The sequence below is a fragment of the Malania oleifera genome, chromosome 12, assembly GCF_029873635.1.
Source record: "Malania oleifera isolate guangnan ecotype guangnan chromosome 12, ASM2987363v1, whole genome shotgun sequence".
In the NCBI taxonomy this organism is placed as follows: Eukaryota; Viridiplantae; Streptophyta; class Magnoliopsida; order Santalales; family Ximeniaceae; genus Malania; species Malania oleifera.
In genome coordinates this window covers 62,537,744-62,609,832 of record NC_080428.1, presented here as the reverse complement: position 1 = coordinate 62,609,832, position 72,089 = coordinate 62,537,744, and the positions used below count along the sequence as shown (strand labels likewise).

At 35.4% G+C, this 72,089-nt stretch overlaps 4 protein-coding genes across 6 annotated transcripts in view; 3 read left to right on the top strand and 1 right to left on the bottom strand.

The window, feature by feature from the left end:
- LOC131145150 (uncharacterized) overlaps positions 1–389 on the top strand; it is a 3,149-nt gene extending 2,760 nt beyond the window's left edge. For both annotated transcript variants that reach the window (XM_058094254.1, XM_058094255.1), the window contains exon 5: positions 1–389. This exon is cut by the window's left edge. In XM_058094254.1, coding sequence (XP_057950237.1) covers positions 1–150 — 150 coding nt within the window. In that variant the 3' untranslated portion in view covers positions 151–389.
- A 13,192-nt stretch (positions 390–13,581) lies between these two features.
- LOC131145151 (uncharacterized) lies at positions 13,582–16,628 on the top strand. Its single transcript, XM_058094256.1, has 5 exons — positions 13,582–13,689; positions 13,818–14,032; positions 15,301–15,468; positions 15,564–15,799; positions 16,137–16,628. Exons 1-5 carry the CDS (start codon positions 13,620–13,622, stop codon positions 16,381–16,383), a joined length of 936 nt encoding a protein of 311 aa, XP_057950239.1. The 5' UTR covers positions 13,582–13,619; the 3' UTR covers positions 16,384–16,628.
- A 15,047-nt stretch (positions 16,629–31,675) lies between these two features.
- Positions 31,676–51,295, bottom strand: LOC131144357 (wings apart-like protein 2). Of its 2 annotated transcripts, none has more exons than XM_058092949.1 (13): positions 50,439–51,295; positions 48,451–48,550; positions 47,217–47,556; positions 45,282–45,394; positions 44,099–44,227; positions 43,884–43,977; positions 43,591–43,707; positions 35,586–36,175; positions 34,854–35,128; positions 33,900–34,050; positions 32,436–32,533; positions 32,259–32,340; positions 31,676–32,072 (listed from the first exon to the last, which is right to left on the bottom strand). In XM_058092949.1, the coding sequence occupies exons 1-13, from the start codon at positions 50,966–50,968 to the stop codon at positions 31,989–31,991; spliced, it is 2,703 nt and encodes a 900-aa protein (XP_057948932.1). In that variant the 5' UTR covers positions 50,969–51,295; the 3' UTR covers positions 31,676–31,988. The 2 variants fall into 2 exon arrangements, with proteins under 2 accessions (XP_057948932.1, XP_057948933.1); XM_058092950.1 differs by having other exon boundaries at positions 44,099–44,194.
- A 7,817-nt stretch (positions 51,296–59,112) lies between these two features.
- Positions 59,113–60,169, top strand: LOC131143958 (uncharacterized). The gene is made up of 5 exons (XM_058092312.1): positions 59,113–59,117; positions 59,225–59,291; positions 59,408–59,578; positions 59,677–59,733; positions 59,867–60,169. The coding sequence occupies exons 1-5, from the start codon at positions 59,113–59,115 to the stop codon at positions 60,167–60,169; spliced, it is 603 nt and encodes a 200-aa protein (XP_057948295.1).
- Positions 60,170–72,089: the final 11,920 nt, after the last annotated feature.

Below are 72,089 nucleotides of genomic sequence, written 5' to 3'. Positions count from 1 at the left end.
AGGGAGGACTACATAAAGAGCGGAAAGGTGAAAGAGTTTGTCCCTGATCTCGAGATCACTTTCTTGCCCGAAGGAACCCATTTTGTTCATGAGCAATTCCCTAATCAGGTGAATGAGCTAATTCTCACATTCCTCAAAAACCATGTCTGATCGTGAATGCTTTTCATGGAGTATAGTTTATCTGCCAGTGATGCCTAGAAATGGTTAACGTTGTACAAGTGCTTGAAAATTTGAAATAAATTCCCAGTATGGTTTTGGGATTATTTGTCTATCTTGAAAAACTTGTGTTGCGTATTAGCTGTGTTTCAAAATCTCTAATGGAGCCTAGCAGCCCTTATGGTTAATGGATTCCATTGCTAAAGGATTTTTTATAATGTCATTTGTGTTTCTCATCATATTTCATAGCTCATCTGTTCTATTTTTCATATATATATATATATATATAAAACGACATGATTCGTCTTAGATCACACATTAGTTTAATCCTTTCACATATAAATTATGTCATCTAACCATATTTTGAGAAGTCTTTAAACAGGGATGACCTAGGTGTACATATTTTAAGTCCATTTCTTCTTAGTGATCTTAATATATAAGAGCACATGTTGTGAATAGACATGATGAGATTGGTTCGAAATGGTATGGTAACATTATTGCTTTATTTGCGTCATTCATTTTTGTTCAAAATTAAAAATGAAAATTGAGTTTTATTCTTTTACAACCAAAGAAGTACTTGAAAATGTAATAAGGTTGAACTTTTTGACAAAATTTTTACTAAATTGTCTGAAAAGTTTTTGGGAGTGTGAATTTCAAATTTTAAATTTGGATTTGTGTGAGTTCAGATGAAATTCAATATAATTTTATACTGTATTTTGTTTAAATCAACACAAATCTAAATTAAAGGCCTAAAATTTGGACTTCCAAACAAGGCCACGTTTATAATTTTTTTTCCTTAATCAACGACCTTCAACCAAACCCATATTAGGGATTTGAGCAAGAATGAAATTAAATTTTGGTATGTTTTTTAAAATTTGAGGGGAGCTCCTCAAAATTGCTTGTGCCTACGACTATAAGTAGAGAGACTAGCAAGAAAATATAAAGGATTTTTAGGTCAACTCATGGTTGTTCAAAGATATTTTCTTCTTTTTTTTATTGGTAAAGGTTAATTATATTGATAAAAAATGGATATGTATAGAAAACTCTGGGCATACTCAAGAGGAAGGAAGCCAAAAACTTTCATGAAACAGAATCAAAACAAATACATCCAACTTGGGCATTCCCAGGGGCACAAGGCCATCAAAACTAATTTATTTATTTATTTATTTTTATTTTTTTTGGTAAAAGAGGGTGACACCTCCTAACTTTATTAAAAAACCCCTCACTTATGGTGGAGGAAAACCGTGGTTACAATTTTGAGACTTTGGGACAACAAAAGCAAATTTCAAGACCCCAAAACTAACTTAACCAACATAAACCAAACCAAAAACCAAACACTAGCAACCAAAAAACTAAGAAACTAAACCCCTAAAAGTGTAATAACACAAAACATCATGTGCACAAAGAAGGAAAACCCAACAAGTCCAATCGAATCATTCCCCTGACTTGCTGAGGAAGATCATTTTGACAATTATATGATCGAGAAATACCAGATTCACCCTATTTGACAAAGAAATCTGCACTTTTATTCGCCTCCTTGTAAACATGTTCCACTTTAAACTGTATGCCTCTTAATGCAAGCATAAGTTCTTCCCACAATTCCCATAAGTTCCAAACCAAGCACTTCTCAAAATTTATCCACTGAACCAACAAAGTAGAGTCACATGCAATCTTCACTTGATCAAATTCGAGATCTTTGCACAAATTAATCCCTAAAATAATCGCCTTCAATTTAGCCATGTTATTTGTTCCATAACCCAATAATGAGGAAAAAGCTGCTTTAAATAAACCTTTTTCATCTCTTATCATGCCTCCACCACCACAATTCCCTGGGTTACCTCTACAGCTCCCATCCACATTCAACTTAACCCAACCTATCCCAGGTTTACACCATCTGACTACCCGAGGAAGACGAACCCACACATTTTTTACTTGAATATCCAAAACACGAAGGACTGCAATATTCGTGCAAGAAGCAGGTGCACATTTATTTAACTTGTCTGAAATGGATCTCAGCCAATATTTAATATCAAGCCACACAGTTCTCACCGAATCATAAATTGATTCTATCCTGGCTCTACATCTACGAGTCCATAGTCTCCAAATGATGAGACTAGGTATAAAACCTACCAAAATGCCTAACTATGAGGCTCGTCTTGCACAACTAAACCAGACATTAACTCTGCCTTTCTAAGTTGTTGTTGCCATACAACTAACACCCAACGCCATTACTGCTTTTTTCCATACCTCCTGAGCAAAAGACCCAGTGCAAAACACACGGTCTAGAGATTCAATCTTGGCATTTGAACAACAATCACATCGAGAGGTCATCTGGATACCTACTTCTTTAATACGAGTATCAACCGGAAGACAAGCGAACCAAGACTACCACATACAAATTAACACCCTTTTTGGCAACATAGGATGCCAGATCCATTTTGCAATTGAGAATTCCTCTTTATACTCCCTTATAATTTTCTAGGCACTTGCCGTGGTGAATTTCCCATCTGTTGAAGGTTCCCAAATTACTGTATCTAGACCCTCCTTGCAAGAAATAGCAGAGTTCATTACTTCCTCAGTCTGATCTTCACCTAATAGATCCACTAATAAATCAACATTCCACCCTTCTCTATCCCAACAATCTTGAGTTCGAAGCCTATGGTTACTGATTTCCTGAACCTTAGCACAAAGGGGGCCGAAGGCTAACCAACAATCAAACCAGAAAGAAGCCGACCCTTCTTTAATTCGAACACGGACATGCTCTAAAACTTCAGGAATCACATGAATAATCGATCTCCAAAATCTGGTTCCTTTCTCTAGTTTCATTTCTCTCAAGTGGTGTTTCTTATACAAATACTTGGCTTTAAAGAATTGAGTCCACATATTATCCATAGTTAACAATCTTCACACAAACTTCATATGCAATGATTTTTTTACCTCCTCCAAATCCCTAACACCCAAACCACCCTCACAAACAGGCTTACATATATTAGACTAGGAATACCAATTCCTTTTCCTTTTGTCATTTACTCCACTCCAAAAAAATTTCGATAACATAGAATTTATCTTTTTGAAGACAGTAGTAGAAATGTCTAATACCGCCAATTGATGAACCACCATTGATGATAATACATGCTTAATTAAAATTAGGCGGCCCCCTTGAGATAAAAGTTTAAATTTCCAACCTACTATTTTTTCCTCAATTTATCAACTAAGGGCTCTAAAATATGGGCCGTAAGACGACCCGATACCAAAGGAACACCCAAATATGTAGCAAAAAAACCTCCTTCTGCAAAGCCAATTGTCCTTAACAGAGATCTCTTCCGAGCAAAAGCAATTCTCTTTGACAAAAAAATACTTGACTTTTCTTTATTTATCAATTGACCAGACCAATCCTCATACTTCTTCAAAGTCTTAATAAGCATTCAAATGGAACTTCTCTTGCCATTGGCAAAAATAAGAATGTCATCCGCATAGAGAAGGTGAGATACCAAAGGCGCCCCACGAGCATGATAGTAAGCCCCTATCTTATTCTCCATAAAATTTTTCTTTAGAAGTCGAGAGAGAACTTCCCGTAAAATAATAAATATATAAGGAGATAAAGGATCTCCTTGGCGAAGCCCTCGAGAAGGTTTAAATAAACCTTTATAAGTGTCATTCATCATAGGAGAGGAAACACATTCCGCCACTAAACCACAGAATCTTCGTGAGAAACTAAAGCTTTCCAGAACCAAGTTTAAAAAATCCCAATCAACCCTATCATATGCCTTAGCCATGTCCACTTTGATCATTACATTTCCACCATTAGACTTCTTATGCAAAGAATGAACCATTTCTTATGCCAAAGAAATATTTTCAAATATACTTCTACCAGGAATGAAAGCTCTTTATCCTGAAGAAATCAAAGCCGACAATAAACCTGTCATCCTTGTAAGAATAATTTTTGAAAAAATTTTGTAGATAACACTACAAAGACTAATAGGCATAAACTTGTCAAAACTTTGAGGATTCTGAACTTTTGGGATTAGAACAATGTAAGATGCAGAATAAAATCTAAGGAGAGGGGACCCAGCGAAAAAATCTCTAGCTGCATCAATCACGTCTTCTTTTACAATATCCCAGCAATCCTGGAAAAAAGTCGAGCCAAAACCATCCGAACCTGGGCTACTATTTCTCGGGATAAAAAGAATAGCATCCCTTATTTCTACCTCAGACGATTCACGACAAAGATCAATATTCTCCTCTTCAGAAACCATAGGAGATATTATATCAACAAGGTTAGTTGTTCGATTGAGTCCTACACCTATTAAAAAGTTCGAAAATACCTTACTGCACCCTCATAAAAAACAGCTTCCATAGAATCCAACACTTCTCCATTTGGAAGTTTCAATGAATGAATCATAGTCTTCTTCCTCCTTTGGTTCACAAATGCATGAAAGAACTTTGTATTGTTATCCCCTGCCTCCAACCATTTATTTTTTGCTAGCTGAGAAATACGAATCTCCTCCCTCTTTTCCCATGCTTCCAGCTCGAGTTTAGTAAGGAAAAAATCTTCCTCCATTTTTAGCGAATACGCTTCCCGAAGCTGAGCCTCTAGAGCCTCCATACTTTCCTCAAATGTTTTAATGTTCTGTTGTACATGTCCAAAAACTTGTTTGTTCCAATTTCGAATTGCAACTTTCGTATGTTTCAATTTACTTGCAAATCTAACTAAACTTGAACCATGAGACTCCTCCCTCCAGGCTTCCTCCACGCAAGACTTAAAATACTGGTACGTGCTCCACATATTCTAATACCTTAAGGGAGAAGGACCATACCGATGCAGATTTCTATGAAATCAAATAATCAATGGGTTATGATCTAAAGTCCTCATCTTTCCATACTCAAAATAAATATTTGGCAAAACTCGGAGAAGATTCAAATTATAGAGCACCCTATCCAGTTTTGCCCAACTTCGAGAATTACCACTGTGACCATTACACCAAGACATGTTGTTGTCAGTACCAACCAAATCCATAAGACCACAGTTGTCCAAGCAATTGTTAAATCCTCCTTAGCCGATAACTGCCTCATATGATCACCAATACGTTTCGAATCTGAACAGATAATATTAAAATCTTCTGCCACTAACCAAGGGAAATCATCCCTCTTTACAAACTCCAAATCATTCCAAAGTTCCCGATGATCTGTTTGACGACATTTAGCATAAACAAAAAAAATCAAGAAAATCTGGTCCACAGAACTAAAAATATTCGAAATAACTTGATCAGACATATGTTGTAACTCAAAGTGCACTTCCTCTTCCCAAAATATCCAAATTTTACCCCCCACTGAAGCATTCGCACAAAAATTCAAAAAATTTAGAAAGTCAGCCCATTGCGACATCAGACTTTCATCAGAAAATGGCTCTGAAAGAACCAAAATAGAAGGTGAAAAATTCCTCATTAACTTATGTAAACGATTTTTCAACGTGCCTAAACGCCGCACGTTCCACACTAGAATTGTATTAATCATAAATCAAGTTTTTTTGGACGGATAATAACCCATTGAGACTTCTTCTCACTTTGCCCATTAATATCCTTCAACTTAACAATCGGAACATGTAAATCATCATCCGAGCAAAAGCCTTTTTCCAAAGGGAGTTTTTCTAAATTATTTGTCTCCAACTCCCTATCCAATTCACAATTATGTGAGACACACCTGACCATAAAGGTACACTCTTGTTCCAAAATTTCTATAACCATATTACTAGACATCATCAGCTGAACCCACACTACTATGCCATTTTCCACTATCAGAATATCAGCGTCAGGAGCACCCAAGACTGGTTCAACACTCTCCTCCCTCTGCACAATCTCATACTGATTTATATTTCGCTGCAAAGTCTCCACTTTAGGCCTCGGATCTTTAGGAACAAACTCCCCCTCTTCCATCTCACGTTACGGAACTGTCTCAACCACTAGCAAAATTTGTGATGTCGTTGCACCCTCTTGAGCCTGAGCCCCCTCTACAGGTTCTTCGACAATGCATGGATCTATCAATTCTCTCTAAACTTCCTTCCCTTTATGCAATTTCTTCACACGCCAAACTTCTTGTCGATTTTCTTGTCTACCATATTCCGTATCCTTACTTATATCCCCAATTTTTTGTTTCCTTTCACCCCCTCGGCATACCACCTTTGAATACCCTTGTCTATGACATTTCTCACAAAACTAATCATAAGGCATAAAAACGCCAAAACCAATTAACTCAAAAAGGATGTTCAAAAATCTCAAGCCACCACAGACAAGAAAACCACGTTGATAAAGAAAATCAAACCGTGAGGCAGCACAATGCAGTAACATCAAATCAACAAACAAAGTATATTTTAGGTTTCTTTAGGCACTTGGATCTAGAACTCTTCTAGATGAATTTCTCCACTACTTTTTTTAACATAAAATATCCATGGAAGAAGTGTTTGCCAAAATGAACTTTTCATCCCCAAAACCCTCAAAGAAAGTAATTTTATTGCCAAAAAAGAACTTTTTAATGATTTCAAGTCCAAATTTATATAATTAAAATGGGCTTTTAAAATATTTAGCTCATTTAACAAAATATATATTTACATAGAAGTATAAATAGTGTAACGCCCCAAACCTGAAACTGGGGTCTGGAGTGTTATTCTAGATAAATCTTTGATACCACATTAATGCACAGCGGAAGATCTCCATAACAATTAGCAGAGTACTAAAAATCATCCTTTATCACAATAAAAATCCTAATATCACAGTAAAGTACTGAACTCATAAAAAACATGAATAAAATAATAACAATTATAACCAAGGGTCTTCTACCCGCACTTTAATTATTGTTATACTCCCCATGGCATCTGAAAAATAATTGATCATGATGGGGTGAGACACCTCTCAGTAAAAAAGAATAAATTATTATCAGTATGTGGCAAATGAGTCTCTGTGTAAACAAATATACTTATTAAAATAACTTTAAATGAAACTGCATTTTATAACCGTAACTCACACTGATAATTGAAAATACATGCTTCCCATTAATTCTGCAAATATGAGTAAAAGAACCTCTCTGCATGAATAACCAACATGTATAACCCCCATGACGGGTTGTACGGCTCAAAGACTGGACTTACCTTGGTACCAATGTTAAGTTAAAGTAACTCATCTATTAGTCCAATTTGCCTACCGAACCTAGCCTGTATACCAGAAACGTACTCAAGCCCTCTCGCTAGCCAAACCGACTTTTCATACCAACACTGCTTTGAATAGTGTGGTTGTACTGATACTGATCTGATCCATCAGGTTCTTAAACCATATAATGCATTCTTTTCGACATTTCCCAAAAACCAATTTATCACCACAACGTAATTCCCATAGATATATAATAAAATACCACTTCATAAATGAAATTAGGAATAGCTTCCCAAGAGGGGGAGGGTGAATTGGCTTTTTAAAACTTTTTCTTTAGTTCTTTTAAAGTCCTTAACTTCTTTTAATATTTAACCAATTTTTTGACTTGTTTATTTATTTTGTCAATCAAACAAGAACTTGATTTCTTTTGAACAATCAATCAACAACACAATTAACACAATTAAACATTCAATCTTCAACCACACTTTGAAAGTAAAAACGATCAAACAATTAATCACAATTTCCAAACCAACACAACCATAATTTATTTACCAAATATAAGTTCACTGCAACACTATTAGATTGATAAAATCATTCAAGATTTGAGACTCTTGGAATATAAAACAAATTTTTATACCATCAAATCACAATCAATATAATATAAGTAATTTTCAGCTTTTGATGTTTTCAGCCCTATGGTGAATGTGAGTTTTGAACAAAGCCCCGTATATATGAAATTTCTTCTTCAATATAATGTTCAAAATAAAATCCAATTACTCTTTCCAAACTTCAGAATTCAAATAAACTCTTAAGTTAATTTATCTTTGAGATGTTTAGCTAAGTAATGTACTCCCGTATGGTTTCCGCAAAGAATGATTCAACTAACGTACTCCCTTTCGACTTTTGCAACCCAAATCAAAATCAAAGTTTAAGGTTTACTTGATTTCCAAATATACGTACTTTATATGATGTTGACCCTATGGGTCACGCCCGGTTTTGATTATGACAAATACTCATTATATATCTAATGGGTGTTTGAGAATATGTGCAGGAACCAAAACTGTCAAAATCATAATACACATGCACATGGAGAAAATGAAGAACTGAAGACAAATCTTTTATTAAGTGTTGTAATATATATATTTCTCTTGCACATTTGGTCTGTAATAGTAAATTAGGTTATTTGGTTTGTAATAAGCACACACAACACATGTATGGTTTAATCTGTAAGCTCAAACCAAATAGTGACCTAGAAATGACCTTAGGGCTTTCCTTTTTGGTCGACCGACACCGCATTTTTTCGGTGTCTTAATTTTGGGACACAAATGACCCTAGGACACTCACTCATGCATACATATGTTTGAATATTTGACTTAGGTAATTGCATGCTTGAAAAAGGACAAAAATGTACAAGTCTTGTACTTTCGGTCGACCGACCCACACAGGTCATTTTCTCCTGGTCGACCGAAATCGGTCTGGGTCAACATGTTGACCATGGTTCGGTCGATCGAGCCCTTACAGTTCATTTGACCCCGGTCGACTGAACAACCTAGGAGTAAACATTTTGACCTCCCGGTCGACCGAGAACTTTTGTTCTCTAATTACCTGGTTGACCGGAGGGTCCTTGGGAGAATTCCCAGCGGTCTGGTCAACCGAACCTCAGAAATTTGGAAAATCGCCCACTTCCAGTCAACCGAGCCCTTAGTTCAAAAACCCCCTGGTCGACCGAACCATATGAGACTTGGTCGACCGAAACTGATTTGGTCAATCGGACCTCTCGGGTTGCTATAATTTTTACAGCGGATAAATAATTTTTAAATAGGATTAAAATGGTTTAAGTGTCATTAAACTTTTCCAACAATCCCTAATAGGTCCCCAATGGTCAAATATTTTGGTATGTCTATATGTACTATTTCATTTGGGAGAATTAAGTGTGATTAGAAAAAACCAAAAATCAAATTTCTCTCTCAAGCTAAATACTTCATATTGATTATACTACTTCCAAATCCACTCAGACTTACCTACTTCATCTCAGTATCATTTGTAAGTGTATTTGAGTGTTATTGGTTTGAGGTTTGCTCTCTCATTCTTTGATTGTTTGAATCCTTTTTCTCGATAGCATTACCTAAGTATTCTTAGGGGGCTTTTCTCATAAGCCTATCCTAAGAAGACTTTGCTGAACTTCTAAGTGTTGCATTCTCATTGCAATATGTTAGGAAGTTTGTATTTGTTATTGGCTTGCAAAAATATTTTCAAATGTACTCAAATATCCTGTGGTATTCATATTGATACATTTGTGAAAAGATATTTGTGTGTGTTATATTAATCTTTGTGGCAGTATCCATTCAAGTCTACATCATTTGCTGAAATACAAAAATTATATATATCTTGCAAACCAAGCATATACACTATTCACGTGATTGACATATTCTGCTATTTGGGATATTTGAATATTGCATGATATCTTTATTTGAGCTTCTTGATTGAGAGCATCTGGAAATACAAAGATTGCTTGTTGACATTCTCACGTACATAAAACACTGATAGAAAATATATTTGAGAGTTGAACTACTTAGACCACACTGAGCTTACATTATTAAATCATCTGTGGTGTTTGTGATTGTGCGCATTTGTGGTACAAATTTGTTTTACGTGAAAGCACCCATACATTGTACCTTTTGTTTGTATATCTGAGAGATTCCAGGCATGGCCTGAGGGGGCGGTAATCCAGCCCGGTAAGGATTGGTGTAAAGGTTGAGGTCAGCCCTGCGATAATTTGACCTGATTTGTATAGGTGCCGCTCCACCCGTTCAAGTGAGCAAGTTAGTGTGATAATTCTTGTGCTGGTTAGCCAAGGCGAGGACGTAAGCAGTTTGCTGAACCTCAATAACATATCTGTGTGTCACCCTTTATTTACTGCTTTCTGGTGCTTGTGCGATTAATTAAACTGCTTCATTTTATTTCTAATATATTTATATTATTCACATTAGATTGACCATAGGGTTGTGAACATACTGCTATTAGGAAGAATACCTAGGGGTTAAATTTTAAAAATACCAATTCACCCTCCTCTTGGGATCACGGTAAAGCTAACATATGATTTTAAATTTGAACCATCCATGCAATTTAAATATGTACTAAAAATAAAGAATAGGGAAAGAGAGAGTGAGACATATTTTTTTACGAGGTTTGGCTTATACCCAGCCTATGTCCTCGCCTTTGGCAAACCACCAAAGGATTACTAAACCTTTTCCTTTAATGGGTGGAACAATACCTTTACAACACTCCTTGGGCAAGGCTAGAGCCCGCCTTCTCCAAACGATATCCCCTCGTCCGGTTACTCCTTAACTAGGCTAGAACCCGCCTCTCCAAACAATGTACCCTCATTTGGTCACTCCTTAACTAGGCTAGAGTCCGCCTCTCTAAGCAATCCCTTGCTTAGCCAATGATCCACACAGTCCTTGGATTCGTCAATCTACAAGATAAAAATCAAATAGATGTGTACGACAAACTTGCTCCTCAAAGAGCTGGTTAGTATAGCAATTACAGCACAACTAATATACTTCAAAGTAACTAACAATATGAAATTTAACTTAAAGCTCAAGGGAGTATGTCACCGATCAATTCTTTCAGTGATTGAAAGATTTAGAATTTGTAGCACAATTCCGATGGAAGAAGATCAGCTAAAACTCAGTTGAATTCGTGCACAATATGTGAGCTTGAGAGTAAGAGAGAGTCTTGAGAATTTGAGAGTAATTTGAGAGAGACTTAGAATTTTTTTTAGAATTTGAATTCTTGGTGCATTGATTCAATGATCTTTTAAGCTTATTTATAGACTTTAAAAAGTGTATAACTTGATCCCCAAGTGTCTTGGAGTATTCCCCAAGTTTTTACAAATTTTGAGCCCCAAGCAACCTCTTTTTAAAATTTGACCGTTATGAAAAAAAAATCAAAACAACCGCGTGGCAGTAGACTGTCCATTTGTGGCAGTCATCTGTTCAATTAAATTAAAGGGGCAGAAAGGTGGCAGTCGGCTGTCCAAACCCACATAGATGCCTCAAAGTGCACTGACAATCGTCTGTCAAGTTCTTGACAGTCGTCTATCATGTTGTCAACTTCAAGCACCCTTCAGTCATTTGGTCATAACTTTTTCTGTATAACTCCAAATTTGATGATATTTGTGTCAAATGAAAGCTAAGAGAAAATCCTAAAGCTTTCATGCTGAACACATTTTAAAATAAGGATTTTTTGATGGATAAAAATGTACATCAATGTAGATGTAGAAAAATTAATCGCATTTGAGAAATCCTTTTTTTGGTGTTTTTCATTCAAAAATTGATTCTAACCTTTTTGAAACAATTTTTGACCTTATAAAAATATTTTCCAAGTATGTTCAAAGGTATCTAGGTCCAATAAATTTACCTAAGAGTTTTATGCATCCATAATGAAATTCTTTGAAATACTTACATGAAATTTCCTAAACTCTTTCAAATTTCTAATCCTTAAATTCCTTGAGGTCTTTATGATTGCTTCATCTTTCTTTGAGCTTTCCATGTTGATCATTTGGACTTTCATTCTTGAAACTTTTTCTTTAATATCAATGCTCTCATGATCTTCAAGTTTTAATTCATGCTTCAAACTTTGATATAATCATCCTCCTTTGAAGTACAAGTTTTCATGAATTCTTTAAACTTACATTCATCATTGAGTCCTGAAAATACATCACTTAAACAAAGCATGTTAAGTTCTACTTGTTTGTTAGCATCAAAACAAGATATTAAGCCTTATAAGGCCAACAATAAAATCTTACTATAACCATTACCATCCCGTGAAAATCCCAGCAAGTTTAATTTATACAATAAACTGAGTAATCTCATGCCACACATTTTAAATAATAATTTATACTTTAATTCACACTTTAATTAAACTCATATACTCAGATTAAAATCAACATAATATCCATATAATTATATTCTTCAATTTAAACGATTAATTTTTGAAAACAATTGACATAATTTATTTCACTTACTTTAATATTGAAGTGGTGTTTAAGATCCCCAAATGATGATTCCACTCCGATTAACTTGTTAAGAATTATCGCTAGGATCCCGTAGTGGTGTTCGCTTTTCGATTTGACCAAGAGACAATCGAGAAGTCTAGAGAGAGAGTGAGAAGAGAGAGACGGAGAGTGATGGTAAGAGTGATGGTGAGAGAGAGAGTTTGGGCGAGAGTTCAAGGGTGATTTCTTAATCCTAAAGGAAATTGATTCCTTCGGGTTATATTATATTTATATATATATATATTATATTATATATATATATATATATTATATTATATATATATTATATTAATATATTATTATATTTTATTATATTATTAAATAAATAATAAATAAATAAATAATAAATTTTTTTAACCCTTCCATACATATTATTTTTTGGGTTGTTACAAATAGTATGTCATTTTATAGATAAAAGTATACTTATTTTTTAAATTTAAGACTAAACAAATCTTACAAGAAATAAAATTTTGTAATATATGCAAAAGTATGAAATTCAACCAAAATACATAAATTACATTTAAAATTCTAGACTTTAATGTTTGAACCTAAAAGAGATTCGCATATTTTTACTAGACCCATAGAAGACGTTTATAGAATTTTTCAAATCTTAGGAAATGTCAATATTTTTTCCCCTTTTAAAACATAAATCTAAACTTGGTTCATTTTTTTCTTAAAAAATATTACACACTATTATTTATATACAATCATATATACCACATGTTGTCTAACCACAAATACACCTAAAATGATAGTAAGCCAACATGGAGTGCTTATAAGAGTATGTCTCACGGAACTACAATAACAACGACAAAATCAAGTCTTAGTCCGACCAAGTGGGACCGACTATATAAATTATTTTCCACTAATTTATGCGATAATGAACCATTTCTTTTGATAGATTTAGGAATCTTCCTTACTATCTCCTCCAAGTTATTTTAGGTATACTCCTACCTCTTTTTCCATAATTGGTACATTCATAAATAAATAAATAAATAAATACAAATTTATGAATAACCATATAGGCATATACCATTTATGCAGTGTATGGATTTGCATTATAAGATTTTATAAAATAAGAATTTAAAGTACAAATATTGTTAAACTAGAAATACAAGTTTTTAATCTTGAATTTAAACTTTGTAAATTTAGTAGTAAATATTATAAAATTAGGTTTCTAGGATTAAAAAAAAAAAAATCTATGAAATAACCTATAAGCATATATACCATTTATGAGTGTATGCGTGTGTTGACGACAATCGGAAATGGAAGAAATACAACACAAGCACATAGAAGTCGGAGGGCTGAAGCTTCACGTTGCCGACATCGGAACTGGTTACCAGCTTCCACTCTCTCTCTCTTCTTCTTCTTCTTCTTCTTCTTCTTAATTAATTAATTTCCTCATACTAATTTACTGATTCAATTCTCTCTGTCTTTCTCGTTGATTCTCTGATTGTGAGCAGGTTCTTCGGTTGTGGTGTTCCTTCACGGGTTTCCTGAGATATGGTACACCTGGCGCCACCAGATGCTCGCCGTTGCCGCCGCCGGATTCCGTGCGATCGCACCTGATTACAGAGGCTACGGACTCTCCGATCAGCCTCTCCAGCCCGACAAGACTTCCTTCGCCGACCTCGTCTCCGATCTCCTTGCCATTCTCGATTTCCTTGGCATCAGTAAGGTACTCCCGTTTCTCTCATTTCGCTAATTTTCACTCGAGCATCCGTTCGGTTTCCCAGAAAGCTAAAGAAAGCTGAAGGAAAAGAAAGAGGAAATTTGGAATACTCCCCGTGTGGTTTAGTTTTTAGTCTTTGGCGGCTTTGTATTCAAATAGATTTGGAAATGAAATTTGATTGCACGAACTTAAATCCACATGAACGGTGTAAGAAACACTTTCAAATTCCAGCGCAATGGAATTTCAAAATGAATTCCAACAATGCTCTGGATGTCTATTTTCTATTTTTGTTTTTGTAAAAAGAAACACATGTAAACAGTTTGTTGAAAAATCTAAAATTATATATAATTTTCAGTTTTTTTTTTTTTTTTTTTTTTTCAATTATTTTCATGTTTGGATTTAACTTTTACAGGTTAAATTATTTTTTTTACACATAAAGTAAAATAAAAATAAATAATTATGTGAATTTGAAATATAATTTAATAAAAATATACATAAATTTTTTAAATTTTCAAAAAATAATAAGTCGTTAAAAATTATTTTAACTATTTTCATTATCATGTATAATAAGATTGTTCTTGTAGCACTAAAAAGTAAATTTTCAACTAGAATGATTGAGTACAATAATTACAATAATTTATACTTTATCTACAAGTTTTCAATTTGCATTTTTATTTTTGTTATCTTGATGGGCTATGGATTATGCAAAATGAATTTTAATCTTTAGTTGCATTCATGTACCTTTCATTTAGCATTTGAAATATGAGTGCTTCAGGAATTTCAATTTTATTTTTATAACTCAATTCATAGCATTTTGATAGGCTGTGAATTTCAATTCAATTTTTGTTCAAAAACTAATTTTTATAGCTCAATCCCAAGTTAAAGTTCCTAGAGATGGAGACTTGGAGGGAGAAAACTTGAGTGCTTTAGGAACTTGTTAAATGGAAATAATGCAGAAGCTTTGTGTTGGAGGGGTAAGCAAAGCCAGAATGGTAAACAGGAAGCCTTTGCTTTGTGTTTGGAGGCTTCCTCCAAAAAAAAAAACAAAAACAAGGGAAAAAGAAACCTGTTCTTGCACCTTGCAAAAATGACAAAAAGCTTTGCCTCATCATGCTTTAGGCACATTGATGCAAATGATGCCACTGCTTTCCTGATTGATCAGCTTAAAATAGCTCAATCATAAAATATTGTATAGTGTGTTGTACCAAAGAAAAGGTCTAAACTAAATATTATGTTTGATGTTAATGACTCTCTCTTTCCGTGGACGAACATAGGTTTTTCTTGTTGGGAAAGATTTTGGAGGTCGACCGGCTTACCTGTTTGCCCTTCTCCACCCAGAAAGGGTCTTAGGAGTGGTAACCTTGGGGGCACCATATGCACCGCAAGGCTTCACTAAATTTGGTAAACACCTTCCTGAAGGCTTCTACATTTCAAGATGGCAGGTGTGTGTTCAGCTGTGTGTGTGTGTGTTCAGCCACATAAAACCAAGTGTGGCTAGCTGCTTGCTGCTAATTCATTTCTATGACATTTGCCTCAGGAACCCGGGCGAGCCGAGGCTGATTTTGGTCGCCTTGATGCCAAAACAATTGTGCGGAATATCTACATCCTCTTCTCCAAAAGTGAGATACCAATAGCTGCAGAAAACCAGGAGATCATGGATTTGGTTGACCCATCAACTCCTCTTCCCCCGTGGTTCACGGAGGAAGACCTTGCAACCTATGGAGCTTTGTACGAGAAATCTGGTTTCCAAACTGCTTTGCAAGTCCCATACAGGTATGTGATCAACCCTCTGTGCATAGTTTCACGAACCAAGTAGCTAGCTTTCTTCCTGAAACATTGTATTGAATCTCCATCTTTGTAAATCATTGTGCTCTCCTATTATCATTTTTCTCTAGTCATTGTGATCATCAAACCCACAGCCACAAATGTGTGTCACGCCATGCTAAAATGCCCACTTCACTAAAACAAGAGGCAATTTTGGTTCATTTGTTTCGTGGCTGTCAAACTAGGGCCATGGTACAAAGGCTGGAAATTGTTCTGTTCGATGCTGAATTGTTAGACTTTTAACTGAATACTCTCTGCTATTCAAGATGGTTTAATGTTTTCATAGGACAATTGGAGAACAGTTCAACATAGCAGACCCCATAGTTAAAGTTCCAGCGCTGCTGATCATGGGGACCGGAGATTATGTCTTCAAATTTCCAGGGATGGAGGACTACATAAAGAGCGGAAAGGTGAAAGAGTTTGTCCCTGATCTCGAGATCACTTTCTTGCCCGAAGGAACCCATTTTGTTCATGAGCAATTCCCTAATCAGGTGAATGAGCTAATTCTCACATTCCTCAAAAACCATGTCTGATCGTGAATGCTTTTCATGGAGTAAAGTTTATCTGCCAGTGATGCCTAGAAATGATTAATGTTGTACAAGTGCTTGAAAATTTGAAATAAATTCCCAGTATGGTTTTGGTATTATTTGTCTATCTTGAAAAACTTGTGTTGCATATTAGCTGTGTTTCAAAATCTCTAATGGAGCCTAGCAGCCCTTATGGTTAATGGATTCCATTGCTAAAGGATTTTTTATAATGTCATTTGTGTTTCTCATCATGTTTCATAGCTCATCTGTTCTATTTTTCATATATATATATATATATTTGTATATAAAACGACATGATTCGTCTTAGATCACACACTAGTTTAATCCTTTCACATATAAATTATGTCATCTGACCATATTTTGAGAAGTCTTTAAACAGGGATGACCTAGGTGTTCATATTTTAAGTCCATTTCTTCTTAGTGATCTTAATATATAAGAGCACATGTTGTGAATAGACATGATGAGATTGGTTCGAAATGGTATGGTTACATTATTGCTTTATTTGCATCATTCATTTTTGTTCAAAATTAAAAATGAAAATTGAGTTTATTCTTTTACAACCAAAGAAGTACTTGAAAATGTAATAAGGTTTAACTTTTTGACAAAATTTTTGCTAAATTGTCTCAGAAGTTTTTGGGAGTATGAATTTCAAATTTTAAATTTGGATTTGTGTGAGTTCAGATGAAATTCATTATAATTTTATACTGCATTTTGTTTAAATCAACACAAATCCAAATTAAAGGCCTAAAATCTGGACTTCCAAACAAGGCCACGTTTATAATTTTTTTTTCCTTAATCAACGACCTTCAACCAAACCCATATTAGGGATTTGAGCAAGAATGAAATTAAATTTTGGTATGTTTTTTAAAATTTGAGGGGAGCTCCTCAAAATTGCTTGTGCCTATGACTATAAGTAGAGAGACTAGCAAGAAAATATAAAGTATTGTCGAACTCTTAAGGATTTTTAGGTCAACTCATGGTTGTTCAAAGATATTTTCTTCTTTTTTTTTTTATCGGTAAAGGTTAATTATACTGATAAAAAATGGATATATAGAGAAAACTCTGGGCATAACCGAGAGGAAGGAAGCCAAAAACTTCCATCAAACAGAATCAAAACAAATACATCCAAGTTGGGCATTCCCAGGGGCACAAGGCCATCAAAACTAATCATAAGGTATAAAAACCCCAAAACCAATCAACTCAAAAAGGATGTTCAAAAATCTCAAGCCACCACCAACAAGGAAACCATGTTGATAAAGAAAATCAAACCGTGAGGCAGCACAATGCAGTAACATCAAATCAACAAACAAGGTATACCAGTGAATAGCAAGCTCTTAAATATCTCGTGGTGACCCGAAGAAAACAGCAAATAGCATGTATTTTAAAAATCTTCAAATAACAAGCTCAAACCAAACATAAGCGACCACCAGAAAGAAACCCATGTTGATGAAGAAGACAATCCGGGAAGCAGCAAAATATAGATAATCGAACCAACATCAAGCCATCACCAGAAATAGAACCATGTTGGTGAGGGAACAGAAACCAGGAAGCAGCAAAAGGCAGAATCATCAAATCGGCGACAGAGCAAACAAACAGATAGCTTGCTCCTAAAAAATCTCACAGCATTTCAAGTAAGCTCAAGCCACCATCAGGAAAATCATTAGAAACGCCAGTAGATAGCATGAACAGCAAATAGCAAGCTCTTCAAAATGAGCATCCAGCAAAGCACACCAGCGAGCTAGCTTGCAGGTTGGGCAGCAACTAGCAAGCCATTCAAAATCGGACCAATAAGCAGCGCGTACCAATGGTCAGAGCAAATAAAAACAACCCGAGAAACAGCTGAGCTTAAAAACAACCGGAGATAAACCAATGAGGCAACAGAAGAAGGAAGGAAAAGAAGAGGAAGAAGAAGAGAGAAATTGAGAAGGGAGAGTGAGAGAAGGATGAATAGGAATTGGATTAAGAAAGAGAGGCACAGACCAGAACCAGAGATAACATCGTGTTGATGAAGTTAAGAGAAAAACTCTGATGATGCTGGAATCAATCAGGGTGGCACCAGAAGAAAAGGAATGAAAAGAACAAGAGAGAATTTGGGAAGAGAAAGGGAGAGAAGCACAATTTTTTTTTTTTTATACCTCCAGTCAACCTCTGTACTAACAGCAGCGCCTTAAATTCAGAATTGGAACACTGAACCAGAGACTAGCTAACAATATTGCCCAAACTCACAACAGAAAATAGAGCTGACGACCAATATCAATCAGAACAGCCCTCCAAAACTGTAAAGATTGACGCAACTGAAATCCAGGAAACATAAATACACAGGTCATCCTCAGTAATTGCAAGTGTTCCTGCAAATTCAGAAACTTTATAACTCCAAGCATAACATATTGATGCATTCAGCCTAGCTTTACAGCTGCATCAACACCATACACCTTCAGCCAACATTTCTCCACACACTAAAGCTCTTTCAACACTTTCAGCAACAACCCAAAAATAACCTACAGAGACTATATTTTAATAAGTAGATAATGTAGAGACCCGAATAATTATCATAATTTAATAACATAAGGAAGAGAGGGAAGAAGGATTTAAGGAAGAATATAATAGGGTCTCGTCAACGAACACGGGGATTCGTCGACGAGAACACACGAGGAGCTCGTCGACGAGGATGTGTCTCGTCGACAAGAAAATACCGAGAGACTATGTGTCAGTTCCTGAACTTCGTCGACGGGGCATGGATACTCATCGACGAACGTCTTTCGCGGCCTTGTCGATGAGGTGACGTGGCTCATCGACAAAGCCCAGAGTATAAATAGTCCTAAACTCGGATTTTTATGCAGAATTATCAGCAAAATCCTCTCTCTCTCTCTCTCTCTCTCTCTCTCTCTACGGCTTCTCCCTCCTCTTTTTTCGATATCAGCCCCATTTTTCACCGGATCGATGATCTGAGGCTACCACGACACTCCTGGGAAAGTTCTCTCTAAGTCTGCCGGAGTGGATTGTTGGTGGGGTTGGGTTAAATTTCATCTCAATCTCAGGATAAGACATTTTATTCAGTATTTGCCTTTTCCACAGTTATAAGAAATGTAGTATACGAAGAAGTAATGATGTTTTGTTCTGAAAAATGTTATTTTTAGGGTATTGAGTGGGGAATCCTGTAGGTGTAAGACCAGTCATAGTAGGGGGTTTTCGTACAAATCAAGTAAAAGAAATATGCTATACTAATTAAACTAGAGATTTTTACCAATAAAATATAGTGTATGTTCATGGGTTTTCAGAGCAGGAATTTATACAGCTTATAAAATTATGTTTAATGAATTTTAATCGTGTGGCATGAGAAAATTGATATAGTACATAATTTTATACAGCTTCTTACAGGATCATGTTTTACAGTATTTAAACAAAAAGATGTTTTACAGTATTTTTAGGATCATGTTTACAGTATATACAGACAGGGAAATGTATTTACAGTTTTCATAGTACGATGATTATATAGTTTTACAGAATCATGACATACAGAAATACAGTTTATACAGAAATACAGTTGATACAGAAACACAGTTTATATAGAAATACAGTTGATATAGAAATACAGTTTATTACAGCGTCATGGTTAATACAGTTATACAGAATCATGGTAAAACAGATATATTGTATATAGAAATATATTATATAGTATAAGATTCTGATGGACAATTACAGATACAGGTTACAGAGCATGGTACCGTAGTTATTTACAGTTTAGAGTGCAATCACATAACGCAGATAGTATGTGGATTATAGCAGTCGATCGTGCCTATGAAGTGGACAGACTCCCCATCAGTTAGGATTGAGGAGGCCGATTGGACTTTTGTAGAATAGTGATTTATCCTGGTAGGCTAGCCAAAGATAAGTCCCGCCCATAGGCCGCACAACCCTATCATGAGGGGTTAAATCATGACATACAATTATCCATTTAGGGAAGTTTTCTGAGTTATTATATGTATATACATATTTACAGAAACAGTGGATGTATCTACGTATATTAGAAGTATTATGAATAGAAAATTTATAAAGACAAATATGTTAAGTAACGTAAATAAAAACTATATTGTATGTATTTATACCTGTATTCTCAAATTCAGTTATTCATGTTATTTTTAAATAAGATATTTACAGAAATGTAACTCATTTGCCACACACTAGCGATAACATATTTCGTCTTACTAAGCGTTGTCTCATCCCAATAATTTAAAATTTTTCAAGTGATCAAGTTAGGCGAACAGATCAAGCTCGCAGATAGAGGGGGCTACAATACTGCCCTATCTGACGGTGAGTATTTTGGGAGGTATTTTGTATAGCCCTAGTTTCAGTTGAAGGTAATTTAGGAATATTCTGACACTCTGGTATTGTATATATATATATATATGGTTATATGAATTCAACTTCTCGTTGTTTAGGTGATGGTTTTCTTTGAATTAAAAGGTATCAGAGCAGTGTAAATTTCAGTATATATTCATATATATATAAAAAAAAATAGCAGGTTGTTTCAGATAAGGACTGTCAACATTCCATATACAACCTCTACATGAGTAAGGGAACTGAGTTGAGAACCCTGATTTAGCCATGAAGCTAGCAGCATCATCTAGAATTCAGAAAGCATAACCCCACAACTATAACAAATCAATATACCCAACACCCAACAACGCAGCTCTAAACACAGCACCCTCTCTGCTCCAAAACCTTCAGAAGTTGCCAGTAATCAACTAGAAAATCAGAAAACACATAGAGGATCCAAAATATTCAAATGGAATCCCCAATCTAGCAGCCCCGACTACTATCAATATAGAAACATTCAAACGGCACTCAGTAGTTGCTGAAACAGCCACCAACCAACCAAAAGACTAACCCTACCTATTATAAGTTCGATAATTGCTGAAACAACAACTACATATTCAGCACCTGTAGCAACTACTCATCATCCAAACCCAGACCAGGCTCCCAAGCTTTTGTAAAATTAGGAAACCTTTCAAAAGCAGTCCTATATGTATGAGTTTTGATCACCTTTATTATAGCTTCTTGGGGGGTTATTTTCCCTTCACACTTTCTTTTATTTTTGAAGTGCCAAATACAATACATTGTGGCTGCTAGGCACATCTTCTTGGTAACTGCTTGGACTCCCGTACCTCTTCTTTGTGTAACCATTTGAGAGAGGCTTTTAAAGTTGACATGGATCTAGTTATACCCAACCACCCTTTTAGATGATCCTAAACCTCTTTTGTAATCCTACATTTGAAAAACAAATGTTCCATTGTTTCCACTTTCGAGCTGCAGAATAAAAGAGTGTTTAGGTGTGCTACCTCTCCTCCAGACCACATTATACCAAGGGACTCTATTTCCCTTATTTCTCTAGGATTGATATGCCTTAGAGCAGATCATATTACCATCAATCACCCATTGATTAAGCTGGTTTTCCACAGCACTATGGTTTCTGTTTCCTTGGATCATAATGTTTTTAATTTCTATGATTTTCTTGAACAAAGGTGAGTCGTCATGCTTTGATAAGGCATCCCAAATGTTACCTCCCCCCAAATAAACCTAATTAATCCATTTTGACCACAGGGAATCTTTTTTCTCATGAATATTCCATAGTTTTTGTGAGAAGAGCTTTATTCCATACTGTCAAATCAAACACACCAAGACCCACTTCTTCTTTAGGTAGGCATACTTCCTTCCAAGCCACTAGGGATTTTTTCCTATCACCCCAAAGGAACACCTTGCATGGCTTAACTACATAATCTCTGACTAAATTTGAAATTGGAAAAATAGCCAACCAAAAGCATTCAATTCCCTAAATAACAGAGTTTATCAACTCTAGTTTTCCTACATATGAAATGGGTTGTTTCGGCCATGACCCAATAAGGCTAGAAATCTTGTTCATCAGTGAAGAGTAGTGCTGCTTTCACATACTACACTTTCATATACTTTGCTTTAAATATACCCTACTTTCACATACTCTGCTATCAATAACTTTCATTTGTAGACTGTACTCATATCTATATAATTAACTGTATACTTTGCTTTGATTAAATCTACAATTATGGATAAAAGAACTCTCTCCTAAGTAGGTAAATGACATGCTTCCCCCCATGACGGGTTGTGCGGCCCGTAAGCTGGACTTAACCCTAGCCGACTTGTGACCAGGCTAAGTCAACTATACTGTATATCTGCTAGTATGAATGGTCATCCCATAGCTGGTCTAGACTCCAGGTGGATACTCTACACTTCACTGGCCCAATCAACTTTCCATTACCAACACTTTATCTAAGACATGTGGTTATACTAAGCTCTTCATTACTGTAGCCATGATATCGAGTGTTCTATGGTCCATCAGAGTTCTTAAACCATACATTGTAATTTAATAATAATACTCTATTTCTGTGGTCTATACACCACCATAATCATTTACTATACATGCATTCTTTTCAACCATTCAAGAAAATAATACAATCCAACACATTTTCAGTATATCATTATATCATACTATAAATTCATAACTTTAAATAAACAATAATAGTCTTTCTCATGCCACACGATTTGAGTGATACTCATACTTGTATAACTACATAAGGAACAAGTCATTCTATATTTAATATTTGTTTTACCGAAAATACAATTTTAATCATCTCCACAATTTAACAAAACTCAAATTATGTATTTAAAAGGAAAAACGGAGATATTCGACCATACTCACTTTTATCCTTTACGAAACACATATAAAAACTCCAACCAATAATTTAATCCGTTCCAAAATGTTCAGAAAATCCATTACTTTAATCCTATAGCCTTATCTTCAAATTTAATCGGTTAGTTTTGTAAATAACATCTGTTAAAATATCCCTAGGCTTAAATACTCCTTTTTATACGGATAGGTTTTGAAACAAAAGTTGTAATCATATAAATATAACAATAACAATTCAAAATTCCCATTTTCATATGTCAGAATATTCAGAAAAACATATATCACTACAAGAAAACTGATTTTTAGTGACGGAGGTATTAGTAAAGGATGAAATTTTGTTACTAAAAGTTCAATATTAGTGACATTTTTTCAAAACTGTCACTAATAGTTTAGGCATTAGTGACAAAATTTCATCCTTCACTAATACTAAACTTTTAGTGACGAAATTTCATCATTCACTAATACTTCCGTCACTAAATACCAGTTTCTCCCGCTCAAACAAGTGCTGGAAACCACTTTTCGCGCGAAAACTATCCCGGAAAAATATTAGCGACGATTCTTGAGGTATTAGTGACGATTTCAATGTGTCACTAAAAGAAACTTACTAGTGACGGTTAATACACTGTCACTAATATTATTGTAATAAATTAAAAAAAATTACAGTATTAGTGACAGTTTTATAGTTTCATCACTATTAGTCCCTTATTAGTGACATTTTAGAGAACCATCACTACTAGTTCTTTTATTTAAAAAAAAAAAAACTATTTCACAGCATTAGTGACGATTTTGCAAATTCGTCACTAATAATCCCTTATTAGTGATGTTTTAGAGAACCATCAGTACTAGTTCTTTTATTTAAAAAAATAAAAAAATTTATTTCACGGCATTAATAACAGTTTTGCACATTCAGCACTATTAGTCACGTATTAGTGACGTTTTAGAGAGTTGTCACTATTAGTTATTTTTTAAAAAAAATAAAAAAAAAATTATTTCATAACATTAGTGACGCTTTTGCACATTCGTCTAGCAATAACATTCCAAATATTGGTCGAAACTCCAACCTGCGCTGAGTTTATGCCACTCAAAACTATATGTATAAACTTTTAGAAAATGTAGCTTTAAATATGGTGATGAACTCCCATATTAAAATCCAACTTGACTCAAAAATTTGAGCTCAAAATTTGACTTGACTTTGATCGATCTTAAAATAGTTTATCGCAACTCAACTCAGTTAGAGGTCTTTTAAACTCAAGCCTATTTGGCAAACTTTGATTTGCTAATAAATTAATAAAACAAACATGTATACTATATTAAGTATGTCTATACAATTATTATTACTCACATAATATAAAAATAATAAGGTTAAAAAACTTGATTAGATTGGTTAATAGTGCTACAAAATTCAAAATTGACTTGTTAAGCAACAGGTACTCAAGTAGAATTAAAAAAAAGTAGAACTAAAGTTTGACTCAAAATCGAGTAGAATCAAGTCAAGTCATAAAACAAGTTTTAACCCAAGTAATATTTTGATAGGAGTTGTATATCAAAATTATTAAATTTTACTCAATGAATTAGAATAAATTTAATAACATTTTCAATGAAAATGTATTGAAATTTTATTTTTAAATTAAATTTTTTTTAAAAAAGCTACAAAGTATTCACTAGATTTATATGCACAATTACATTGTTATGTGAATATTACAAAAAATAATAATATTTGCAATAATTATTTTAACTACAATATTATAAATTTAATTAGCCACATCATTATGTATAAGTTTAGTGAAGAACATGAGTTTATACTATATATATATATATGACTATTTGTATTTTAATTTATAAATTTAATTATCACAGCATATTTATCAATTTATCCGAAAAAAATCTAAATATCAAGAATTATCTATTTAGGTTAATTATGCAATGCACATAACATGTTAGCCTTAGAGTTTACATAAGTTTAATTGTCTTTTTTTTATGATAACAACTCATTAGTGGTTCTAGTTAATCTTATCTTTGCATATCAAGTCATACAAATGCAAAGATTAAGTAGATTCTTAATAGGTTAGACATTATCAAAAATGGGGAAATTGTTAGCCTTGGGGGCAACATAATCATAAATAATATGTGTAAGCCTTGGTGGTTATACTATCATGGTTTATGTGTTTTAATGATATTAACCTATTTGTGTATTCTTAGTGTTTTCTTATCTTTGCACTTATGGTTAGTAGAGGTACAAGTGGCAAATGCTTGAAGTACCAAGTGAGAGGCAAAGATTGGACCGAGTAGGCGTCAAAAAGGAAAGATCAAATGGACACATACTCGGAAGGACCCAAGCACAACCGAATGTTTTATAATTATTGAATTATTTGTAATAAAGGTTGTGTGAGTAGTAGGTTCAATTTGTAACTCTTGCGTTTTGTTTTTACATGATTTCTGAGTAAGAGTTGAATAAAGCACATGCATATTAGGACACAAGAGTTTATAGGATTGCTCTAAAGACATAAACACAAACTCACCTTTCATGATTTTCAAAGTTAAACTTAAAGAGTTTGTTAAACGAATCCTAAACTCAAACATAGTTTTCAAAGGGACAAGTTTTTAACATCTTGGTTCTACAAACATTTTTATACTTGGTCCCAAATGTGTCAAAACGAGTCTTATGTCCAAAAGCTTCAAAGAAGTCAAGTTTTTTTCATAAAAGGACATAATGGCATATAAGTTATCAAAGGAGCTTTCAAATGGGTTTTATTAACAAGATATCTTAAAATCAAGGGGAAACTCACTTGGACAAGTTTTGAACTTCATTAAACTTAATATCTTTCTCATATTTTGTCCAAGAAATGTTTTAAGTGTTAAAAGGTTTTTTGAGCAAGGAAAAAACAGTGTGTGAGTTTCAACTCCAAAACACTCGTTGATGAATATAGGGGATTCATCGACTGGTGTGAGAAGGGGACTCGTCAACATACACAGGGTACTTGCCGACGAAAAAATATTGAGACCCACCTGAGACTTGCAGAGAAGTCTCGTCAACAAGAATAGGCACTCGTCGACGAATGTGTGTGTGGGGCTCTTCAACATATATATGGACTCTTCGACGAGCGGTCTCGAGCCCAACGTCCTAACTGGCAGAAAACGACTAGTTTTTGTAAGGGATTGCTCCCAACGGCTATTAGGGGCTTTGGGTTATAAATACAAGTTTCTAAACTTGTTTATGAGGGTATTTTATTATTTTTATCATATTTGTGAGAAATATCTTTCAATCCAAAAACCTAACACATTGCACCTTGCATAGTTCATATTCACAAAGTGCTCAAACTCCCTTGTCCTCTAAATCTTGTTTGAATCATTTCTTGAGAGAGTTGTGTGAGGTTTGAGTTGTAAATCACATTTTCTCATTGTAAGGAACTTTCGTTGTAATCTTCCATCTTCATGTGAAAGGTTCTTTGTAAACCAAGTTGTAAGGTTCTTTGTGAACCAAATCGATAAAGGCACTTTGTGAGCGGTAGGGATTTGTTCCCGAGTTTGTAAGGCTTGCACCACCGGGGAAGGAGCGATTATAGTGGATTTTGGAATCCTTAGTTTGGTGCTAAGGCATGGATGTAGGCTGGATGCCGAACCACGTTAAATCTCGGTGTTAAGCTTCTCTCTCCCTACTTTTTATTGTTTATCTTGTGCATGATTTAGATTTCATATATTGTGATATAATTGCTTGAATCTTACCAAGTATTTTGTTTTATAGAGAGAATTTTTTAATACGCGAAAAGAGCCATTCACCCCCCCCACTTTTTCTAAACTATATACTTCCGGCTAGGACGACTAACAATATGTTTTGATGATATTAACCTATTTATTGTTCCTAGTGCATTCCATTTTTGCAGATCATGTTTAGTACAAGTTCAAGTGACAAATACATAAAGTACTGGATCAAAGGTAAAGATTGGACCGAGTTGACGTCAAGAAGCAAAGATCAAAAGGACACTCACTCGGAAGGACTTAAGCACCCAAGGAAGCTTAATGTTAAATTGTTTATTTGTATTGAGGTGTGTTTAAGGTAGCATATTTTGTAACTCTTGCGGTTTTGTTTCTTGCATGATTTCTGAGCAAGAGTTGAGTAAATACATGCATATTAGGACACATGAGTTTATAAGATTTCACCTTAAGTCACAAACTCAACTTTCATATTTTTCAAAGTATGTTGGAATTGGTGTGATCCCAAGAGGGGGGTGAATTGAGTTTTAAAACTTTTCAACTAATTTAAACGTTTTGCCGATTCACCACATATCATATCCCATTTTAATTATGGTCATGTATGTAAAATGATTAATCTATAAGTGTGAACATACACATGCAGCATATTTTATTTTAATAAAGGTGTGCATGCAAATAATTAGAATCATGAATAAACAAGCATACACATGCGAAAATTAAAGTACAATAATTAAATGAGATAAAAAAGAGAGCTACACAATATTTGTTATTGAGGTTCAGCCAAACCAGCCTACGTCCCCGCCTTGGGCATACCCCCTAAGGATTACACTAACCCTGCTCACTTAAACGGGTAAAGCAAAAGCTGTTACAACCTCTCCTTACGGGGCGAGGTAAAACCCAGCTCAATTATAAGACTAAGCCCAACTTGTCTCACTAACGGGGCTGAGACTCTCCAATTTCCATTTTCGAACTGAACCCAACTGGTCTCACTTATGAGGCTGAGACTCCCCAATTCAATTTCAGGCTAAATTCAACCGATACAATAAAAATCATTTTCGTACATATAACATGCTTCAAAAATAAGTTGGGATGTACATATTTAAGCTCATAAATTGCACACTCTAATATGATATGAAATTGTGCTTGGTAGAGTAAGGGTGTAAAACAAATATTTCAATCTTTGATGAAAGATATATATGATAAAATGCATCAAAGACTTGAACCCTAATAAAATACTTCTCCAAAATATATTTTCGGTACTAAGTAGGAGAACCTAGGGTTTGCTTTTCAAATAGTTTTTGCACACATAAAATATATATGAAAAATGAGTATTATGTTCTCCAACAAGGATTTTTGCAAATGAAAAATATTTGGAGAATCTATAAGTTAAGCTCAAAGATATTTGTGCAATGAATACAAAAACAAATGTCCAAACAAAATACTCTCTAAAAAAATATTTCAAAGAATGTAATAAAGAGAGTTGGAGAGTATGAAAACTTTAACCGCAAAATGATTTTTGAAATAAAAAAGTATGTAAGGGAACTTTGATTAAGTAAAAAAATTGAGAGAAAAAGTTTGCTAATCAAAGTTACTAATTAAACAAATGAAATGGGTATTTATAAATTTTCTAAAAAATATGATTGTTGGGGACCTACTGGGAATTTTAGAAAAGTTTAACTAAATTTTAACCCCAATTACTGTAGTTAATTTTTGGCAACCGAGAGTTTCGGTCACCCGATTCTTAGGGCTGGTCCCCCGAACAGAAAGAAAGGGAAAACATGAATTTTTGAGTTCGGGTGCCCAAGGGTGACTCCGATTGGCTTGTCAAAGGCGATTTTCCAATCATTCGAGGTTCGGTCAGCTGGTAAGTGGTTCGGTTTGCTGAACCTTACAATTCGGTCGCCAGGAGTGATTTTGATCTAAAAGTACGGGCAGCCGGGGAAGGTAGAAAAAGTCATCTTTAAATTTCGGTCGACCGTGGACAATACGGTCAAATATGGTTCGGTCGCCCGACCTTTAGTCAATAGTTTGACTTTAGGCTAGTTTGGTCGACCGAGACATTTATAACGCCAAGGTTCGATCACCTGAGGCTATTCAAAAATGTGCATTTAAGTCTTATTTAGCCCCTGTGCTTTTTCAACCCTGTGTGAATAAGCTTGCAACAATTTAGTTAAACGGTATAAAAACCCAAGGTCGATCGACCGCCCTAAAGTCTTTCTATGGCCTATCTGAACATTAAGTCATATCATGCAGGATGTATGCATTTATTACAAATCAAATATAAATACCTAAATGCATATACAAATTAAATGAAGTGTCTTCTTTTTTTGCTCTTCTGTGTTGAATACGCCTAAAATGCATAAACTTTAAGTCCAATAGGCTTCCATTTTCTTGTATCTTATGTCTGTACTGAAATGTAAACCTGTTGACACACTAAGTGCACACATAAGATACAGATATTTTGTCAACATCAAAATAGGGATCAGACTCAAAAAGCCAATAAAGTTAAATTAAAGAGTTTGTCAAATGAATTCTAAACTCAAATATGTTTTATAAAGGAACAAATTTTCAAATATTTTGGTTTTATAAACATTTTTATACTTGGTCCCATTTGTGTCAAAACGAGTCTTTTGTCCTGAAGATTCAAAGAAAATCAAGTATATTTTCATAAAGGACATGGAAGTATATAAGATATCAAAATGAATTTTCAAATGTGTTTTTATTAACAAGATATCTTATATTCATGGGCAAACTCTTTTGGACAAGTATTAAACTTAATTAGACTTAATATATTTCATATACTTTTGTCCAAGAATGTTTTAAGTCACTAAAAGACTTTCTGATAAGGAAAAATAGAGCAACCGTCAACTGACATAGTGCAACCTTGAGTCCTGAACACTTTTCGGTATTTGGGGCATAACTTTTGCTAGAAAAGTCTAAAAAGGACATCTTGGTGTCCCTGTAAAGTTAAGAAAAAATCTCACAACTTTCATGTTGATGACTTTTTCTGATTCAGGGGACTCGTCAACGAGAAGGAGAACAGGGAACTCGTCGACGAGTAGTTAGTCGACACTAATCGACAAGTAAAACCAATAGCCAACACAAGATTCCTGCCCAGGTGACTAGTCGACGAGTGCAAGGGACTCGTTGACGAGTGGTCTCGTGCCCAGCACCATAACGGCTAGAAAATGACTAGTTTCTCATGGGAATTACTCTCAATGGCTAGTTAACGGCTAGTAGGGTTTTTGGCTATAAATTCAAGTCCATAGACTTATTTAGCATGGTTTCAATTATTATTACAAGTATAGTGAAAAATATCCTTAAATACAAAACCTAGGCACTTTGCATCCTTGTTCATTCATTCTCAAGTGCTCAAGTTCTCTCTTGCTCATTTATGTTGTTTGATTCAATCCTTGAGAGAGTTGTGTGAAGTTTGATTTGTATTTGCAATTAGCTTAATAAGAAGCATCCTCTTTGTAAATCATCTTCTTGGTGTAAAGGTTCTTTGTGAATTGAAGGCTCTTTGTGAGTTGGTAGGGACTTGTTCCTGAGTGTAGGGTAGTGTACCCAAAGTGTAAGGCTTGCTCTGCCAATGAAGGAATGTTATAGTGGATTGTGGAATCCTTAACTTGGTACTAAGGCGTGGATGTAGGCTTAGTGCCGAACCACGTTAAATCTTCGCTATTAAGCTCTCTCTCCCTTCACTCTTTTATTTGTCTTGTGCTTGAATTTATTTTATATATTGTGATATAATTGCTTTCATTCTTACCAAGATTTTGTTGTATTTGTAGAAAATATATTATCCATGAAAAGAGTCCACTCACCCCACCTCTGAATCTATATACTCCCAGCTGAGACGCTTAACATAACATATCAATTCAAATGTCATTGATAATCAATAAAATTATAGGTTAACATCGTGTAAATAAATATTTGTCATTTGATGCATCATATGTTTTATTTTAATTGTCATTTTTCTCAATTATCAAATTGTGAAATATTATGAGGACGCAAAAAAATCTATAAAAGTAATTTTTGATTCATATGGTAAATTATCAAGAAGTCTCAACTTTATGAGACAAGTATTCCTACTTATTAAACAAAATTGCCCCTTCTTGTTCTTTAATAATAATAATCATATTTTATAATCAAATAATAATTTTTATGACCCTTATTATTATCAAGAATTTAACTATTCATCACAATAAAATCATCATAAGAAAATTTTTTGATAATTCATGATATGCAATGTCACTTGTGATTTATTATTCTGAATTTTTTTTCCATTTAATTATTTTATCTTATGATTAAAGTTCAGATTTCTCACTATATTTTATCGACACAAGCAACACACTAAAATATAACAAAATAAAATTTCATAAAATAGCATAAACACATTTTTTTCAACATTATAGAAAATTTTCACATGCAGCTAATTGGAAGTACTATGCATGTGTGTGAAAATCCATTATCCCTAGTTGAAAGTACCAAAGGTGAAGGAGGGTTAATTAAATTTTGTACGGATATTAGTCCAATCAATTGATATTTTAATTTACTAAATTGTTTTGTAGATATTTGATCTTTTCATCATTTGTTCTTCACAGAAAATAATAAAATTAATATTTTCTGTATTTTTGGAAAGTAGAACGCAATTTAGCAGTTTCTTATTTTCCTTATTCACTACATTTTTCACTACAGTTACATGACACAAGCCGAAGTGGCAAAGCACCATTGGGCGCATGCGCATGGGTCTACTAATAAGCAAGAGCTTGAAATGGTAGCAAAAGATAATTAGAGAGACAATTAAAATACAACAGTACAAAGAAAAGAAGAAAAAAGACAAAAAAAACTATTGGATTCTCCTATTAATTTTGTATACAAGTGTCGCGACTTGCATCGAATGGTGTAATGGTGAAAAAAGCTTCAAAAGAAAAATAATATGACAAGCCCCCCAAAAAATGAAGGTAAAGGTTACAGAGAGAGAAACACATGGATCAACTACAACACATGCCTGATGTGAATTGGTACAATGAGCTGAGCAAGCCAACACATTCATTCCAAATGAGACATCGTGTAACAACAAAGGGATGCTTTGAACAAAGGATGTTGAGGCTGTACAGAACATCCATGCTCTGCCCTGCTCTGCTCCTACACCTCTCATGGCACCCTACACGACTCGATTACTTCGCTCACTGCTATATGGGTCTCCGGTGATATCATATTCAATGTCAAATGAAATGCCTGAAGAAAGCAAAGAATTCACATAAAATCATGTTAGAAGCTAAATCTTGCCACAAATAATCTTGATTGGTAGCGAGCGAGCAGAGAGAGAGAGAGCTGGGCATAAATTTTCATGTTTCCATTTCATCAAACTTCAAAGTTCCAACAAAGTGACAAGAACTACATATATATATGTATGGTACATACCACGAATCTCTCAAGAACAGGCACAAGAATCGCAATGTTGTGCTCTGGGAGACAGTTGGAGATGACATTACGCGTGCTCTTACTGCAAACAGCAGGGTAAATGAATTTTTTTGCTTCGAGGAATACAGAGTCAGGGACGCAGCAGAAAACTAAAATCCCAAGAAGAAGTAAACAAACCTTTCAGTGGAAAGAAAAGCAAGAAGCAGCGCAGAATAAGCCTCTATAATCATCTTCTCAGCTTCTCTCTCTCCTTGCAACACAGCTGCCTCATCGTCCTGCAAAATACATGCAACACAACTCAGATAGAACAAGCCACTTATAATTAAATTCCACAGCCTGTATTTCAAGTCAATCAATGATCTTCAGTTTGTTATGAATCCTAGAGACTTTTGAGTTTCAATTGCTCTTTCACCACTGCATTTTACTATTTTGCACCACGTATAGTACTGAGTGCTGTTTATCTTATCGGATGTACTTATGCTACTATCAACGTGGGCTTCTACATCACAAATAGAGTACAGAACCAAAATCCTATAGTAGCATTGATAGTTTCCCATATTTAGCTCAAAAATCAATACTAATAAGCATCAATCTGCACTAACAGATCTCCTAGGTCAAAAATCAACTGCATATACAAACACGACATCCAACCTGATGAAATTTCAATTTTAAACTGATCAAAGGACATTACTGGCTGACAAGACAAACATTATGGGGGAAAAAAATTGCAGTGTCAAAAACCAAACAAACTCCACTTGAAAGTAAGTTCATTCTTCAATCACCAAGATATTTGTTTAAGTTTGACACCTCACCGGAGATCAGTAATAGGAAGAAAAAACACATAAAATACATTCTTTGTCTTAGGTAGTAAAGCTGTGTTCGAGATGTAAAGGGTAAAAATCAATATCAGCATACTATCCCCAAACATTTTTTCACATTCTTCTTCCACTAGCATATTCAGTTCAGATATGGACTGAGAATGCATATTCTAGGAAAAAAATGTAATTGTAGCCTCAAAGCTAGGAAAAGTAGAAAACTTCAACTTTCTTCAATCATCAGGATTTTTTTCTCCATATTTGACAAGATATTTAGGTCTCAAAAAGATCTATATAACTGCCAACAACAAGATATTGAAGTCTCAAAAAATGTAATCGTAGCCTCAAAATGTAATTTTTCCCCACAGCTCCATAGTGGGAAACATACAAAAAGATATATATAACTTCAATGTGTTGGCCAGGAAGCTGCTTCAAGGAGTAAAGGGAAAATCAACATCAACATGCCACTTTCAAGTTTCAACCTAATATTTCTTCAAAAAAAATTTCCATATTTATGGTTGGCAATGTGGCATAATGGCACAAATAACAACAGGACCATTTGCTTTGCAAGAAGAATCAAAAGAAGAAAATGACAAGATATTGAAGTAGTGTCTGCTTACTTAATTTGTAATTTCATAAAAAATTAATGCTAACACAAGTGCTCATACAAGAAACGGTTGAGTAGATCGCTTTATTTACCCAAAGAACATATGCAATGAAAAAAGAGCTCTCTATTCTCCTTACTCCATTTCTTTGGCTACAGAGCATAAATTTTAAAAATTAAATTCACTGAAATTGAAAAAAGAACAAGAAAAAATTTACGCACCCAAGGCAAAGGGTTTCCTTCTCCAGCTGCCTCACCCGCTCCTCGATTAGCCAAAAATATGGAGCACAACAGTGGAATTACATCCCTACGAATTTCTTTGTTAAACCCTTCTGTATTGGGTAGTAACACACTCGCTTCTGCCAGCCGTGATCTGCAATAAACAAAGGGGAAAGAACAGCACTTGCAGTGAGGCACCATAACTTGAGAGCATCCACTTAAGCTGAAAAATGAATTCCAACATGACACCAAGGAGAATTTTCCAATCTCCAATATCTCTGTCCTAAAATTATCCACATCACTCACCACCAATTGCAAAATGTTTGACTCTAATGTTTGGTATGGATCCTTAATTATTCTAATTTATAAGACAAACAGTCAACTCTTCCAGGAGGAGGAAACTGCAAACATGCAAAGTAAAATCAAAACCCACCAAGTAGATACCATCCAATAATTGTGTCATCTGGGGGTTCCATATGGCCACACACAAAAGACACAAAATTTAGAGAACATTAAAACATCCCTCAAGAGTCTACAGTGAGCCTTAACTATTTCCATCCAAAAGTTCTGTAAGATGCAGTTTCAAAATCATTTATTTTATGGCCGAAGACTAGAATATTAATAACAAAACTAGCAATTTACGAAATATACGTAATATAGTATGAATATGCAACTCAGTTCCAAAATTAATAAAATATGCGGAACTTCCTGCTGATGGTAAAAATTTTGTTCAATTCCCAATGGTGCACCTGTTTTCTGAAAATTTCAGAATTTCACAAATTACACCAGAGAAAAATGGCTAAAAAAGAAATGTTGACCAATAAAGGCTTAAAAAAATTGTCAAAAGAAGAGAGAAATGCAGAGTAACATTGTAAACAATATATAGTGTCGTGTACTAACATCTTAAAAGTAAACAAATAAGTCAGCAAGAAGAAAATATTAACAAATAAAAATAACCTGTTACAACTGTCCTTCTCAACCAAATTCACAAGTAGACCCAAAATAGCAACAAGAAAATCCAACTGTTGGTCAGTGAAATGTGTGTCACTCTGATCATCAAGTTCAATGCTCGACTGGGACAAATTATTTTCTAGTGTCTCAGTGAAGGATGGCAAAGATGAGCTGAATGAAGGGAAGTGGCAAGCGATCAACAAAGACATGGTCTCCAATCCCCCACAACCAGCAATTTGTTGACAGCCAACAGGGTTATCATTTGTTAAGTTCATAAGAACCTGCCAAAAAAATATAGACAGTTAATGGAAATTCAAGGCAATCACTGCCTCATCCTATATCGGTATGCAGGAATCACAACCATGCATTACCCAAATTTCTATAAAATTTAAAACTCTCACTGGAAGGATAACCTAGTAGCACATCCCAGAATTTAGTAACAGAATGATTGATCTCACAGTGCTTCTCACAGTTTCACTATAACCAACGACTGACAAATATCAGAGAACTCATGAACTATGGTAGGGAGAAAATATTAATTATCTGTTTCTTAGAACATGAGGAAAAATTAAAGTAGATGTTGACAATTATTTGATAGATGGCATCTTAAAAAATTTAAAAACTGCAGACAAAATATCTCCAAAATGACTCAATGGTATGCTATCATCCGCCACATCACACCACAAACTTATGTTCTTCATAGATACAGCGGTTTTAAACCTTATACTAGAGGAATACCTTGACAGCAGTAAGAAGGCATTCAGCAAGAAGGTTCAAATTTTCTTCCTTAACAAAATCTGAACAAGAGATTCCATGAGAATGATGATTTTCTCCATTATTCGAATCTTGCTGGCTCATCATCAGCTGAGATTGGAATCCATCTTCAAGTTCTCTGCATGTTACTCTGTTTTCCTGCATTTGGGATGCTTTCTTTTTGTTGCCAGATAGTAAGTCCCACTTAGAAGGTTCAAAATCATCTTCATCAAATGCAAAAGGATCTTGAGCGTCCTCTGAAGGGACAGTTTTAGTTTCTTCAGAAAAAATGGGTCTTTTACCAAGAACCATGTTCTTCCTTGACCCACTATTTTTAACCCATCTTTCACTGTTTGAACTCCTTGATGCCACACTGCACGAGCCAGATGTAGAAGAATTGAGTCTCATCTTCAACAAACTAGTATCGGCAGATGTGGTAGTTGCCTCAGAACTAGATGCAGAATTTGCGGACCGGACAGTGGATAACCAATTGCTGTTCTGACATATATTGAAGCTCTTTTCAGCAGACGTCTTCTCCAAGCTAAAGCACTTAGCAAAATTCTCACTGCTGTTCTCTGCATATAATTAATAAACGAACATCAATTTAAACTCCCACAGCTGTTCTTGGCATATAATTAATAAAAGAACATCAATTTCAAAATACAATAATAACTCAAGCATCACTATATTCAAGCTCAGAAGAGAGGCCTAATTTTCAATCAGCTGATGACTATCATGTTCACTTCAATAAGCTAAGTCAAAACATATTTATTCAAGCTCAGGGCACAACACATCTGCAAACTTTCAATCAGCTGAACACCATCATGTTCATTCCAATGAAGGGATAAATAACACAAATATAAACAAAAAGATATATTTATAAATGGAAATAACTAATGAGAAAGGGGTCATTTTTCTTATGTTTCTTTCTACAATATTCATCTATTGATAATGTAAAATGTACTTAGATGCCTCTGACAAGCTTCCAAACTTCAAGGGTTTAAACTTTGTTTTTGTTAGCCCTAAACCCGTTGACCATTGACGGTCCAGGCTCCCAATATACATGTCCCTTAGTTGCATAATTATGTGAATGGGATTTCAATGAGTTCAATTTGCTCGAAATTGTTGCATAATTATGTGAATGGCCTGTCAAGGCCCTCTTGGCTCATCCTAACTTTCTTTTATTTTACTCTCTTTTGTACTCTTTAAAAACTAGGGGCAGGAGAAATGAAAAATAAATAAATAAATAATCTTCAATTTTATACAATTAATTTCAAAAGATATACTAAATAAATAAATTTAATGTTTTCTCAAATTCCAATACAGGAAAAATCCAAGAACTTCTTTCCTTTCTGTTTTCTTCTCAACCAAAAAATATAGTACTTCTATTTTAAAAGAAAAATCACTGAGAAGAAAACAATCACAACAATTCATACTCTGGCCCTCTTAGATCTGAGAATGTCGAAGAGCCAAGGTATCTCCTTGGAACTTGCCAACTGGCACCACCTGGTGTCATGGGCCGACTATTTTCACACCTTTGTGAAAGGACCGTGCGGCACTAGCTAAAGCACTCTTGCTTAACTAACCAGCCTATCGTTTACCACAATTCATCCACGAAACACTTTCATTAACATTCAATCAAATAGCAGCAGAAGCAATAAAGAATTATGAAAGTAGTGGCAAGCAAGCAGTAAACATTGAAGCAATGCAATTCATTAACACCACCTCCGTTGACATTGTGTGTTTAACAAGGGAGGCAAGTAGGCTAAACACGTTGACAATAGCTAGTGAGTTTTACAAGACTAATGAACACTCACACTCCCCTAAAGAGCTTTATATGCAAATATCATCGTAGCACTAAGTAACCGAAGAGTCATACTGCCTTATTTGGCATACAGTGGAACAACTAGTAAAAAAATAAACCGAGACTAGTATTTACATGATAGAAACTCATCCTCAACACACGAGACAAGGGGTCACAGGCAAGCATAATGCCCTGAACAAGCTTAGCTCGTGACACTCCCCCACTTATGCGGTCGACGACTTCATAGACTTTAGCTCTAGGTACCCTTTAACTTTGTCCACAAACGGTTACATATCTTCCACAGAAATCTAGTTGATTTTTTCATCACCAAGGCCTTTCCACTTCACTAAGAACTCTTGCCGCTTATTCCTTGAGGATATAAACTCTCTTTCTGCAAGGTTATCTTCAACTTCACATCTGTCAGGTTACACTATCTTCAACTCTGCTCTATTTGACTGAGTTCTGCTCAAATCTTCAGTGTCAGCGTTGAACAGCTTGAGGCAGCTGACGTGAAACACATTATGCACTTTCATCCAGTTGAAGTGCCGCAGTCTTCCCCCCTGATCTGCCCACTTCTTCATCTGCTTAGAAGCTTTCTCCAGATAGGCTCGGGCAATATCTGCATTCTGTCTCCATTCTCTAGTGAAGATGTACCCTCTGGGACTATTTCCTCTATACAGCTCACCCACTGTGTGAGTTAACAGCGGCTGCTAGCCTGTAACAAAGCTCAAAAGGGCTCTTGTTGGTTGTTAAGCTCCTTTGGGCATTGAAACGGACTGAGCCACATCAAGTAGTTGCACACAATTCTTCTGGTTGCCGTTGACAAAATGGCGCAAGTACTCTTCCAATAGCCTATTGAATCTCTCCATCTTTCCGTCTGTCTGTCGGTGATAACTCGAAGAGATGTCAATATGTGAACCGAGAATTATGAAAAGTTCTATCAAGAAGTTGTGTCATGGGTAACCCCCCAATATTACACAATTTTCATAAAAAACAATTGTGCCGTCTCGTCTACCGAATAATACTTTGCTGCAGCTATGGACGTACCATACTTCGAATACATGTCTATAACCACAAGCATTGACCCTGCATCTCCCACTCCGGGCAAGTTGGTGATAAAGTCCAGTAAGACACTTTCCCACAGTTTGGATGGTACTAATAGGGGCTCCAGCAACCCTGCACTCTTTTTTCGCTCCACCTTGTCTTGTTGGTCAATAAGACAAGTCCGGGTATAATCAACCACATCATCACACATGTGCGGCCAATAATACCTCTACTTCAGTAGTTCTGTCATTGGAGTCATTTTCTGCTAATACTCCTTTACGAACTTCCTGTAATAGTTGGTAAGGCTAAGAAAGGAACGCAACTCCTTCACTGTCGTGGGGATCTTCCATTCTTAAATTACCCTTACCTTCTCCATATTCCTCCAGATATGACCTTACTCAACCACATGACCAAGAAATTTAATGCTCCACTGAGCGAAAGAGCACTTCTCTTTCTTCACATATAGACCGTTTCCCCTCAACTTGTCGAACACCTTCCATAGGTGTTCTTTATGTTCCCTCTGAAACAACACCAATGCTCCCAACGGTGCTTTAGAAGGCGAACATATTCCGCTTTCAAGTCATCAAGTTCTTTCCTCCGCTCAGCTAGCTCTAGAGGCGCCATCTGACATGGCCCTTTAGCAAGTGGTTTCACTCCTGGCAACAACTCAGTCCTATGCTCCACTGAACCACAGCCCATCGTGGAGGCAAGTTATGAGGCAGCTTATCCACCATCACCTCCTTGTACTCATCCAACACCGCTTGGATGGTCGTAGGGACCCGCTCTTGGCCTACTTCTTCATCTACCACGGCCGTGGTTAGATATGTTTGCTCACCCTTTCTCAATCCTCTCTTGAGTTGCATGGTTGAAAGGAACTTCCCATCGTCTCCTATCATTGCAATGGCTTGCACCATGCAAGGGCGATCTCCCATTAGACATAGGGACCAACAAAAGGCATCAACACAGCCTTCGTCCCCCTTAGGAACTCCATTCCCAAAATGACTGGAATGTCATCCAATGGCACCGCTATGAAATTCGCATGATCTTCCCCCTGTCCAAGCTTCACAATCACTTGTTTGGCTACTCCCAGAGTAAGTTGGGCAACAAAATTAACTACTTTCATGCGTCATGTATCCTTCTCCACGGATAAGTTGAGTCTCCATGCTTCTAGTTACGAAAAAAAATTATGAATAGGCCCGGTATCTATCATAGTGCGAGTACTCTTCCCATTGATCCTCAAGCCCACAAACATCAATCCTTTTGCTTGTGTAACTTTTGGAGCTTTCGCCTGCCTTTCCAATGCGCTCACTTGACGCATTGCACCCACCCTCGGAGTATCCTCCTCTTCCCCATCACTTTCCACCACTTGTCCCAAAGTGGAAGCTTGTAAGGCATTGAGGAATCCCTTGTGTGGGCACTCCATAACTCTATGAGGGCCTCCACACAAGAAGCATGAAATTTTCCTCTTTCCATTGGGTGCGTTGAACCCTCGAGACGATGAAAATTCCTTCAAAGTTGAGGCCTTATAGTCGGCTCCCCCACTCTTGGGTTTGCCTTTCTTGAAAGACTTTCCACTGTTTCCCTCTTCGCCAAACCCTTTGGACGAAGCAACATTATCACCACTGTAGTCAGTCAAGCAATCCATGGCAGCTTGTGCGGTAGACAACTCTTTAACTCTTTACCTATGAAGTTTAGTTCTTGCCCACGACTTCAACCCCACAAGAAAATAGAACAGCTTGTCCTTTTCCGACATGTCCCTGATATCTAACATCAAAGAAGAAAATTATTTCACGTATTCCCTTATTGACCCAGTATGCTTAAGGTCTCTCAGCTTTTTCCTTGCATTGTACTCAACGTTCTCAGGAAAGAATTGAGCATTGAGTTCTAACAGCCATGTAAGAAATAATAAAGAATAAATGTTCCATGACGCATCTTAAAGAGTGTGCATGCAGCCATGCATGCATGCCTATGCAAGTGCCTCAAGAGAGAGTGGGAGTGAGAGAGTGAAAGAAAGAGTAAATGCAAGATTAACCATTGAAAATTCAATTAATCATCCAAAATTCAATTGATCACATCCATAAATCTTTAGGCAAAGAAGAAAACTCCAAATACAAAGTTATAAAAAATTTCAAAAATAAGTCTAAAGTAATACAAAATTATAAAATAACTGCAAAGTAATTGCTGCTGGTTACTGTCGGGCCTCTTTTTAATAATAATAATAACAATAATTATAAGGTCAATGTAGGGTCTGTTTTGACTTGACTTGACTCAAATAACCCCTAGTTTTGAGTCTTTTGACTACTTGCCAAAATACTTCAATATCCAAAATTAACTTTTGTGCGTTAAATCATTTATCTTATACATTTATTTTTTATAAAATCTAAAATGACCACGAAAATTTAAAATATAATTAAAATAAAAGTATCCGTAAAATTTCAAAAAATTTTAAAAAAAATAATAAGTCATTTAAAAATATTTTTTCACTATTGTTCAATTGTTATGTACAATAAGGTTGTTTCTGTAGCACTAAAAAGCAACTTGATTATTATTAATAATATTTTCTATTTTTATTATAATCACTTGTATTTTTGTTAATTAAATCATTTTATTCAAATTTTTATTTGACTCAAGGGAAAGAATGGACTTGTTTGATCAAGGTTTAAATTTGTATTAGTTTTAGAAATATTCACCAAATAGGTTGCTGGTTTTCAATCTTTGGTTTTTGTTTCTGGTTTTTATTTCTTATTTTTGGTTTACTTTTTCGTAATTTTTTACAAGGATACCAAATGGCCTCGTGGATGTTTTGTATTACCACTGAGTGTTATTGTTGTGTTAGTAAGCATGAGTTAGTAAGGGTATTATGGTCATCGCAACATATTTTGCATATATTATAAATAGAGGGAAAGACCTATCATTGTGATTAGATCATCCAATTCACACAATGCTCTTAACATGGTATCAAAGAATGGTCCCAAGACCTAAACCCTAAGTGCCACAGCCATTCTCAAGCCAAAGCATAAAACCCCTGATTCCTCTCTTGACTTGGAATGAACAAATGAGGCAAGTTTTGCAAAAGTAAAGTTTGTGGGCAAATAAAAATATAGATTGGGCCTTTTTCTTTAAAATATTAAACAGAAAAAATCCATATTATGTTGCATGAGTAGGATCCATAGGATCCCAAGTCGGATCTCGACAATCCAAATGATCTTGATACGATTCTATTGGGTTCCTACTTGATTCTGATTCTTCATACGATCTAGGTTGATTAGGAAAGTCTGGACCATAGGATCTGGTTCAGGATTTTGATAACCATGCAGCATGCATACCATCACAGGATAACTGCTAGCACCATTGTAGGCCAGAAAACCAGCCAGCATCTTCCCAAAGACACATCAGTACCAAAGTTTCATCCTTCATTAAACCAGTTAAACAGCTAGTTCTAGCTTTGAGTTTTGTGTCTAATCTTAAGTGTGAATCTTCTAGTAAGAAAAGCATCACTGTGTTCCCAAAGCTTCCTTTGTTCTCACTTCCTCCCCTGAGAGACAAGTTGACTCAGGAAGCAAAGGGAACACAGTGGTGTTTTCCAACTAACAAGGCTCACACCAGTGGTGCTCTCCCAGAGGCTCTCCTGTTCTCATTTCCTCCCCATATATTTGGTTGGGTGTTTGGTTTGGATCATTCTAACACCTTCTCCCTTGTTGCCAAACTTGCCTTGATTTGTTTATTCATCTCCTTAGCCACCACCTGTCGCTAGCCTCTACATCATTTAGATGTAAAGAATGTTGTCCTACATTGTGATCTTCAATGGAAGTATACATGGAACAACCATGTAGGTTTTTTGCTCAATGGGATCAGGATTAGTGTGTTGGCTCAAGAAACCCTTGCACAGTCTAAACCAGTCTCTCATAAGTACCGTAGAACTTGAGTTTGATCTTTAGCTGTGTACACTAGATCGCCCTGCATTCTATCTAGGATTTTGCTTAATTTGTAAGTGGATAATATTGTGATTACACCAACTTTTTGATCAATAAATCCTACAATTAGATGTTACGATCAATGTATCCAAAGCCTGAAGCATTTTCTACAAAATAAATTTAGACCAAAGATTAGGGACATTGATGTGTTTCTTAGGTATAGAAGTATCTAGATCTTGTATTAAGACCATTTTATTACAAGGGAAGGGAAGGGTGTTCTAATCCTCTTAGATGAGATTGGGCTATTGGGATTCAAACCAGTTGATAGATCCTGACGGCAAATTAGTGCCAGATTTGAGTATATTTTGGCTGACTCTCAACGATACTGGAAACTTGTTAGAAAGTTGAATTATCTTGTAGTCACCCAATAAGATATACCTTCGCAACAAGTGTCTTAAGTCAGTTTTTTTATACTCTGAGAACACATCAATGAGATGCAATTCTTCGTATCTTGAGATACCTTAAAACTGCACCTGGGAGTGGTCTTTGTATCAAGATCAGCATCACACTGATGTTTAGGGAAATATAAATGTGGGTTAGATCGCCTTTCCCAGGAAGATCCACAACCAACACTTACTAACACAGCAATAACATCAAGATGCTATTTATAATTTTATATTGCCTCCAACCCAAACTTGAGCGGACGAAACACATTTAAGTTCATTGTCACTTTAATACTTAGAAACTAGTGCAAAAGCTCACAACCACCACTTTAAGTCAATTCTGAATTTACACTTGCTGATTTATTCTCTAAAGCATATGATATCTATGTTCCAACTTGACGGGGAGTGTTACAGGTTTAGTTTTATTTAGTATTATTGTCATGTGTTATTGCTGTGTTAGTAAGTGTGAGTTAGTGCCCGAGTAAGTGTTATTGTCATGTGGAATTATGGTCATTGTCATCTACTTGGCATACGCTATGAATAGAGGAAAAGACCTATCATTGCTTTAGGTCTTGCAATTTACACAATACTCCTAACAATAATTAACTGCATTTTCAAAAATATTAGATTTCCCAAACAAGGACAAATCCCTAATTTCTGAATTTTTAGTAGAATATGACATGATCACCAAGAATTCTTCAGAAATCAGAATACACCATCATGGGGAGCATGGAGAGGGAACCCAATAGTTGTTAATAATATCATAGTGATTTGAGGCCAAGTACCTCTACAATCAGCCATTAAAGCCTTGTCAAAAGTACTGCCGGTTGGCCCAGTCCCGTTTGAAGGAGCATGAGATTTTTCATGAGTGGAAATGACAGAACATCTATTCAAAGACAGACCTACAAATCAACACTATCAATCATCAGAATACATATTATATTAAATAAGATACTTTCTAAGATGCTAATATTCAAGATTTCTACACCAAACATAAGAGAACATTAAAAAAAAATTCAGTGTGTGTGTGTGTGTGTGTGTGTGAGAGAGAGAGAGAGAGGGGGGGAGAGAGAGCTACCAGAAAGTATCTTGATGACACTAATAATGAGTTGTATGAAGGATACAGGGAATCTGTGACCGTCCAAGTTCCTTTTCATTTCAAGCAAATGACTCTATAATGAAAAAAAAAAGTTAAATTTAAAGATAAATGATAATTATTCAACCATAGACAACTGAATATGTGATGAATGAGGGAAAGAAAAAATCAGCAAGCCAAATTGGACTCTAATTTACCTGATTATCCTTACTAAGGAAAGTGGCATTTTCCATGATTTTCAAACATTTTAAAAGCAACACTAGACTCTGTGTATCTGCATCTTGCTTTATATCCTGACATAAAGGTGAATGAGGTCTTAACCATCCCTGCAAACAAGTTTGTGCTTTTTTGAAAATATATATATATATATTCTCCATATAAAACAACAACAAAAGTTAATGTTACTTGTTGAATTCAAAAATGGGCACAACATTCCATATAGTAAAACTTATTCAACATCAACCAAAAAATTCAGTAGGTTCAGATATTAGATACTTGAGAATGAAAAACAATTATACTGTCACAATTGGTAGTTTCAATTCCCTTCTGACAGGCAAATAGGGATAGCCTTAAGAAATCCAGTTTTGGAGTGAGGATGAAAAAAATATAGATGAAGCTGCCTAACAAGGATTCAAGGAGTAAGCCCTAGTGGCACCATTGAGACTGACTAATCTGCTCAGGCCTTAATGATAACGCCCAAAGATTGTATGCCTCACATATTCATATCCACATTAGAGTTCAAAGAAAAAAAAAAGAAAATATAAGAACAAACTCTAGTTGAAATAAAAAACTAGAGGGTCAGAGAAAACTACTGCCCTCTAGAAGCAATATGAGTATTATTAGGAGCTATTGTGATGAATTCAGGGGAAAAAAAATGGACACAAACTCTAAGGAAATAAAAGGATTAAAAAAAGGAACAATTTTAGAAATACTACTAAGATACACATGTTCAGACACTGAGCGAAGTATAATCGCACAATAATTTTCCAGCCAACTGGGCTAAGTCTGCAATTAGAATACAACAACAACAACCACAACCCTTAAGTCCCACTAGGCTACATGAATCCTTTTCCACCAATTCACCCGATCAAACATTTTCCTCCAAATAGATTAAGGGCTATTATGTTTGCAGTTAGAATACAAACAAATTTTCAAAGCAAAAACTTCAGTACAGATCAAATTGTTCGTATTTTTTGCTCTCCTCCACACTCGTTACAATGCACAGAAAATTCATATCCAAAAAAGGAATGACTATTTCTAAGATATGGTTAACTTGTTTAAGAAATTAGTGCCCTAAATGATTTATCCTAGTTTCCATCCATTTTAGACATCATATAACCAAAACAAATAATGAGATCAAACAAACATACAGGTTCACACCTCCATAGCAGAATGACAATTCAGAACAATGTCAAAGATGGCATCAAGTCCTCCAAGCTCTCGCAATTTTTCCTTGAAGTTGCTCCCACTCTTCCTTATGGTACCAGATGCATCTGAATGCAAATCAACATGGGGAGGGGGAGGGGGGGGGGGGGGAAGAGCAATCAACATAGACTAGAAAAGAATGAGAAAAAGAAAGTCCTTTAGCAATTAAGGACGTATGTGTGTGTTAGAAAGAGAGACAGAAGAAAGAGATCAAGAATCGTTCGATATGATGGTCAAAATTTGTGAAGACAGAAATCAGAAATAAAAAAAAAAAAAAAACATAAAAACTTATATTGGCAACCTATCTGAATTCACTCTCTAGTACTCTAGGGACAATCCAATTACATATGAAGGTTAAAAAAGGTGAAAATAATTTTTGGATGATTTTCCTTTTTTATTTTTTCAAATATCTAGAAATTTTATGGATATTTTGATTTTTAATTTTATTTAAATTCAAATGAAAAATTTACTATAGTTTTTCATTAAAAATTGTATGCACAATAATTCAATCCTCAAAAGTGAATTAGATTTTAAAGGGCTGTAAAAACAAATTGCTAGAACAAGAGAAAGCCAAAAAAAAAAATATATTTTCAGCTGTTGGCTCAACAACTGAAAACTGACAGCAAAAGCTAAACGTTTTATCAATACATTCTCGCCACTTCCCACCTGTTTCATAATTGTACAGCAATTAACAGAAAATAGGAAACAAAAATGATAACATACAGCCCCTTAATTAGTTCAACTGGTTACAATCTGCTAATTTTCATTTAATTAACAGTTATATGTAGACAAGCATGCCCACGCATGCATAGAAAATTAATTGATCAACAGTCTTCTCATACACTCTTCCTATGACTAGATCACTTGACATTATTTTGAAAACGAAGTGAGCTACTATTTAACCCTTAATTATAATTTATGGAACTAAGAACTGAAAAAAATAAAAATAGTAGCATTGAGAACCTAAAACCGACAACAATGGTTATCTCATATTAATATAGTATATTTCAAGAAAATGGTCAAGTGACCTAATTATAGGGCAGAGCATATGAGGAGACTACATACAGACTGCTAGCATTCCTCTAAAAGGAATGAAGTTTGATAGTCAACCACAAGATTAGACACTTGTTGTCTACAACAATCAGTCTCAACTAATCAAGAATATCAAGAGGATCACTTTTATTTTAGACAGAAAACAACTACTGCTCCTAAGAATAAACATCTCAATTGGGTTAACTGGAGCAATTAAGGGGGTTGATATGTTGGTCAAAACATTTTGTAATAATTTACAGTGCTGCAAACAGTTTAATCCAGCATAAATTATTTTACGCAGAAGCGTTTAAGAATAATCAAAAATTAAAACCAACGTGGATGTCATACAACACAAACAAACAACTAAAAATTTGGGAGAAAATGCAACTGGAATGTAAAGAAAGAAACAAGAACACATAAGAAGAGAAAATGGGGAACTTAGGAGAATAGCAAAAACCAATCAACTGACACAATGTAAAGAACAGAAAATCCACCTAGTTTATGAACAGAAATCATTGATCTAACAACTACTTTTCAATAAGCATATCTACCCCTTGTAGTAAAACTGTTTGACAAGCACTAGAGAAAGAAGTTCTAAAAAATTCTAATGAATTTGATGATCTAGCTCACTTATTGCACCACCAACTCAGGTTTTTACACTACAATCAAACTATATGCATCTGTGCATGCATGCATGTGTGTATGTCAGATGATCCAAGGGATAACAGCTTAGAAATCAGAATGCAGAAGAATTTTATGCATGCAGCGTACCACAAAGACATGCATTTCTATGTTTATAGATCCAACTAAGTGATTAAAGCTTTGTGTGAACAAAATGCAGGAGATTTTTTATACTACCTTCCAGAGAAATGGTAGACAAGGATGCTTTCTCCATTGTTAACAAAGCTATCCATTTTGGGCTCAGCTCAGGCCGGCCCACCCCATTACCACTCCCATCAGTTGACTTCAATTCCTTGCAACTTACAAGAATTTCCTGAACTTTAAGAGCTATTGTGTCAGAGCTGGAATCCAAACCCTTGCTTGTATCTTGTAAGGCATCAGCATCCTTCCGTAATGCCAGAAGCTTACAGCCAATGCTGGGTGCTTTGTCTTTTGAAGAATCAGATACGATGGGTTTCAACAATTTAAGTAGAAAATGGATGCAGCTGGGTGACTCCAAAAGATTATCATCTTGACCCTAAAACAGTGAAAATTGAAAAGAAAGACTAAACATAACATGCATAGAAAAATATACACTGATCAAGTGTGGTATTTACTTGTGCAATTCCAAAAAAACTCAAGCAATAAGTTATGAATTACTATCTCAACTTATAAGAAAGATCAAGCAGTGTTCAACAAGACAATCATAGTTTGCAAAAGTGCAATCAAAGCATACCATCATTATGCCATCATTATTTATATTAGAGTAAAACAAAGATTTAAATATACATATGAGACTCAAAAATAAAAACAAGTGATTCGGAGATTTAGGATCCATCAACTACTCCAGACAGGCAGACATGCAGTAAGTAAAAAAGAGAGAAAAAAATAAAATGCACAAAGAATGACTTCACATAAATGTTGAAACAGAAATGTGGGAGGATATAGTCACGCAATTCCTTTCCAAAAAATATAATTAAAATAAGCCTTTTCTAAACGCCATAGTAGACCATCAGATGACAAAATCATTACTCCCAAATCCCAACACTGCTTCTAGTCTAGATAGCGTAAACTCCAACAGAAAAACACAAATGGCTTCATTAAAAAGGTCTAGAAAGTGCAGTCCCTCTTTTGAAGTATAAGGCATGCCTTTGAGTCCTATCATTAGCATCCTAAACCCAAAACTTGAACTGAGAAGGAAGTTTAAGATTACCATACAATGCTGATGCTGCATAACATAAAGTTGCGCATAATCTGTTGCAGAAGGGAACATTTAAGCAAAGTAGGTACTCATAAATATTTAATCACATTACTATTGGCTTTTTCAATAACAAATTAGGCATCTGCAAATGACTCATAAGCAAAATCACTCAACACTTTACTGTGCACTTTCAAAATTTTTTGTTTGATACGTAGACTGTCAACAACTTACATCACTGGTCAATACATAGAAAAGTGCTGCCGCAGCCAGATTGCAAGGCAAGTCATCCAAGTTTAGCCCCAAAATAGCATCAATAATTGTCTTTGCCATCCTGCAAACACAATACTGGGGAAAGTAACTGCCTGCTAGTAAGAATGGCACAACAATTCAGAGTTATGTGTCTTCTAACGATAGAAAACCAATAATATGCACTTAATGTACAGTATAACGAATGTAGAATTAAAATTAAAAATAATCTGTTCATGGAGATGGATGGACAATAATCCTCATCCTAACTTCATGATGACACATTTTTTTGTTCCATAGCGCATTTCTACATCAACCAATCGAAAATTTTAATGTAATATTTTCTATATGACATACGTTTCTAAGAGTAAAAGCGGAGAATTACTGCAATATAATTTTATTCTCATAAATTATTAATCTACTCCGCCAAAGAAAAATTGCTTTTGGATTTAACATCCTCACTTAAAAATGAAAGTGATATTCCATGTTTTTCAGCAATATATCTATAGAAGCATACCCCTGACATACTACATATATATTATTTTATAGAAAAGAAATTTATTAAGAAAAGAGAGAAGAAATTACAATGGGAGGAGGATGAGAAACCCTCCTAAAAGAAATTAAATGATTGCAATAAAACCCTCCTCCAATCACTCTGATGATTTGACAACAGGATCCCCCTAAAAAAAAACAAAAGAGTGAACCAAAAAGAAAGCCAAGAAAACAACTCTATCCCCAAGCAGGCTAAGCAGGCTTTTCTGCTGTCAAAAAATCCTAATGTTCCTTTATGTACATGAAGTCCAAAAGAAAGCAAAGACAGCGCATCTCGAAAAAGCCACTCCTCTATTACTCATGCCAAAACCTAAGTAGAACATCCTCAAGAAAGTATCAACAGTCCACAGAAGCACCATTGACTCGCCAAAAACTGAAAAAAGAAGGATCCAAAGCTTCCGCCTGAAAAGTGGTTTCATCCGACTCCAAACACATAAAACAATTATCCAGACTAACAGCCTTAAAACATATCCACAGCTGCAATAAATCATTGGTAGTTAACCTACAAAGGGGCACAGTCCACATGAAAGCTTTGAATTTGAAAGGACCCTTTGGTTTCTAGGTGCAATAATTAAAAGGGAAAAAACAAGGACTTGAGGATTTCATAAGCTGAGAGAGAAAAGATCAGCGGAAAAAAAGGTATCCCCTACCCGAATCATCGATTCATCTCTCATATTGGAAGAAAAAGAATTCAGAAATCTCGACAAAATAGTCAGATCATCTACCTCTACCTCAATGAGATTTTTTAAGGAATGGAAATCTCATGAAGGAGACACGCCTCCCCCGACTGCATTTTAAAGCATGTAAATCTGTTTCCAATTACAAAGCATTCCGCATTCTAGGTAACATTGATATATGAAAAAAAAAGTGTATAAATGGGACTGTTCAGGATCTATGGGTAATTCAACTACTTAATGCATTTCGAAGTCATCTAATTTCAGCAAACATTACATCTGAAGCAACCCTGATTGCATTATTAGGAACACAAAGAAGCTACCATTAGCTTCTTCAAATACAAGAGTAAGAAAAAGAAAATTTCCCCAAAAATTTTCCTAAAAATTCTGTATCACCCTTCCAAGAACCATAAGATCAGTTTCCAGAGTGCCCTAAAGACGAATATGAAGTGGATTAAACCGTTCTTGTAGCCTTGCAAACAGTCCAAGATTTATATTTCAACAGACCCAGAACCCGTTGTGCCCTAAAGACGAATATGAAGTGGATTAAACCGTTCTTGTAGCCTTGCAAACAGTCCAAGATTTATATTTCAACAGACCCAGAACCCGTTCTATTCGAATTTTTCAAGAAGATACGAAATGATAACAATTTAGGAAATCTTCACGGATTACAAATCAAATTAGATTCTTTACTTTAAAATCAAGTTGCACGTTCAAGAACCACAAGACAACTTGGAATTCACGTACCCCTGAGTCCTGAGCAGGCGGCGCTGCTGTGCCGTAGCAGCAATTGACAACAAAGACAAAAGACTAGCACGCCTGATCCGCACCTGCCGATTCTTCCTGAGCCCGTCCAAAGCAAAATTCACCTCGTCAACGTGCTCCATCATCTCGCCAAATTCTTGAGTCTCCATCAACGTCGCTGTCGCTGCTATCGACTCCGTCCGTTCCACCCTAAACGGCGGGGGCCTACAACTATTGCCGCCGCCCACCCCTTCCCTTCTCCCAATCCTCGCCTTTTTCGCTTTCCGAGGGCCACCAGGCGCCAAATCGCCGAGCGGCAACAACGACCCCTCTGACGAACCGCACGGCTCCGAATCCAAAGACCAGCGCGACGAATCCTGGGACGAGAACGCCAAACTGTATATCTCTTGAGGGCTTTCTAATTCTTGGGACAAAGGGTCTTCAAAACCGGGCTCGACGTCGTTATCGAAAGCGGAGTCGGAGTAACTTCTGGAAATGCCTCGATTCCGACGGCCGTAGGTTCGAACTATCATATTTATCCGTCTTCTTCCTCACCTTGAAAGATCCGAAGATCCTGAACCTTGCATTGGGGCCAAGAAAGGAGAGGTTTTAGGGCACTGGAGTGTCCGCAGTGCTGTAAAATTTGAAATTGAGGGTAGAATTGGAGGGTGGGAGAAGAATCAAAGAACAGGAAGAGAGGTTCTTGCAGAATTGCTCGGAACTAAAGTTGAGATCGAGAGGTCGAAGATGAAGGTTTTTCGCGTTTGGGCGAAGGTTTTTGGTTTTGATTTTTCGTTGAATCTTTTTTTGAGAATTTTTGTACGTTTGAGATCGAGCCAATAGGTAGATTTGGATTTGGTGGGTTCTGGGTAAGGGTAATTTGGTAATAGCGCAATGCGCTTATGGATTACGTGGCAGGCTGTGCCGAAGGATTAGCGTCACCTGTCCGTATGCTTCCTAAAGATTAAATATCCTTTTATTTTTTTTAGCCCCTCTTTGGTTACGAGAAAATGTTTCTAATGACTTTTTAATTTTTGTTTGGCCCCATCAAGAGCAAAAAAAAAAAAGCACTTTCATAAAGAAATGAAGTAATTTTCTTTACAAACAAATGAATAAAAACCAAACACAAATTATTTTTTCTTAAAAAAAAATTTGTTCGTTCTGATAAACAGAGCTCTGATTTTTTGTTTGTTCTTTGAATTTTGAATTTTTTAAAAAAAAACAAACAAATGAATAATTTTCAAAAATCTACAACAAAATTAAGCTTAAACAAAAGATAACGTTGTATATTTCATCCAAATAAATTATGAAATTTCATATTATCTAAAAACATTTCATTCTATTACTCTTTTTTAATGTTCAGTAATTTTCCTCCCTCTTTAATTTTAATTAATTAAAATGAAAATCAAAGCCCATCTCTTTCAAATCTTATTTTGTGTGTTTTTATTTATTTTAATTTTTAATTTTGTTTCTATATGATGGAGTTGTGCTCGTGTTAGTTTATATAGTATAACATGAGGGGTCATCCTATAAGAATAAACGTACAAAAGAGAATTGAAGGTTCTGATTCAAGAAAATAATCAGCTGCTTAAGTTAGTAAAGTGAAGAAAAGAAAAAGAAAATTATTAAGTTGTTTTGTCTTACCTTTTCTCGGAGTGGTCCTTCTCATTAAAAAATTTCACTAGTATTGAAGTTAAAGCAATCATCATGAAGTAGGCTCATCTAGGCGATTTATATTAATTTATTAAGAGACAACCACATTGAGCCGCTGGCGGTATGCCCCACCTACCTCCCTCCCCAAAAACCAAACTAAGCACATTGTTTCAGAGTTATAATCGGAGCTAACAAGGAGCTCAAGGCACGTGTTCATTAAAAGGTGATTTACACATTTTCTTTCTTTTTATCTCTCCTCATTTTTTTCTTTTCTTTTTTTTTTAAGGCAAGGGCATAAACATCTTAAATGATACTAAATTTCAAATTGAGCATTTAATGGTACATGTTCATGCCTTAATATTTTCACACTTCTCAAAGTATCACGTTGTCACTACACATAATGAGACCCACTCAAACACTTTTCCTTTTTTGTTCATTTAATTTCTCATGAGAATACTTTAAATGTTTGAATAGGTCATTTCTTACTTTTTGTCTTCTATCTTCCTTTATTCAAAAAGTCTATTTTTTTGTAATGCAGAGTTTAACCCTTTATTGTTGTTTTTTCCATACTTTTGCCTTATTATTGAGTCACATCTATATATATATATATATATATATATATATATATATATATATATATATATATATATATTCATATAAGAATTCTAGCCATCAACTAGCCCTTTGAACCCCCGTGCAGTACCAAACCCAAGGGAGTGAAAATGTTGTCGTCCGCCCATTGACGCACTTCTGATAATTCACCGTGTAAACCACAAGTAGGGAATCGAACCTATGACCTTGAAGTCACCGAAACCACAAGTCCGTCCTTACCACTTGAGCAAGCCCGACTGGGCGATTCACATCTCTATTTACAATTTCAAAAAATATAGGTTTTTCCTATTTATCTCTTCTTAATTCTTCTAGGTCCTTCTTATCGGTGGGTGTCTAAGAAAAAAAACACTTAAAATTAGAAAAATCCATTAAAAATGAAAACAAAAATTGACCTAAATAAATTTTTAGAAAATAGTAGACACAAAGCAAAATACATGAAAAATTAACAAAAATTCAAGAAAAAAAAAAGGAAATATAAAAAAATAAATGAATGAAAGAAAAAAAAGGAAAAATGGAATCAAATATAACTATAAAATAATTTCAAAAAATGAAAGAGATAATCAAAAACAAAGGAAGCAATCTAAAAAAAATCTAAAAATACCTAAAATATTCAAAAGTCTCAAAAACTCAAAAAAAAAAATGACAACTAAAAAAATTTGGACTATTTCAAGAGCATTGAAAATTTTCTAAAATTCTTAAAATACAGTAGGGCATCTTGGGAGTAGTGAGGAGAAACAACCCAAGATCAACAAGCTCAAGCACTAAACAAATCATGATTGATTTATTAAATATAGAGCAAAAATCATTTAAAACTCTAGAAATCCTAATGTGTTGATAGTAAATAAATTGTCTAATATTTATAAATATTTTTTTATTTTTGATTTTTGTGCAAAGATTATTTACAATTCCACACAAATATTATTGCTTTCAAAAAGATTTTAAATACTTGGTAGGGCCACTGTTAAAGGAGTCTGTACTAGTAAGCAATAAGATAACTTCGAGATAAGAGGAATCTTCATTTATTTAGTCAGGAGCATTAGGGGTGTTCATGGGTCGAGTTGGGTTGGACTGGACCTAAAACTCTAACTAATTCGATCTTATCAGTATGGTAAAAATTCATTCCTAAATCAAACATTTAGGGATGCAGTTTGGGTCGACTTGAATATCGAGTGGGTTGGTTTAGGTCGGTAGTTTTCCTAGTTTTAAGGCAAAATTGAATATATATATATATATATATATATATATATATATATATGTGTGTGTGTGTGTGTGTGTGTGTGTGTGTGTGTGTGTGTGTGTGTGTGTGTGAGAGAGAGAGAATTTTAATTACTCGAAATTCCAACCTGGATGAGCTCTTCAAAAGCCCTTAGGTAGCACCAAATCAAAAGAGGACGCGACTAGTCCCACAATTTGCTCATTATAAATCAAGAATTGGCTTTCATACGAAATTCAACACAAGACTACTTATTATGAGAAAATCTTTACTGCAAAAAAAATAAGATTATTAGTGAATGATCAAAATCGTCACTAATAATCACAAAACCGTCACTAATATTTATAAGTATTAGTGACGGTTTTGAATTAGTCGTCATAATTGCGGTTACTAATAATTATTAGTGACGAATTTTAAAAGTGTCAATAATAATATAGTACTAGCGACGGATTATAATCGTCACTAAAACCCTAATACCATCACTATATATTTTACATTGGCTCGACTCAAAGTCGGCACTAATAGTAGAGTAGTATTGACGAATTCCAAAACCGTCACTAATAGTAGAGTATTAGTAACGAATTTCAAAACCGTCACTAAGAATATACTATTAGTGATGAATTTAAAACCATCACTACTACTTGGGCTTTAGTGACGCTTTTAAAATTCGTCACAATACCCTACTATTAGTGACAGTTTTGAAACCTTTAATGATACTTTAAAAAATGGACAATTATTAGTAACAAGTTTACAAACCTTCACTAATAATTTAAAATTAATAATTTCTTTAATCATTGATTTCTGTAAAAATCTATACTTATATTTTCGCATACATAACATTAAACTATAATTACTAAAAAATTCATAAATTATTTAAAATTCTAATTCAAATTCAAATACAAATACAAATACATTATACAAATTCAATTAAAATACAGAAATTCCATTTGTTCAGATAACAAGAAAAATACAAAAAAAATTCAAATTCAAATTCAAATACGAATACAAATACATTATACAAATTCAAATTAAAATACAAAAATTTCATCTGTTCAGATAACAAAAAAAATAATCAAAAGTTGCATCTGACTGTAGTGCATGGCATTGTGCTGATGTTATAATATACGATTTTTGAACATATATGTATATGTACTATAAGTATCAATGATTTGATAGCAAAATAATAGGACATTCGGACATAGTTAAAAAAAAATGATACAATTTTAAATAACTAAGTTTTATCAGACATTTTCCATAGAGATGTTGTAACGACCCGAAAAATAATGGTATTAAAATAATAAAGAGTGAGGGAAATGGAAACAAAAACAAAAGGAGGCAGCAGACTTTGTCGACGAAACATCGACAAAGACATGTTTCGTTGACGAGAAGATACCGAGAGGCTGTTTTCTAAGCTCTAAATTTCGTCAACAAGAAGGTGGTATTTGTCGACAAACATCCTTCATGACCTCGTTGACGAGATGATGTGGCTCGTCGACGAAGGCCACAGTATAAATAGTGTGAAACGCAGTTTTTTCCCGCAAAAAACTCACCAAGAACTCTCTCTCTCCTCTCCCCTACGGTTCTTCTTCCCTCTCTCCTCGATTTCGGCGCCATCGACCGCCAGATCGACGATCTGAGGCCATCACGACACTTCTGGGGAAGTTCTCCCTAAGTCTGCCAGAGCGGATCCTCGGTAGGACGAAATTGGATTTCATCCCAAATTCAGGGTAAGACTTTTTTGTTGAAATTTGGTTTTCTAGCAGTCGTAGGAAATACAATAGATGTAGAAATAATAATATTTTATTCTGAGATATATGATTTTCAGGGTGTTGAGTGGAAAGCCTTGCGAGTGTGGGGCCCGATACAGTAGGGGGTTTTAATCAGAATCAGGTAAAGGAAATATGCTACGCTAGGTAAACCTGTTTTGATTCAGTATAAATTATATGTTTTTCAGCAAATTATTATTCAGATTATTTGGTGCGATTTCAGAACCTGATAATATTAATGTTGAATTATATGGCATGAGTTTATTATTAGCTAGTACAAGGTTTAAATAATTTTTAGAATACCATGATTTTCAGCACACACACAGAAACTCGTATTTTACAGCATTTCTCAAGAATATTATGATATAACCATTTCAAAACCATAACGTTCAATTTATACAGTTAATCGGAAAATTCAGTTATTCAGTTATGCAAACATATCAGATATCCAGTTATTACAGTTTATTCAGCTCAGTATTTATTATGTTATGGTTATTTCAGCTATACAAAATCATGGTAAAAACTGTATTTTAGAAATATCTGTTATGTATATAGTATCAGACCCTGATAGACCATTTTCAGCAGCAGAGCACGGTACCGTAGCTATATTCAGTTCAGAGTGCAACCCCTATTAAGATAATAGGTGGTATTTAGAAGTCGGTCGTGCCTATGTTGTGGATAGGCTCCCCATCAGATATGGGTTGAGGGGGCACGATCTGACTATCGAAGTTCAGTTGACTTACCCTAGTCGGCCAGCCAGGTTAGGTCCCCCCTTCGGGCCGCACAACCCTGTCGTGAGGGGTTAATTCATGACTTCAGTTATCCATCCAGGGAATTTTCTCAATTATTATTATATATATATATATATATATGTGTGTGTGTGTGTGTGTGTGTGTGTGTGTATAGATTTACAGAAAATAGACATACTTATAGTTATTAGCAGTAGTATGAATAAGATATTCAGAAAACTCAGTTTATGTTAAGTAACATAGTTATGATGTATTTTGCAATAGGTATACAAGTTTATTCAGTTATGTTATGTAGAGACCCAAACCTGTATAAGCTGGATTCGTCAACGAAGGGTCACGTTCGTCGATGAAGTCCTTCAGAGCCTTATCGACGAAATTAAGAGCCTCTTCGACAAGCAAATATTGAGCGGGTCAAAGAAATATCCGGAACTTGAACTCGGCGATGAAGGAATGGCCTCATCGACGAGTTGTGTGGCAGATTCGTCGACGAAGACGCCGCCTCGTCGACGAATTTGACTTGGTCAAAGGCCCTATAAATATCCATTTTAGTTGCTTAGAAGCTAAGTTTGCTTCCAAACTCTCTCTCTCTCTCTCTCTACCAACGAAATTCCTCTCTCTTTCTAAGATTCTTCGCTGTTCGTCGTCCGTTTCCAAAAATGGAGGGTACTGCGTGGATCAGAAGGGGAAACTCAACAATCCTAGTGGATCGAATCGTAGTTTTAGAGATTTTTTAGTTTTCCCAAAAATCGAAATAAGGATTTGATTTTAGTTTTGATTGGATATTTGGATAGTAGTAGAAAATATAGTAAGATTATATTATGTGGTTTTTGGTTTTTGGGAATCCGGGTTGTCGGTTTAGATCGTTTCCGAACGTAGTTTCATTTCAAGCTTAAGGTAAGGGGAATTTGATTACAACAGCATTTTTGGAAAAACCAAACCGTTAAAAAGTTAGTTTATGTTATTATGTATGATTTAACTACTTATTTTCTAAATTCTACCGAGTAGAAATGTTGGTTTTACGATTTTACGATTTTTAGTAAAAATAAGGATTTCGGCTTATGATCTCCAAACTTTACAAAAATCATTGATTTGTATTTACACTATAGTAGGAGATGCTCAAATCCTTTACTTATTCATTTAAATGATGTTTACTTGATGTCTATCATTTAGCGGGTTTTTGGATTAAACTTGTGCGATATATGTTGAAATGGAAATGTATGAATTTTCTATGCTATTGATATAGAATATGGGAACAAAGTTCCAAATTGTTATACAGAGTATGTTGAAATGGAAATGAATGGATTTTCAATACTATTGATATAGAATATGGGAACGAAGTTCCAATTTGTTATATTGAGAATGTGATAAATGGAGGCCGGTGATACACCAAGCTGAATTAGTAAACAAAGAGGGATAAACTAAGTGGAAAGGTGCCGGTTTGAACCCAATGTGATTATCTGAATTTGTGAAAAATATTGGAATTGCACAGGTTACTTTTTTGCTATAAATTGTATATATGATACTGGAACCACAGCTTGTGACCAAAAGAGGTTGAAAGAAATGTCAGTAAAAGTGGTTGAAAAATACTCCAGTTCGGGGGTTGAAATAAACTCCTAGGGCTAGGTACCGATGCTGGCAGTGCAACCATACATGTGTAAAATCAGTATGGGTATATTAGATGGTCGACCTACGAGGAGTTAGTAAGCTGCTGGTAAAAATAAACCAGGGGGTAGTCGAACCATAAAAGATGCTCGGCTTTGTTTGTACGAACAAGACACTGTCAGAGGCAATCGGTGCACAGCTCGTGCCACGGGGTAAACAGGAAAATTTTAATACCAAGCTGGAAGTGTTCTTATAATCATATGCATGATTTAAATATTGATGTGCAGATAAATGTTATGTGATAAAACAAATGTTTCAAATGTATGAGTTCTTATGAAAATGTGCATATATGCAGTCACACACTGTTGTAACTCTTTCTTCCTTACTGAAAGGTGTCTCACCCTATCATACAACCTTTGTTTTCAGGTCCATCAGTGCGTCGGTCCTAGTAGCTAAAGGGACTGGGGAGATTATTTTTGGTTAGCTTAAGTAAGCATTTGAATCTTGTAATAAACCTAGATGAAAGTCCTTTTTGGAGGGTTGTAATAACAAGAATTTATTCTATGTCTGTTTTTATGTAATTGTGGATGTATTAGTAAACTCTTGTATAAGACTGATAGAAATCCTAATGGATGTTTATATTTTTCCGCAACATTTACATCAAAGTTATGTATGATTTATACTCGTATGTCCCTGTTTAGGGCGGGTGATTTACGTATCTTGAATAGGTACAGGTATTTGGTATAAGTGAGTGACACCTGCGTCCATATGAAGGGTCAGGTCGTTACAATTGGTATCAGAGCCCAAAAGCTAGTTGGAAGTATGATTTGATTCATGTTGTCTGGTTAGGGATATATGTTAAACTTATAAGTCACTAGTTGTAATAGTCTATAATATACGAGAGTTTAGGACAAGGATAAGACCTTGGATTTTGCTTTGTATATCTAGAGACGAAAATTTATCGATTGACTTCTGTATTTTTCTGAATCAGTTGAAAGGTTCAGAAAATCATGACAATCCATTGACAATTTTGTTTCCTAGTAGAAGGGTGAAATTCGAGTTCGAATGATATTGTCAAAATAATGGAGTACGTCAATATTGGGAATATGAATTTAAGGGATTGAGTCTATAATATGATAGTAGTAGTGACGGGTAGGCTATTATTTTCTAATGGATTTTTGTAAATGTTTTCAGGATGGAATCCAGGGTATCACTACCAATGTGGGTGGCAGTAGTAGTGAGGGTGTCGGCCCCTAGACCGGTAATGACTCTACTAGTGTGTTGCGTGACTTCGCACAGCAGCTTATGGCTGAGGTAGTGTGGACGAATAGGGGGCACGATCGTCCTACGACTGAGTTGGGTTGCTCCATTTAGCAGTTCACCAGGTTGAAACCCTCTGCTTTTGTGGGCAGTACAGATCCAGTTAGTGCAGAGAATTGGATCCAGGAGATCGAGAAGATCCTTGATGTGTTGAAATGCACTGAAAGGCAGAAAGTCACCTTCACCACGTTTAAGTTGGCAAGGGAGGCTGAGAGATGGTGGGTGTCTGTAAAGTAGATGGAAGAGCACCGACCGATACCAATAGCATTGACGTGGGCCCGATTCAAAAAGCTCTTCTTTGAATGTTATTTTTTGGCCACAATTAGAAATGCGAAAATAGAGGAATTCATGAATTTGACACAGGGATCGTTAACAGTGCAGCAGTACGTTGCCAAATTCCAGGAGTTGTCCCGATTTGCTCCATTCGTGATTCCTGATGAAGCAAAGAAGGCTTGAAAGTTTCAAAGGGGTCTAAGGAGCGAGATCCATAAGCAGACGGCAATCTTGCAATTGCAGGACTTTGCTACGTTGGTTGATAAAGTCACCGTAGCAGAGGAGTGTTTGTTAGAGGATGCAGAGGTACAGGTTACGAAGAAGAGGCCAGCACCTCCTAATTTTTCGTTTGGGACAGGACAGGGTAAGTGGAAGAAGAAAAGTGGTGGTACGTCCCAGAATTCCGTGCGTGTTCCACGTTGTTCTTTATGTAGTAAGAAACACCATGGGCAGTGTTGGTTGTCTACGAGAGCGTGTATGCAGTGTGGTAGAAAAAGACATCAGATGAGAGACTGTCAGATGCAGAGGAATAGTGGAGCCTCGTAGCAGCAATACAAAGGGAATGCTCTGACACAGCGTGGCGGACAGCAGGAGGGTACAACCCAGCCTAGGGTATATTCTCTGACTCCTAGTGACGCTGAGAACGCTGGTGACATAGTCACAGGTATCATTTACATGCTTCCTCATAAAGCTGTAGTATTATTTGATTTCGGGGCAACACATTCTTTTATTTCCTGAGATTTTGTTAAATTGTGTGAATTAGAAGTGCAATTGTTAGATTATGAACTAGTGGTGGCTACACCGTTTGGATCTATGGTCAGGTGTAGCAAGGTAGTTCGGGACTTCCCGATTGAAATACAGGGGAGGATACTACCAGTTGATTTTGTGATGTACGACATGTATGACTTTGTTATCATCCTAGGGATGGACTAGTTGTTTGCTAGTTATGCCAATATTGATTGCCACAATAGGGAGGTGTTGTTCAGACCGCCAGGAAAGCAAGAATTTCAGTTCCTTAGATCGTGTGTGCGTTCTACACCACGTATCCTTTCTGCTATGCAAGCTAGGAGGCTACTTCTTAGGGGGTGCCAAGGATATCTAGAATTCGAAAAAGACGCACCAATAGGAGAATAGGAATTGGAGATGATTACTGTGGTACGCGAATTCCCTGACGTGTTTCCGGAGGACTTACCAGGATTACCTCCGGACCGTGAGGTGGAATTTGCCATAGAATTAGCTCCAGGTACGGAGCCGATATCGAAAGCTCTGTATCATATGGCTCCATTTGAGCTAAGAGAGTTTAAGGAACAGCTTCAAGAACTGCTTGACAAGGTGTACATTCGACCTAATGTTTCTCCTTGAGGAGCATCGATGTTATTTGTGAAGAAGAAGTATGGGTCGATGAGGATGTGCATCGACTATCGAAAACTGAATAAGGTGATGATAAAGAACAAGTATCTGCTACCCAGGATCGATGATTTGTTTGATCAACTTCAGGGCATGCAGGTTTTCTCTAAAATTGACCTACGATCTGGGTATCACCAGCTGAAGGTGAAAGTGGAGGACATCTCGAAAACTGCATTTCGAACCCGATATGGCCATTTTGAATTTATGGTTAGGCCTTTTGGTTTAACTAATGCACCTGCAGCATTTATGTATTTGATGAACAGGGTCTTCGACGAATATCTAGACCGGTTCGTTGTGGTATTTATTGATGATATCCTATTGTATTCTAGGAGTGCTGCAGAACATGAAGTTCATTTGAGACTAGTATTGCAAATTCTTAGGGATAAGAGGTTGTATGCTAAACTGAAGAAGTGCGGGTTCTGGCTAGAACAGATTGCATTTATGGGGCACGTGGTGTCTAAGGAAGGTGTATCGGTGGACCCAAGTAAGATAGAAGCAGTAGTAGACTGGGCGAGACCGAAGAATGTTCAAGAGATCAAAAGTTTTCTGGGTCTTGCAGGTTATTGCCGATGGTTTATAGAAGGGCTCTCCAATTTAGCAGATCCTTTGACGAAACTTACGCGGAAGAATGTGAGATATGATTGGACGGATGAGTGCGAGCTGAGTTTCCAAGAGCTGAAAAGGTGACTGGTCACTGCTCCAGTTCTGACTCTTCCATCTAGTGATGGTAGTTTTGTTATATATACTGATGCTTCGAAAAAAGGTCTTGGATGTGTTCTAGTGCAGCAAGATAAAGTGGTTGCTTACGCTTCTCATCAACTCAAAGAATACGAGAAGAACTACCCGACGCATGATTTAGAATTAGCAGCAGTAGTGTTTGCACTGAAAATTTGGAGGCACTACTTATACGGTGAAAGGTGTGAGATTTTTATTGACCATAAAAGTCTTAAATACTTTTTTACTCAGAAGGAGCTCAACATGAGACGGCGTAGATGGCTTAAGTTGATTAAAGACTACGACTGTGTTATTAGCTATCTCCCAGGAAAGGCTAATGTGGTAGTCGATGCTCTGAGTCGGAAGTTTGTGGATGCGTCTATTTCAGCAATGAAGGTTCAACCTTAGATCTGTATGAACCTTGAAAGGTTAAGTTTGGAAGTGGTAGAAGGAAAACATCGGGTTGTTCTTGCGAGCTTGGAGTGGGTACAGCCGACTTTGCAGGAGAGGATCCGTGTGGTGCAGAAGGAGGATCTCGAGTTGGTTGAGGTTATGGAAGGGGTTCAGAAGGGGTTAAAGCCGGATTTCAGTATCGCTGGTGATGGGGTATTGAGATTTTGCGGTAGGGTTTGTGTACCGAATGATGTCGTGATTAAACGGGTCATTCTAGAGGAGGCATATCGTTCACTTTATACTGTACATCCTGGTAGTAAGAAAATGTACCGGGATTTGAGGGAATCTTTTTGGTGGATCAACATGAAAAGAGAGATCGCCCAATTTGTAGAGCAGTGTTTGACATGTCAACGAATCAAAGCAGGACATTAGAGGCCGGTAGGACCACTTCAGCCACTTGACATCCCTGAGTGGAAATGGGAACACGTCTCGATGGATTTTGTGACAGGTTTACCTACGGCGGTGCATGGGAAGAATGTCATATGGGTTATAGTAGATCGGTTGACGAAGACTGCACATTTCATTTCAATCAGAGTCAGCTACTCTCTGAATAGGCTGGCAGAACTTTATGTGCAGGAGATGGTATGACTCCATGGTGTCCCTATATCTATTGTTTCAGATCAGGATTCGCGTTTTACGTCTCGCTTTTGGAAAAGTTTACAGGATGCCTTGGGTTCGCGATTGACATTCAGTACGTCTTTTCACCCGCAGATGAATGGACAGTCGGAGAGGACTATTCAGACGTTAGAGGATATGTTGCGGGCTTGTATACTAGATTTTAGTGATAGTTGGATACGATATCTACCGCTTGTTGAATTTGCATATAACAACAGTTACCAGGCAAGCATAGAGATGGCACCTTATGAGGCTTTGTATGGTCGTCAGTGTCGATCTCCGTTGTACTGGGATCAGGTAGGTGAGCGGCAGATATTAGGTCCAGAAATGGTTCAACAAACCTCTACAAAGGTTGCATTGATCAGGGAAAGAATTAAAGCAGCTCAGAGTCGACAGAAAAGTTATGCTGATACTCGTCGATGAGGGTTGGAATTTGGGGTATGAGATATGGTATTCTTGAGAATCGCTCTGATGAAAGGGGTGATGAGATTCGGAAAGAAAGGGAAGCTAAGTCCTCAGTATGTATGGCCTTTTGAAATCCTTGAAAGGATAGGTTCGGTTGCTTATCGAGTGGCTTTACCTCCAGCGTTATCCAGAGTCCATGATATATTTCACGTGTCTGTACTGAGGAAGTACGTACTAGATCCATCACACGTACTGAGTTACAAACCTCTAGAGATCAGTGATACCTTATCGTATGAGGAAGTACCAGTGCAAATATTGGATTGGAAAGTACAGCAGTTACGGACTAAGGAAATACCTCTCGTGAAGGTATTATGGCGTAACCATACAGTAGAAGAAGCTTCATAGGATTTAGAATCTGAAATACGCCAGAAGCACCCACAATTATTTGATAGTACATGAATATGTAGTAGATGATATAGATTAAATGGTATAACCTTTGGGAGAGTTTTGTCTATGTATGTAATCTTCCGATGTATCTTTTGTGTAACCACGGTATTCCTCTGCCATATGTGAGGGTATGTAATGAATTTAGGTCAAAGTCACTTTGTAGGTGACGGTCGACTCTTTTGTAAAGCGGAATTATAAGAGAAGATTATGTTAGCTATTATTAGTAAATTTCAAGGATGAAATTCTTATAATAAGGGGAGATTGTTGAGACCCAAACCTATATAAGCTGGATTCATCGACGAAGGGTCACGTTCGTCGACAAAGTCATTCAGAGCCTCGTCGACGAGCAAATACCGAGCGGGTCAAAGAAATATCCGGAATTTGAACTTAGCGATGAAGGAATGGCCTCGTTGACAAGTTGTGTGGCAGATTCGTCGACGAAGACGCCGCCTCATCGGCGAATTTGACTTGGTCAAACGCCCTATAAATATCCATTTCAATTGCTTAAAAGCTAAGTTTGCTTCCAAACTCTCTCTTTCTCTCTCTCAACCAACGAAATTCCTCTCTCTCTCTCTCTCTCTCTCTAAGATTCTTTGCTGTTTGTCGTCCATTTCCAAAAACGGACGGTACTGTGTGGATCAGAAGGGGAAACTCTACAATCCTAGTAGATCGGATCGTAGTTTCAGAGATTTTTGAGTTTTCCCAAAAATCAAGGTAAGGATCTGATTTCAGTTTTGATTGGATATTTGGATAGTAGTAGAAAATATAGTAAGATTATATTCTGTGGTTTTAGGTTTTTGGGAATCCGAGTTGTCGGTTTAGATCATTTCCGAACGTAGTTTCGTTTCAAGCTTAAGGTAAGGGGAATTTGATTACAACAGCATTTTTGGAAAAAACAAACCGTTAAAAAGTTAGTTTATGTTATTATGTATGATTTAACTACTTATTTTCTAAATTCTACCGAGTAGAAATATTGGTTTTATGATTTTACGATTTTTAGTAAAAATAAGGATTTCGGCTTATGATCTCCAAACTTTACAAAAATCATTGATTTGTATTTACACTATAGTAGGAGATGTCGAATCCTTTACTTATTCATTTAAATGATGTTTACTTGATGTCTATCATTTAGCGGGTTTTTGGATTAAACTTGTGCGATATATGTTGAAATGGAAATGTATGAATTTTCTATGCTATTGATATAGAATATGGGAACAATGTTCCAAATTGTTATACAGAGTATGTTGAAATGGAAATGAATGGATTTTCAATACTATTGATATAGAATATGGGAACGAAGTTCCAATTTGTTATATTGAGAATGTGATAAACGGAGGCCGGTGATACACCAAGCTGAATCAGTAAACAAAGAGGGGTAAACTGAGTAGAAAGGCTCCGGTTTGAACCCAATGTGATTATCTGAATTTGTGAAAAATACTGGAATTGCACAGGTTACTGTTTTGCTATAAGTTGTATATATGATACTGGAACCACAGCTTGTGAACAAAAGAGGTTGAAAGAAACTTCAATAAAAGGGGTTGAAAAATTCTCTAATCCGGGGGTTGAAATAAACTCCTAGGGTTAGGTACCAATGCTGGCAGTGCAACCATACATGTGTAAAATCAGTATGGGTATATTAGATGGTCGACCTGCGTGGAGTAAGTAAGCTGCTGGTAAAAATAAACCAGGGGACAGTCGAATCATAAAAGATGCTCGGCTTTGTCTGCACGAACAGGACACTATTAGAGGCAATCGGTGCACATCCTGTGCCACGGGGTAAATAGCCAAATTGTCATACCAAGCTGGAAGTGTTCTTATAATCATATGCATGATTTAAATATTGATGTGCAGATAAATGTTATATGATAAAACAAATGTTTCAAATGTATGAGTTCTTATGAAAATGTGCATATATGCAGTCACACACTGTTGTAACTCTTTCTTTCTTACTGAGAGGTGTCTCACCCTATCATACAACCTTTGTTTTCAGGTTCATCAGTGCATCGGTCCTAGTAGTTAAAGGGACTAGGGTGATAATTTTTGGTTAGCTTAAGTAAACATTTGAATCTTGTAATAAACCTAGATGAAAGTCCTTTTTGGAGGGTTGTAATTGTGGATGTATTAGTAAACTCTGGTATAAGACTGATAGAAATCCTAATGGATGTTTATATTTTTTTGCAACATTTACATCAAAGTTATGTATGATTTATACCCGTATGTCCCTGTATGATTTATACAGGTATTTGGTTTAAGCGAGAGACACCTAGGTCCATATGAAGGGCTGGGTCGTTACATGTTATTTATGATATTTTTCTAAATCAGATTTTGCAAGCATATAGCTCATCTGCCACACACTAGCAATCACATGTTTCTTCTTATTGAGCGTCACCTCATCCCATTTAACTTATATTTTTCAGGTGATCCAATGAGGCAAGCAGATCAAACTCGCCGATAGAGGGGTTTCAGTGCTGCCTATTGATAGAGTGAGCATTTTTTGGAAAGGTTTTCCCTGTATAGTTCTTGTCTCAAATGAGGGTTTTTTGGAGGTGCAACTTTATATGTATATTTTGGGAGTATTATGACACTGGTATTGTATATATTTATATATAGTGGTGGTTATGTGATTTTAGCTTCCTACTGCTTAGGTGGATGGTTAGTTTTATATATGAAGGTATCAGAGCAGTAAAATTTCACAGTAATTATTATTAAAAAAAAAAGAAGAAGAAATCTTAATTAATTTAGCAAGACGTTACATATGTACTCCAAACTTGAGTGTTTACAATAAAAAGTTCACAATAATCCAACGAATAATGAATTTTATGAGTGCACAAAAGTTTCATATAATAAGCATTAAATAATGTAATGTCCCATAAACAATCTATATCAAAATATAATTTTATGAAAAAATAGAATGTGATATTCATGGTTTACATGACTTCCTTAGGGCTCAAAAACAATTATAATAATCAAATAATGCAAATGAGTTCATGATTGATAGAATTTTCACTTAGCATATACAAAATTAAATTTAAAGATGAAGTTCAAAATTCATTTGAACTTCACTCATCCTTTCAAAAAAAATTTAACATTCAGCACACCATAATCATTCTCATAAATATGGTATATGACTTTGATTATTTTAGAAAAAATTTAACAAATTTTTGGCAGCATGTCATCTGTAAGTTTCTTTCCCAAACCTGTAAGTCACAAAAGCATGCAATTCACAAGATTTTTGCATCATACAGATGCTCAATGTGCTCAAGACAACCTTAGGACTCAAAAATAAAAACAATAATATGCATAAAAGTCCATAGGATTGCGTTTTCCAAAATTATAGAAGTTTAAAAAAATTTTGGCAGCATTTCGTCTGTAAATAGGACAATTTTCATAGAGATATGCTCCAAACCTAGTTATCAATAAACAATTCACAATAATCCAATCAGTAATGAATTTTATGAGTGCACAAGAGTTTCATATTAGTAGACAATGAAAAACACACACAACATACAACTACGGATGTTGCATAGCCTAACTGAGAGGAAGAGTGTCCCTAAACAACTCTCAAACCAAATAGAAAACCAAATTTGAGAGCCAACGAAGGAAAGATTTGGTTAAGTGAATAGTGTGAAGGTCTCTTCTAGGTGTGATGATAGGAAAACAGAAAAAATAAAAATAAAAAATGAAAGGGCTTGCAAAAGATGAATTCATTCATTAATTATACGGTTAAGAAGGGTAAGGGGAAGGCTAGGCAGGGGGTGGGTTTTAGTTTATGGTTATTTTATGAGGATTCCTAGTTATGTGGGGGATCTTGGGAATGTGAACAAATTTAGAGCAGTTTGAGAGCTTATTTTGAGTTTATCATCATGTAATTTTGTTAATGGAAACAAAACTTATAGGTGTCATTTTTGGGAAGCATTTGGGATATACAGTTCAAAGATTAGGAGTGCCTAGTGTCTTCCTCAGGTTCAAATTGTGGATTAGGATACTAGATGTGCCACTCTACAGTAGGGTGGAAAATCTCTCTAGGATTCTAAGTCTTTCTGTTTGCTTGAAGTCTTGACAACAAATGTAAGTGGTGGTTTTCTTTAGTGCATGGACCTTCTTGTTATGGTTATAGATCTTTATTTTGACTAGATTTTTTGTATGCTTTTGATCTTCGGTTCCCTAATTGGGTCTTAAGTTGGAAGTTTAATGCTATTAGATTTTCAGTTAAGGAGTTAAAAGACTCTTGTATTACTTCTAGGCTATAGTGTTTGGAAGATTTATTTAGGGGTGTGGTCTTCAAAATTTTCCTTTGTCCAATGTTAGGTTGCTTTGTTGGTTGGTGTGGTCTTCAAAATTTTCCTTTGTCCAATGTTAGGTTGCTTTGTTGGTTGGTTGGATAGGTTTACATGTTGTATGATTGGGAGGAGGTCTTTCTTAGTTTATGACAAGAGTTTTATGTTAGGCTGCTCTCTGATAAATGTCCTTTTATTTTGGATTCTTCTATGATATTTGTGTTTCTTGTCCTTCTTTTTTTGTCCTTTATATATGGATCCTGGAATAATTGTTTCTGTGAGGGGTGGGAGAGCTTTAGGTTTATGAAGAGGTTGACATCTTTAAAGTTGGCCTTGAAAAGATGAAATAGGTATTCCTCTGGTGATGTGTACATTTGAAATTCTAATACTCTAAGGGATACCTAAGAATATTGATCATGCAAAAGACTTGGGTAAATATCTCGAAGGATTTAGTTAGTACGGGATTTTCTTTTAAGAATAATTTTGAGGCTTTGCTAATGAAGGAGGAGATAAGTTGGAAATAAATAGTTAGCGTTCAACACAAGCATGTATTCTGGTAGTTCAATCTACAATTCATATAACATAATACCATCCATAAAAAAGATTTAATCATTCGGCGCATTATGGATAGTAATTTGTAATGTTATTCACATAAAGGATGAAGTTTAATATTTGTTTAACTTTTACTCATCCTTTCAAAAATATTTTAACATTCATTTTATCATAATTATCTTTATACATGGTTTTATTTTGGGAAAATTTTAATGAAATTTTGACAGCATGTCGTCTATAAATTATACATTTTTTTCATAAAACTTGTATATGAAACCTGGTTGTTTTCAGCAAATAAATCATTTCAAGCATACAACAACCTAAATTCACTACCAATATGCAATCCACAATACACTGCATCAGCCATACAATTGGCCGTTCAACACAAACATGATTTCAGTAGTTCAACCTACAATTCATATAACATAATACCATCCATAAAAAAGATTTAGTCATTCGATGCATTATGAATAGTAATCTACAATGTTATTCACATAAAGGATGAAATTTAATATTTGTTTAACTTTCACTCATCCTTTCAAAAAAATATTATTTTGAATATAACAATAGTGTGATAAAATTATATTATAGGGACATTGTTGTCCAACCCACTAAAATAGGACTGCAATTTGGTTCAAAAAGTAGTATTTCCATGGGGATGAGAGAAAATTACCCATGTGGAGGGTGGGAATAGGGTGCCCACATTTCATGCGTATCCTTTCATTCCATGAATATGAACATTCCTATTTCATCAAACTCTCATGCTCAAACAAACGTGAGAAAGCTATGTATACAAATATGAAGTTGATAAATATTTTTAAATAAGAATATGCAAATATGACAACATCTTTCTAAAAAGGAAATTATTGCATGGAAGATTAGCCATATCATCCAAATTTTCCAATGGATACATAGTTGAACTGCTAATAAGAACCTATTTTCCTTTTTACACATGAAAATGAAATGCCTTTGTAAAACCATAACCAACATAACATAACTAATTGAAAAAGAGAACAAAATTAAGAGATTATTGTAGTTAACTTCAAATGAACTAAAAGTTTATTCTTTTTCCTCACCAAACACATTTCCAACATATTACATATGTAGTGTAGATATTTATATTTATACAGATTAAGCAAAGTGCCCAACTTCATAACCAGCACAACTTGTACATCAAAATGTACAGAAACTTTAACCAGTCCTTAGTCGAGCACCATGCATAATCCTATTTATAATAGACAATGGGAAAAAAAAATTTAACCCTTACAAATAATCATGAATATAGAAGAGCAGCTTACCTATCTTCACCTGAAATAGAGTTTTCACATCCAAAAACAAGCCCAACAACCCCCTAGATAATAATTTTATATAAAATTAAATAAGAAAATGTTATAAATTTTAGTAAATAAATAACTTTAGTTAAGACAGTTATGTGCTCAAATTAGATAATTTAGTGTTCAAACAATGCTTCAGGCAAATAGGACATAAATAAAAGTAAAACTTCAAATTTAACTAAAAGTAACGACTTATATGCAATATTGGATTGGGAACCAACGAGAACAAAGCAATATAGAGAAACTCTAAAAAAATATTACCAAAATAAAAATTAAAACACAATTCAACTAACCTTGAACCTTTGCACGCATACATAGGCTCCTGTTTTGTACTTCATTTTCCCACCTTATCAACAAAGTAGTATCCTCTTCTAGGCACAAAACCCTAGCCTCTAATTTCACAAACTGCTTCTTCCAAGCCTCAACCTTAGCATCAGTTCTCGCCTTCACGCACTCCAAATCCTTCATCTTATTTTTCAGATAAGCAACAATCTCATTCTCACCTTCACGAGAACTCCTTGAAGGCCCCAATAACCTCTCGCATCCCTCCTTCTTCCTCTTTTCCCTATCGCTCGTTACTCTGTTATCCTCTCACAAATAAATGATTGCATCTTTAGCGTCTTTGTATTTTTTTCTTCAAGTTTTTCAATTGATCTTCAAGCAAGCATTTACTGAGCACCAATGCTTGATCAATGCTCCTATATAAGTGCGATCTTCACCAGAATATCACTCACGAATGGAGAGCAGAATGGAGAGTCGGTGCTCAGTAAATGCTTGCTTGAAGATCAATTGGAAGACTTAAATAAAAAGTACAAAGATGCTAAAGATACGATCATTCGTTTACGAGAGGATAACAAAGTAACAAGCGATAGGGAAAAGAGGAGGAATGAGGGATGGAAGAGGTTATTGGGGCCTTCAAGAATTTCTCGTGAAGGTGAGAAGGAGGTTGTTACTTATCTGAAGATTAAGATGAAGAATTGGAGTGTGCAAAGGTGAGAGCCGAGGCAAGGGTTGAGGCTTGGAAGAAGTGGTTTGTGGAATTAGAGGCTAGGGTGATTTTTTTAAGTGGCGACTGGCGAGTGAGTGATTTTTTTAACCCTTTTTGGTGAAGGGACTAGGCAGGCCAACGAAAGGCCCAATCAACTAATTCAATTTATGATTGAAAGATATAAGTGGTACAAAAAAATATGATATAAGTAAGCTTGAAAACACTATGATCTTTTTAAATATAAATACACACGCATACATACATCCATACATACATACATACATATATATATATATATACATATATACATACACACACATAAATATATATACACATACATACATACATACATACACACATATACACATATATAGCAGAAAATAAAAAACCAGAAAACTGTATTTAGGAAAGCAAAAAACTAGACAAGACCCCAAAAAAATGTCGAGCGCACAGAAATATTACAATAACAAAACCCAAAAGAAGAAGAAAAAGACACACCTACGGTGGGGCGTTTGGCGGAGAAGGGTGGGGCATTTGGTTGCATCTCTTACTAAGCTAACTAAAAAGAGGGTAAAATATTAGTTTAGGTTAAATTAAACATTACTTGGCATGAGCATTAAAATGGTTTTACGCCCATACTCAAAGTCAAGGCAATTGGTTGCTAATTGGAGCTAAAGACGAGGCTTTGCTAGCCGTCAACAACCAACAAAACGCAAGTGCACATGAAAGAAAATGGAATGTTAGCCTTCCATTAGAGGTCTACAAAAAAATAAAAGAAGTAGAATTCGGAAGCAACTAGGGGTGAACAAACGGTCGGTTTGGCCAAATTTGGTTAATTAACTGAATTAACCAAAATTTGCAGTTAATGAGAACTGTTAACCGAACCAACCGAATAAAAAGACCGCACCGAACCGAATCCAACCAAATTACCTTTTTGGGTAATTTGGTTAACCGAATTAATTTGAAATTAATTAATAAAAACATAATATAATTGTAGATTTTTTTACCAAATACTAATTAACATATTAACAAATTAACATATACTAATTAACATATTAACAAATTAACATATACTAATTTATATTTAAGATTTAATTAATTATTAAATTGGTTATTTCAGTTAATCGAATTAACATTCCTTTTAACCGAACTGATTAACCGATTAACTAAACTTTGTAAAACCATAACCAAATCGACTGATCTTGTGTTCTTAACTGAATTGAACCGACCAATTTGGGTCGGTTAATTCGGGTTTCCTCGAATTATGCTCACCC

What these genes read in the sequence shown, in the direction of transcription:
- LOC131145151 (XM_058094256.1), top strand. Translation starts at nt 13,620, where the DNA reads ATGGAAGAAATACAACACAAGCACATAGAAGTCGGAGGGCTGAAGCTT. An exon ending in ATTTCCTTGGCATCAGTAAG is followed by an intron (nt 14,033 to 15,300) that starts GTACTCCCGTTT and finishes GGACGAACATAG; the next exon opens with GTTTTTCTTGTTGGGAAAGA. An exon ending in GCTTTGCAAGTCCCATACAG is followed by an intron (nt 15,800 to 16,136) that starts GTATGTGATCAA and finishes ATGTTTTCATAG; the next exon opens with GACAATTGGAGAACAGTTCA.
- LOC131144357 (XM_058092949.1), bottom strand. Translation starts at nt 50,968, where the DNA reads ATGATAGTTCGAACCTACGGCCGTCGGAATCGAGGCATTTCCAGAAGT. An exon ending in CGCCTGCTCAGGACTCAGGG is followed by an intron (nt 48,551 to 50,438) that starts GTACGTGAATTC and finishes TTGTGTTTGCAG; the next exon opens with GATGGCAAAGACAATTATTG. An exon ending in GCTTTTCTTTCCACTGAAAG is followed by an intron (nt 32,341 to 32,435) that starts GTTTGTTTACTT and finishes TGCTGTTTGCAG; the next exon opens with TAAGAGCACGCGTAATGTCA.
- LOC131143958 (XM_058092312.1), top strand. An exon ending in CTGAGAGATGGTGGGTGTCT is followed by an intron (nt 59,579 to 59,676) that starts GTAAAGTAGATG and finishes GGCCACAATTAG; the next exon opens with AAATGCGAAAATAGAGGAAT. An exon ending in GGATCGTTAACAGTGCAGCA is followed by an intron (nt 59,734 to 59,866) that starts GTACGTTGCCAA and finishes TTGCAATTGCAG; the next exon opens with GACTTTGCTACGTTGGTTGA.